This window comes from Tenrec ecaudatus, chromosome 16 (genome assembly GCF_050624435.1).
Source record: "Tenrec ecaudatus isolate mTenEca1 chromosome 16, mTenEca1.hap1, whole genome shotgun sequence".
In the NCBI taxonomy this organism is placed as follows: Eukaryota; Metazoa; Chordata; class Mammalia; order Afrosoricida; family Tenrecidae; genus Tenrec; species Tenrec ecaudatus.
In genome coordinates, this window is record NC_134545.1 from 76,089,287 (window position 1) to 76,160,518 (window position 71,232).

Genomic DNA, 71,232 nt, shown 5'->3' on the forward strand with positions numbered 1-71,232 from the left:
CCTGTGGGACTTGATCCCTCCCACGGGAAACCCAAACAGCCTTATGCAGAAGATACAGAATGATTGAGGTGACGCTGCTGATTTCAACACACTAATATTTCTCGAACTTGATGCCGGGACAAGTCTCCTGGAAACGCCAAAATTCAACAGGAGGGTGGGCGGGACGGCGCGGTAAACTACAACTCCCAGCATGCTTCCGTAGAGGACAGGCCCGCGGCTGCGCAGAGCGGCGCGGCGGCCGGGCGAGCGGTCACGTGGTTCCAGCATGGCGGTGTTTGCCGACTTGGATCTGCGAGCGGGTCCCGATCCGAAGACCCTGGGCCGGCTGGTAGAGAATGCCGCTCACCGTGAGTAGGCGGCCTTTGCGGGCTGCGGGGACTTGTCAGCTCCGCTTCTCTTCAGACCATCGGGCTTGACTTAGGGGGCATCTGGCAAGACCTTACCAAAATCTCTTACGTCTCTGGGATAGCCTTGAACCTGATACCTGATATTGCCGTGTGGCTCTGACCCCGACCTCGCGTAGCTGGAAGGAACCCGGGTGGGGCCAAGGGGTCAATGTCTTTTCTCCCCGGAAATTCAAGAACCTGAGCTATTACAAGGGACTTGCGTAGGGTCCCGCAACTGATAGGTGGTTTAGATTCCCAAGTGTACAGTCTTAGTACTTTTTACATCCCCGCCCCGCCCCTGCCCCTGCCTCTCCCGACAAAGCCTCAGCAAACTGGGGGGCCTGGGGCACAGAGGAGGAGCGCTGTGGTGGCCCAGATAAGTGGCAGGACACCGGGCGAGAGAGGGAACAACTTTAGTTAGTCGGGGAGCAGATGGGAAGAAGTCAAAGCCAAAATGGGAAACTGATTTCTTCTGTTTGAGTTAAAGGGGGTGAAGGCCCCGAGAGAGGTGACCCCATTGTAATAGCTGGATTTGCTAATGGCTTCTGTGATCATTTGGCTGTAAAGTGAGGTTCCTGGAGGAAGACCTCTTTCTTAGAGAGTTCTCAGCTCCTTTTCAGAGATGGTGTCAGATAAACCCATCCCTTAGGACTGTGAATCAAGTTTTTTCTCTTTCTTTTTCTTTTTTTTTACCCCCTTGCATGAACTACTGCCGGAGTCTGTGCTGACTCATATCTATCCTACAAGACAGAGTAGAACTGTCCCTGTAGGTTTAACACTTTTATTTGGATATAATGCATATGTCCTACAATTCAGTATTACAGTCATATCGAGAAGAGTTGTACAATCATTACCACAATTTTAGAAAATTTTCTTCTTTCTGGCACTCACTATTATTTGCTCCCTGCTTCCCACCCATACTCCCAAGAAACCATTAATCCAGTTACTGCCATCTGTGTATGCACCCCAGATTTATATGAAAGCCCTGTCGTTCTCGTGGGGGGCAGCTGGGGCTGCGAACTGCTGATCTTGCCCAACATGAACTGCATGTGCACTGGCCATGGTGAAACAACTCTCTGTTGCAGCCACGGTGGCCTTGTGTCTCCAGGCACACTAGCTCATCTGTGGAAAGAGGGAGTTGGGCATGATGTTTAAGGATTTGTGAATTTTCTGAAGGAGGGGTGTGCATCAAGCATGACCTTCTCAGTGAAGTGCTTCCTAATGCTATCCCTTATAGAACCACAGTGAACATCCTTAAAGAGGGGCCAGGTCTTACTTGTTAATCATAATCATGTAGCAAGGGTGCGTGCCAGTTCTTCAGTTAATGCTTTGTTGTGTGTGTTGACTTTTTCTTTGCAGTTGGCTATTCGGTTGTTGCCATCAATCATGTCATTGACTTTAAGGAAAAGAAACAGGTAAAGTACACTTTCTGAAGTTAAACCAGTACTATTGTGTTTATATTGGTAATATTCAAAGTGTCGATGAACTTATTTCTTGAGTGCATTCCCTTTGCACATTATTATTTTCTTATGTTAGCAGTTGTGATTGAGTTTATGTTTGTACAAATGATAAAGACTTTTGTAAAGTACTAATCACTGCCATCGAGTCGGTGATGACTCATAGCAACCCAATAAGAGACGGTAGAACTGCTTCTGTGAGTGTCCTAGACTGTAACTCTTTACGGGAGTAGAAAGCCCATTCTTTCTCCCTTGGAGCGGCTGGAAAGTTCTGAACTGCTGATCTTGCAGTTCAACCTGTAACCACTATGCCGCCAGGAGGGTACGTACTACTACATGATCTAGTTCTTAACATTGAATGGATTTAATTAAGTTGTGTTCAATAGAATGCTTAAAGTACATGGTTATTGACTGAACTGTGATCACAATATAGGTTCTTTCTATTGTATTGTCATGGGCTCATTAACTAATTGATTTCGCTCTTAAACCTCAGGCAAATAGGTATATTTTCTCTTTAGGCCAGCAGCTTTATTGATCAGATTACCAAGTGCTGAATAGGTTATCGATAGTTTCTCCCACCCCCACCCCCAGCCTTAAAATGATATTTCATTCCTCCAATTTGCTGGTACTGTCAGTTGCTTCTTTGCCCTTGAGTTTTTATCAAGAAAGAAAAGATGGAATTTCTGAACACCAGAATTTCGTTGGCTTTTTCCCCCCTTGAAAACCTTGTATCCATAATGCTTTGCCCTATTAGCATGCACAATTCCTGTTAATTGTCTATCATTTGTTGTAGGAAATTGAAAAACCAATAGCCGTTTCAGAACTCTTCACAACTTTGCCAATTGTACAGGTAGGTGTTTGGGTGTTTACAGAGTGAAATGCCCTCTTCATTCAATTCAGAAACACTTGATTATCAGAGGAAACCAGCCTCTAACATTGTGTCCGTAGGAGCAATTGTACACTGATAATATATAAAGGCTACAGTAAAATCACGGAAGATAGGAGAGAGAATAAAATAAAGGAGTCAGACACATTTTATGATAGCATGCTCACCTCAACCCCTCTTGGTGGTCCACATGGAGGTGGGAGAAGAGAGAGTGTGTCTTTACTACTTTGGGATATTTATAGGTAGCCCTGAGACATGCATATTCAGTCGTTACATACATACATCACCAGGTGGGTGGTAACTGCAGTAAGGTGTCTGAGCTCACAGGTGAGGAAACCTAATATCTGCATTGGTGGAGGCATGAGGGGGTGGGACTGGGTGATACAGTGGGAGGAGATAACAAAAGGATGTCTGCTTCTATAGGGAGATACGGTCAACCATGTGCTCACTTTCAGGCAGCATTGCTGTTAGGGAGAATCTGTGGGAATGATATTTAAAGCAGGATAATGTACTTGGACTTTATCTCTAGCTTACCAAAGTGGTGGCTTTCCTACCATGGAATACTAGCTTTACAGGTTCCCCCTGTTATAAGTTAGGGAACATAATCCTCGTCATATTTCCCCAGTGTTCGTTTCCCACGCTTGGTTATGTGTGGCCTTCTCTGTCCTGGTCTGTACTTCCTTCCCTAGCAAGCCTCTACCTGCAGCAAGAGTCAGTTCTTCGTGAAACACTCTCTTTCTGCCTGGCACCTCTCAAATGATCTTCCCTTGAGTCTACAGGCTACAAAGGATCTCCCACAGTTTCATGCGTGCCCATCCTTTTCTTACCTGTTGGTTGTTGTTAGTTGTCCTCCAGGTGGTTCCGACTCACAGCATCCCTGTGCGCAACAGAATGAAACGCTGCCCTGTCCTCACAAGTGTTGCGTTATGTGTGAGTCCCTTGTTGCACCTGCTGTGCCAGTCCCTTGTGTTTAGTGCCTTCCTCGTTTTCCGCTGTCCCTCTGTCCAGCACGATGCCTTCTAGGCACTGCTCTCTCCTGATTATATGTTCGAAGTAGAGGAGATGAAGTCTCCCCACACGTGCTTTTGAGGAGCATTCTGACTAGTCCTTCCCAAACAGGTTTGTTTGTTCTTTTGAAGCCGTGATACTTTGAATAGCCTTCCACCAGCACCGTTCGTCTCCGGACTTCCTCACCCACTCCAACTCTCACATGCCTGTGAGGCGACTGGAAGTATCATGACTTGGGTCAGGCACACTTTAGTTCTCAAAGTGACACCCCAGCTCCTCGCTGTAAAGAGGTCTTGTGCAGCAGATTGACCTCATTCAGTGTGGTGTTTGATTTCTTCCGCTTTCTGAGTATTGCTTTTGGATCCAAGCAAGATGAATTGCTTGGCACCGTCAATCTTTTCTTCACTGATCATGATGTTACCTACTGGTCCAGTGATGAGAATGTTGGCTTTATTTACATTGTTGTGAAACATCAGTCAATCCATCAATAAAATAACACATTGAAGATTGCAATCCTTGATCTTCATCAGCAAGTGCTTGAAATCTTCCTCCCTTTCAGCAAGCAAGGTTGTGTCATCAGTTGTATGTAAACAGCTTACAATTCTGTATGTGGCATATTGGTAAGAAGCCTCCTGCAGTCTGGATGCCAAGGTCCTCGTGCTACTCTGATTATTTTCTTAACGTACACATTGAATATATGTGGCGAATAGATACACCTCTGACACCCACCTTTCCTGCTTTTAAATCATGGAGTATTCCCTTGTTCAGTTCAATCGACTGCCTCTTAGTATATGTACAGGTTCCACACGAGCACGGTGAAGTATTCTGGAATCCCATTCTTCTGAGTGCTACCAATAATTGGTTATGATCCACACAGTTGAATGCTTTGCATAGTCAACAGAACACAAGATGAATACCTTCACCTTACCGGTATTCTCTGCTCTCCGCTAAGATCCATGTGACATCAGCAATGAGATCCCTTGTTCTGTGGCCTCTTCTGAATCTGGCTTGGATTCTGGTAGCTCCCTGTCAATGGACTTCTTCAGTGTTATCGAATCTTGATCATAGGCTACTTCTTGAAATGGTGGATGCTGGCTAGTTCTGTGTTTGGTAACAGTGACTCTTTGTATTTCCTTTGTCTTCTTTTGATACTTCCTGCATCTTTCGATATTTTGCCCACAGAATCTTTAAGTATTGCAACTTGAGGCCTGAATTATTTTCTTCAGTCCTTTCAGGTTAATATATGCTGACGTGTCTTGTGGCTTTTTAACTTCAGACCTTTCCCTATTTTTTTAAAAAACATTTTATTAGGGGCTCATACAACTCTTATCACACCTTTCCATATTTTATTATCATACTTCAGTTTGTCTTCTCAACCTGTCCTTTGAAAATTTCTGTTCACCTCTTTTACATCATCATTTCTTTCATATGTTTTGGCGACTCTGTGATTCAGAGCAAGTTTCAGAGTCCCGTCTGACATCTATTTTGATTGATTTTTTTATATAAATAATTTTGGGGGGTGCGCTCTAAAGTATATGTATATAGACCAATATTCCTATTATTATATATTAATATATTTATATGTTTACATGCCTGTATTTATACCTCTATAAATGTCCTTTGCCTCCTAGTTCTTTCCTCTATTTCCTTTTACTTTCTTGCTGTCCCACTATCATGTTCAACCTTCATTCGGTTCTCAGTAATTCCTCTGGCTACAGTGCACTTGAACAAACCCCACCAGGCATTTTATGCCCTCCTCACCATCCATTTTGGATCTCTTGTCCCTGGGTTTGTTGGATTCCCCCCATGCTGTCCCCCATCTCCTCCTCTCCCATGTCCCCCATGGAACCATCCATCCAGTTGTTTTCTCCAGGGGATTGTAAACAATCTTGCCTATCTTATATAGAAAGACATGAAAAATAAATAAATAGATAGATAGAGGCCTATAAATAGTTCCAGGTCTGTCTGCTGACCCTTATGAATGTTTTCCTACTGGGTCTGATGAGGTACCAACCCCAGTCCGCCGAGTCAGAAGTCTGTTTGGGGGATTCCATGGGGACACCTTTGCTTTGCTCCCCTTGCTGCTCTGTTGTACACCCTTCGTGTTTTGCCCCCAGGTGTGTAGGGGGGTGGGGCTGGGGTGGAGTCAGACCAAGCACTATTCCTGCACAGTCTCCAGTGCTGTCCCCTGTAGCTCTGTGAAGGGATGTCTTGACTTGTGGTGAGACTAGCCCTACAGTCCTTTCTGTGCATTGGCTGCTCCAAGCAGCAATGTTGCCCGCGAGGCTTGATGGCCAGGATGGGGTCCTCTTGCTCTCTCTCTTTCCCTCTTAGTTTGCTCCCTGGTTGTTTCTTTCCTGCTTTTTAAATGACCGTTTGCTTTCTTCATGTATGATATGCTTGATGCTTTTTTTATGTTGTCTATTCTTGAGGTGTTCTTGAAATTCAAGTGGAATATACTCAATGTTGTCTGAATTTTCATTTTCTTTAAATTCACCTTCAACTTACATCTGAGCGAATTCATGGTTTGTTCCACAGTCAACACCTGTCCTCGTGTAAGCTACCGAGAGTGAGCTTCTCTTGTGTCCCGCACTTGTTGTCAATTTCATATCTGTTTATTTCATCTGGAGACGTCCATGTGTATAGTCGTGTTGTTGAAAAAGACATATATGCTGGGGAGCAAGGAGGAAGGGGTTGGAGGAAATGAGCTGATACCAAGGGCTCAAGTAGAAAGCAAATGTTTTGAGAATGATGATGGCAACAAATGTACAAATGTGCTTGACACAACGGATGTATGTATGGATTATGATAGGAGCTGTACGAGCCCCCAATAAAATTTTTTTTTTTAAATCAAAGTTAATAAGGTCCTTAAATATCCAAAAAAGCAAGCAAGAAAGGAAAAGACATTTGCAATGAAGAAGCCATCGGTTTTAAAAAATTCTGTGGGATCTCCAGCTTGGGTCTCTCATGAAAGACTGTGATTCCAACTATTGTTCCTTCCTCTGTGTTTCCAACTTTCCCGTCATAAATGCTAATAATTATCGATGCATCTTGATTGCAGGTTTGATTAGTGTCACTCTGAAGATGTTGGTAGAATTCGTCAGTGTCTTCACTGACGTTAGTGATTGGTGTGTAAGTTTGAATAATAGTTGTGTTTACTGGATTTCCTTTATATGGATAGGTATTACCACATCACAGACAGCATTGTACTTTAAGGTAGATCTTGAAATACCCTTTTTGACAATGTATGTTTTTGCCATGTTTCTGGAGTCTCATCGTTCTTGGCTTAGGTAAATCAGATAATGTCTTTTTCAAATGGCCAGTGCCAGTCTGTGTCAGCTCAGGAATGTCTAGTATATCAATCTTTATGCATTCCTTTTTGTTGCTGAAGACTTCCAATTTTTCTACATTCATGTTTTGTATATTGCAAGTTCCAGTGATTAATAAAGGCTTGCAGCCATTTCTTCTTTTGAGTCATGCCTTGTCGGCAAGTGACGGTCCCTAAAACTTCATCCACTTCCTTGTGCTTGACTCTACTTTGAGAAGGCAGCTCTTCCTGGTTGACGTTTGGAGTGCCTCCCGCCCTGCGTGGCTCAGCTTCCAGCACTGTATCTGACGGTTTCACCACAGTTCATGAAGTATGCAGCATTTGCCGTGTGCTGCTGCTGTTCATAAGGTTTTCTGTGGCTGATTTCTCTGACGTGGACAGCCAGTTCCTTCTTCATCATCTGTTCTGCTCCAGAAGCTCTGCCGAAACCGGTTCACTCTGGTGACTGCTCATATTAGAAATATCAGGGACTGCCTCCAACATGCAAAAACCCACATGACACCCTGACAGACACATGGCGGCTTGTTCTCCAGCTACGTTAGAAATGCCTTGAGGACAGGAATTAAGTTTTACTCTCAAGTCATTTATAGCTGGCACCTTTCCATGAATGCTTTCCACTGGTAAAGAGGAAAAACAATTTATTATATTTTGGAAAACATTGCTTGTTCATTTTGCTTACAGGGGAAGTCAAGACCAATCAAAATTCTAACTAGACTGACTATTATCATTTCGGATCCCTCTCACTGCAACGTTTTGGTAAGTTCATTGTTTTTCCTTCCTCTTTTGGGCCTGGAAGTTGTATTAATTGATGTTGAAAGGTGTTCTTTTTACCTTCTTACTACCCTTCCTTCCAGCCTTTCCATGACACCTGCACTAGTCTCCCTAGCCCCAAGATTTTCCCTTGTACAGCCTGTCTCTGTTCCTTCGTGCTGTGTGCATACTGATGCCACCCTTAAGAATCCTCTGGCAAGCGCTAGTCATCCAGTTCACACGTGCCAGTCCTCACTTAGCAATAATTACAAACGTGAGTTGTGCTTGAAAGGGGGAGAGGTGGTAAATGAAATAGTACTTCGGGGATGTATGGGGGCAGAGCCATCTAGCAGAAGTTGATGTGCAGCAACCATTCCCGAGGAAGTAGGACTTGCTAAGTAGAAAGAGTGGTCCCCTCCACTCCCCCTCCAGAGGACACAAAGTCTCCAGGCCCAGAAGTGCTCCAAAAGCGAAACAGTGCCACCAGGGCGAGCCTCGCGGGCAGAAACATTGTCAGTGGCAGATGGAAATGTGCAGTGATTGACTATAAATGTAGCTAGTTTATTTGGTGGAATTCCATATTTGAAGGGGCTTCGAAAAGTTTGGGGAAAAGTGAAATTAAAAAGTAATGGAAATTTCCATGACCTTTTGAGGCCCCTTGTTTCTGTTTTGTGTTTCTCTGTGGTTACTTTCTTCTCTCTATATCTCTAGAGATCTACTTCGTCCAGGGTCCGCCTCTATGATATTGTCGCAGTTTTCCCGAAGACAGAGAAACTGTTTCATGTAAGTAACAGTTAAGTGAAAGAACAGTGTTTGTTCCATCTTACAGGAAGTCTGAAAGCATTCCTTGTTGGTGACTTGTTTCCGATCCACACCTAGAACTGTTAGGATTTTGTCATTTATACTTAGAATTTCGAAGTTTCAAAGGGAAATATTTAAGCGGCAGCATATTTTTAAAAATTCATCTGGCTAGACATTTGGTCCCAGAATGATAAAGCCCATCAAGTTTTCTTTGGTTGTTTCTTGAACTTTTCTTAAGCAAATATTCTGTGTCCAACTCTTTCTAGCTCTAAAATCACTTCCGTTTCTGCGCTCCTGCCCTGTGAGGGAAGAGGGGCAAGGGTCTGCTGCGACAGAGCCCTCCTCTCTCATCGCTGTCTCTGCCTTACTCCAAGGGTGCACAGTATCTCATATGGTTGCATCCACGTTTAATCTTCCAGGCACTTTTCAAAATCAGCCTTGTGCCGGTACCATGCCCTTCCTGATCTGGACTTAGTTCCTTTTGTACTTTTCAAAAGGAGCCCTGGAGGTGCTGCGGGCTAGGTTTTGGGCTACTAACTGCCAGGTTGGCAGTTCAAACCCATCATCTGCTCCTTGAGAGGAAGATGAAGTTGTCTGTTCCAGTGAAGATAGTCAGTCTCAAACCTTCTATCTTCGGAATCCACTAGATCGCCGAGGTTGGGCACTTCAGACTTTTCTAATTCAGTGATTTTTCCAGGGGAGATGGATTTGACATGTCGTTTTTAATGATGGTGCAGTTGTCAGGGGCCATCAAGTCCATTTTTGACTCAGTGAGTCCACGTGACGGGGGAGCTGCGTGTCAGCTCTGCCGGAGGGGAGCACCAGGTAGCACCGGGCTTTTCTCCCACAGAGCCGCCTGCTGGGTTACTCTCCTAGTGAGCCACTGAACGCGTCCTGATAAAGGGGAGTTCTTCACAAATAGATTCACATAAAAAGATGGCAGTTCTTCATCAGTCGATTTTACTGTGTAAAGTCAGAACTTTTTGAAAGTTCTGTAACTTCTTTGTGTAGGTTCAGAGGAGTGTGCATCTGCCAAAAGAATATTGCAGAAGAAAAAAAATGAACACACCATCACATCACATCTTAATTTTACAGTGGAGTTTCTTTTTAGGGAGAATCTGTTCTCAAATTGTCAGAATTTTTTCCTCCAAGTTTATCCAGTAGATGGAGCTATTGACTACAGAAAGCTGATTGTGGTAAACTTCTTATTCACAGCATGTGTTCAACCCTCAATTATTTCTGTTCACGGGGAGGAGCAGCACAAAGCACCCTTGGAGGAGGACTACCTTCTTGGGGGGAGTTCCTGTGTAAAGCACACAGTGACAGCTCCTCCAAAGAAGGACATTTCAGAAAAAGGGATTCGTAGAAACAAGTGGCTTTGGATTTTTTCAAAGTCACACAGGGGCAGCCCATCCCACTGGATATTCTGATTAGTAGAAGTGCGGTTTGATTATTGGGAGGTTTCGAGTTCTGTCGGGGAGTGTGGCTCAGCGCTGAAACCACCAGGTAAAGTCTTAAGGAGTAACGGGCATTCCACACGTTGCTAATGACAGAACTTTAGTTTTTATCACTCCCTTGTGATGTAGACTAGTGTGTAATAGGCTAACATTTTTTGGCTAACATTTATTTGATGATTTTTGGAGTTGATTCTGAAGAACATACAACTTTCATTGCTATAGCCTTCTGCTTCAATCCCCCTGCCGTTGAGTGGATTCCAACTCACGTGGCTGTCTACACCGTGGAGTCTACAGGGTTTCTGAGACTGGCGGCCAGTGTAGACAAGCAGAGCACTCGAAAGGCCACACTGTGACTGAAAGATAGATGTTTAAGTGACCCTCCAAATAATTTTTCTTAGGTAGTTTATGGCGCCCTCACAAAATTCTGTGGGATACCTGAGGCACATTTTATGGAGGTGAAAACCGAGACTCGGGTTAAGTGATTTGCTCTCAGTCTCCCAGTTTTTAGATAAGAAACTTGTGTACTAGAGTTAGGATCTTGGGGTTTCAGAACACATCATTTCATAGGACAGCTTTATCTCAGTGCTTTGTTTCCTCAGACTATTCAGACGCTTGCATTTCCCCAATCTGTGCTGGTTGCGGGTGCGTGGAGCAGTGAGGAGGAGATAGCAGAAAGTGATACGTAATTCATGAAGTGCTGTCTGAAATTGGCTCCTGTACTCACGGAGACACAGATTCTCATGAGAAGACAGATTTTTTTAATTGGAGCATTTCCTTTCTTATCTGTGCACATTTGACTTACCCATTCTTTAAGACCCAGTGAAAGTTAGAATCTCCTTGTTTTCTATTTTAAAATATATTTTTTGAAGGTATCCTTATGTTAAACACTAAGGAGCTCTGGTGGTATAGTGGTTACATGTTGGGCTGCAGTCTGTGTGGTTGGCATTTCAAAACCACCAGCAGCTCTTCAGGAGAAGGACTGGGCTTTCTACTCAAGCAGTTATAGTCTCAGTCGGAAACCTACAGGGAATCTATTCAATGTTAAACGTAATCCAAAAACTCCACTGCTCTTGAGTTGGTTCCAACTCCCAGTGATCTTGTGATGCAGTGGTTCTCAGCGTTCCCAGTGCCGCCACCCTTTCATGCAGTTCCTCATGTGTGGTGACCCTCAACCTTAAAATTATTTTTGTTGCTATTTCATAACTGTAATTTTGCTACTGTTATGAATCAGATGACCCCTATGAAGAGATCATTGGACCCCACCCAAAAAAAGGTTGTTGGGCCCACCCCAATAAAAAGGGGGTCACGACCCACAGGTTGAGAACCCCTGCTGCTGTAAAGAATTTCCAAGGCTGTAAATCTTCACTGGAACAGATAGCCTCATTTTCCTCTTATAAAATATTTGAACCACTAGTGGGTTTGAACCTCTGACTTTGAAGTATATCATGATTTGGAATCAGGTCAAAAGCAAGCAGTCTGTTTCTTAACAGATTGCATTCTATGATTCCATTTATTTGGCCTATAAGTTGGTTAATTAGAATTTTAACAGGTGTCCCTATACATGTCATCTTCTAAAGCAGTGTCTCTCAGATAAGTCATAAGAGCAGTCATATCTACACGCACATTAACAATTAGTGTAAAATCAAACCACTTTATACCGTTTCTATGGGAGAAAGCATGCCGTCTTCCACTGGGAGTGTATGGAAGGTGTCTCAGAGATGAGAAACTCCCACCCAGGTGCACCATAGATAAGGCAAAGATTAGAGATGCAGGAGAGCCCACTGGCTGGGTGCCCTGGCAAGAGGCCTACTGTGGGATGGCAAAGAGACAATTCCATAGAGCAGCGGTTCTCAACCTGTGGGTCGTGACCCCTTTGGGGGTGGAATGATCCTTTCACAGGGGTTGCCCAATTCCTAACAGTAGCATAATTATAGTTATGAAGTAGCAACGAAAATAATTTTATGGTTGGGGGTTCACCACACATGAGGAACTGTATCAAAGGGCTGCAGCATTAAGAAGGTTGAGAACTACTGCTGTAGAACTTCTGAGTCAGTTCCCATTTAAGACTTAAACACATCAACAAATTAAATGATTTTAGTTAGCTTATTGGTCTCAATTGCTTTGATTGTGCATCTTGTCACGTTAAAGAAATTGACCTTGTTTCTCAAAATAATGTTTATTGCCATATAAATTATTTACATATTCTGTTAAACCGGTGTGTTTCATAAAACAACATACGCACAAATCGAAAATTATACTCATTACCACCAGGTCAATTCCGACTCCTAGTGACAGAGTAGACCTGACCCCTCGTCCTCCCCTGGGTGGACTGGTGGGTTCCAACTGCTGTTAGTGACTGAGCATCCTGTGACACCAGTGACCGCTGATGTGCTGGTGCAGGAGAAGAAGAAAACGCTTAAGAGGTGAATGAAAAATAAATGCAAATAGAAATTCTCTTTCTTTCCTGCTCCCGAACTCCCTGACCTATCCTTTAGAGAACACTATAACATGCCTCAGGCTTCTGATGAAAGAATGGATCTTTAAAAGCAGTGTCTTTCCAGGTGTGGCCTGGCTCCACGACCTCTGCATGACTCAGAGAAACCAAACTGCCATCCAGACAATTCCAACTCAGAGTGCCTTCCATGACAACGAGCTAGAACTGCGCTTGTGCGTTTCCGAGACTGTTAACTGTTCACGGGAGCCGAAACCTCATCTTTCGCCCTCTGAGTGGCTGGTGGTTTCTTCTCTAAATTACGGGGTGTTGTTAAAATGCCTGGGGCCTTACTTACTAAATGAGAATCAGTCCATGGGAAAGAGGCTTTTAAAAATTTTTATTAAGATTTATTTTTTAATCACTTTATTGGGAGCTCGTGCAATGCTTATCACAATCTGTACATACACCATTGTGTCAAGCACATTTGTACACTTGTTGCCCTCATCATTTTCAAAACATTTGCTGTCCACTTAAGCCCCTGGCATCATCGCCTCATTTTTCCCCTGCCTTCCCGCTCCCCATTCCCTCATGAACCCTTGATAACTTATTATTTTGTCATATCTTATACTGTCTGACGTCTCCCTTCACCCACTTTCTGTTGTCCGTCCCCCAGGGAGGAGGAGGTTATATGTAGATCCCTGTAATCGGTTCCCCCTTTCCACCCTACTCTCTCTCTACCCTCCCGGTATTGCCACTCTCGCCACTGGTCCTAAAGGGATCATCCACCCTAGATTCCCTGTGTTTCCAGTTCCTATCTGTACCAGTGTACATCCTCTGGTCTAGCCAGATTTGTAAGGTAGAATTTGTTAGGGGGAAGAAGCATTTAGGAACTAGAGGAAAATTGTATGTTTCATTGTTGCTACACTGCACCCTCACTGCCTCGTCTCGTCCTCACAAACCTTCTGTAAGGGGATGTCCAGTTGTCTAACAGATGGGTCTTGGGTTCCAAGTCTGCACTCCCCCTCATTCACAATGATGTGATTTCTTCTTTGATGCCTGATACCTCATCTCTTCAACACCTCATGATCACACAGGCTGGTGTGCTTCTTCCACATGGGCTTCGTTGCTTCCCAGCTAGATGACCTCTTGTTTATCTTCAAGCCTTTGAGATTCTAGATGGTATATCTTTTGATAGCCGGGCACCATCAGCTTTCTTCACTACTTTTGCTTATGCACTGATTTGTCCTCAGCGATCATATCAGAAAGGTGAGCACACAATGATAGGATTTTTTTGTTCTTTGATGCCTGATACCAGATCGCTTCAGCACCTCGTGATCATACAGGCTGGTGTGCTTCTTCCATGTGGACTTTGTTTCTTCTCAGCTAGATATCCACTTATTTATCTTCAAACCTTTAAATCCCCAAACGCTATATCTTTTGATAGCCAGGCACCATCAGCTTTCTTTACCACATTTGCTTATCCACCTGCTTTGTCTTCAGCAATCCTGTTGGGAAGGTGAGCTTCAGGAATGCCAGTTTAATAGAACAAAATATCCTTGCATTGGGGGAGTATTGAGTGGAGGCCCAATGTCCATCTGCTACCTTAATACTAAACCTATAAATATATGCACATAGATCTATTTCCCCATCCTCATATATAAATATATTTATATATGTACATGCCTGTATTTAGACCTCTATAAATGCCCTTTGCCTCCTAGTTCTTCCCTCTATTTCCTTTTACTTTCCTCTTGTCCCATTGTCATGCTTAGCCTTCATTTGGGTTTCAGTAATTCCTCTTGGTTACATTGCCCTTGATCTTGCCCTAATAGGTCTACACCCTCCTCACCACAGATTTGTTGGTTCCCTCATCCCAGGGTTTGTTAATACCTCTTCCTTTCCCCCACTTCCCACTCTCCCATGTCCCGCCTTTAGGTCCTATTGTTTTCTCCTCCAGATTGTTTATCCAGCCTATCTTATCTAGATAGACCTGGGGAAATAGTAACATGCAGGAAACCAAGACAGAGCAAAACAAAGAAAAGAAAAGAAAACAGCAATGACCAAAAAAACAAAAACAGGGGCCAAAAAAAGCCTGTGAATAGTTCAAGGACTGTGTGTTGGCCTTTAGGAGTGTTTTCAGGTGGAGTCTGATGGGGTGCCAAGCCCTGGTCCCAAAGGTAAGAGGCATTTTTAGCAGAGCCTTTAGAGGGGCTTTGATTGGACTTAAACCTGACTTCCTTTCATAATATGTCTTTAAAAATACTTCTGCTTCAACTTGATATCCATAAAAGGATCCCAGGTATGCAGTAGTTAAAGCACTGACCAGTTAGCCTTGTCAATCTGCCTGCATAAAGATCAAAACCAGCCTAGATTGGGTCTTCAGTGGCCTGGGTTTCTGGTTTTGAACTCAGTACCTGTATAACTTGCTGCCTTCATGTTGATTCTGATGCATAATGACTCAATGGGACAGAGTAGAACAGCTTCTGAGTTTCCAAGATGGTAACTCTTTATAGGATTACCAAGTCTCATCTGTGTTCTGCTTTAACTCAAACACCAGAGTGCCCGTGAGAGACCAGGGACCAGAAACTTCCTGAACCTAGGGGAGGGGTGCTCCATACTGTCTGTGTCCTCTCCAGGGCCAGGCACCCTGAGTGGGGTAACACATTGGGTGTCCTAACTGTCAGAAAGCCCTACAGCACAGATCTTGGGCTGCCCACCACAAAGCCCTGGGATAGGGATGGGTGGTTTAAGGTAAGGGGCCAAGGCGTGGCATTGTGCTCACTGCTCAAGGTCAGAGCTGATGCTATAGGCCATTATTAACCCCCCTTTACTGTCTTCCTTTTCCTTGGCCCATGCCACCAACGTGGATCTACTGCCGTAGCCACCTGGCAGGGTGAATCTGTTCCTCCAACCTGTTGAGTTTATTTTGAGCGTAGCGCAAAGTAGCCAGTTTTCTTTAGCCCTGTAAATCGGGTACTGGCAGCACCAGAGTCAGATGTGCATCTTCTCTCTGTGCTTCTGACCTCACCCTCAGACTATAACCTTTTCCTCGCCTCATTTTATTTTCTTTCCTGGCTTTTCTGTTTGCTTTCTGTTCGTCTTTTGTAAGCAGCTTCAAAAGCAAACCTCCTTTGGAAGCAAATGCGGATTATTGACCAAAGGTATTGCAAACATTAGAACAAAGGAGAGGGAAATTGAAAGTGGAAGAAGTGCATTTGGTGTCATTTGGTTCATAAGTGCTCTGGACCTTTAGTGAGGGTGAAACACTGACCATTCCCATTAGGATTATAACAGCTGATCCTGGGTGATGTCTCTCACTAGGCTGTTTGGGACCTCAGACCCGGGACCGTCCCTGCAGCTACGGTGCTCAGTAAAGAATTTGCAGACTACATGGACCATGTATGCATTCCTTTGGGTTTATTTTCTTCTTGGATTTCTGGAACACTCGGAAGTAACTTTCCAGCCAAGCTTCAGTGAGCATCCCATATTTGTGTGGTGGCTCATCCATATTACAGGTCTCTCTTCCCTGGTGGGTTGCCTGCTGGGCTGTTAGCCAGCTCTTCAATTAGAGAAAGATGAGGTTTTCTACTCCCCTAGGGTGAGTCTTGGAAACTCATAGGAGCAGTTTTATGCTGTCCTATATGGTCGCTCTCTGTTTGTTTGTTTGTTTGTTTGTTTATGCCATTTGGAGCCCGGGTGGCATAGTGGGTTACACTGTGGGCTACTAACCCACTTAGAAACCACCAACCACTTCAAGGAAGAAAGCTGAGGCTTTATATTCCTGTTACCGAGTTATAGGCTCAGAAACCCCACAGGGGCAGTTGTACCTAGTCTTCTACGGTGACTGTGGGTCACTGGCACTGAGTTTTCCACCCCTCTCTGTTGAGACGCTGTGTGGACAGACCACTCGGGTTCAGCTGGATTCCAATTAAACCGTTACAACCAAACCTGAAGGGATGGCTAAGCAGTTGCTGTTACTAAAGGTCAGAGGTATTTCAACGCAGAACCATCATAATACTTAGGGAGCGCGCTGTCTTTGTGTAATGTTTCTGTACATCAAGTTTGACCCCCTCCGTCTTCCATTTTTGTGCTAGGTTTCCTTTTGACCTAATCCTCTCCTCCCCCTTCTCTTCGCAGGTTGCTTGTACACATTTAGATGTGGATTTAGTCTGCATAACTGTGAAAGAAAAGCTACCATTTTACTTCAAAAGACCCCCTATTAATGTGGTAAGTGTTGCACTTCTAATTCTCTATCTGAATCAATAGGCACCTGTACAAACAAATTGCAAAGGGGGCGGCAGAAACCAGAGTGCACACAGGGAACAACAAAGGCTGGGCAATCAGAGGCAGTTTCAGAATGGGGCATTCGTTTTCTAAAGCTCTCTAAAAGGAGAATGAAGGCTTCAACTAAAAACAAAACCAAAACATTTAGTAAGTCTTCCAGCTACATAGAAAGGCCCAGGCTCCTGGAGGCATAGTGCGTTACACATTGCGCTGCCAATGCAAGGTCAGCAGTTCAAAATCACCAGCTGCTCCTCAGGAGAAAGAGAACGTGTTCTATTCCCGAAAAGTTTTATAGCCTCAGAGACCCACGGACACAGTTCTTTTGACTTAGGAAGTCTCCATGAGTTGGAATTGACTGGCTGGCAGTGAGTGAGTGCCTAAAATGTCTGGAGGGTGGCTGCTACCAGACCCTTGAAGTGTGAGCACAGGTGGAGGAGACAGAATGCAGAGGTTCCTGAGACAGCAGTGAGTTGGGCAGGACACCCGGGAGCCTTGCGGCACGCAGGGCACACACAGACCCAGAGCTAGTCCTGTAGCCTAAGAGGATAGCCACGCATCCCGAGAGCTCTTTCTCCCGCCATCTGTCCCTTGTTACCCTTTCACATAATTTTTCTCCTGTCACTTTCTAACTCATGCCATCTCTACAGACTCTTGCCCTCCCCTGGCGACCACAAAGGGGCTGCGATCTCCCATCAGTAACTATGTTGGTAACTGTGAGGTCAGCACAGCTGTTCCGTTGCGTCAGCGGCCTGACCGTCAGAGGCACTGCCTTGTGAGCTTGAAGAGTGGCTTCCACAGCTTCAGGCTCCCGTTTTCAAAGGCTGCTCTGCGCGGAGCAAAGGGCTGCTCACAGGCACAGACCACATAAATCTCATCCTGCCAGAACTGGGGCATTCTTGAACATGCACATTTTTTTTTCAAAGTTGGAAATTCCTTCCCTTTTGTCTCTTTAGGAGCGCAGCTTTGGCAATTTTTGTTTCTCTGTTTTGGCTGCTAGTACTTTTATTTGATGTTGCGAATTGGAGGAAACCACGTGAGGGGAGAACATGGTGTGGGAAAATGGAAGGTGGAAAAATTAAGTGGACTGACTCCCTACCTCTAAAAGTAACCTCCTAAAACTGGCTTCAAAAGTATGACAGTTTTCAAAATCATATAATTGAAGGAAAAACAGCTATTACCTATGCCCATACCCATATTGGTTACACTCAAATTGTGTTTTCCCACATTTTCGCCAATACTTGTAAACAAACAATCCAGTAATCCCAAGTCATGTTTCCGAGCGTGTGATCTGTCTTCAACAGCACAGATGCCGGAAAACAGTGGCTAGCAAGGGGAGATCAAAGTCGAACCCCACTGCTCTTGAGTTGATCTAACTCACAGCCTAACCACCCACCACACCTGTCTACACAGCATGTCCAAGACTTTAAATCTTCACAAAAGCAAGCAGCATCCTTTCGCCCACATGGAGCGGCGGGGGCTGGGGGTGGGGAGCCGTCAGCAGCTGCACACCTCACCAGGGATCCGGTCACAAGATTAGGGCAGTTCCGGTGCCCTGTGAGCTTAGATCTCTCATGTGCCCCAGTACCGGAGCTAAAAGCCGTACACCCTGCCTTCCACGGTGTCACCGTCTTGTTAACCTCGAGTGTTGGGCCTTTGCCGAGGTAGCGCTCTGTCTCTGGCAGTTAGCCTAAGCTTATAATTAGCCTCAAACTGCCTGTCAGGTTTTATTTCAATGGTGTCCCCTGAAGTTAGGCCGTGGGCTGCTGGGCAAATTGCTGGGAAACGAATGTAGTATCTCATGAACTGGAAAGGCCATAGTCTAGACAGCTCTGCCTCCGGAAACCCACATAGGATCCTGTGCTCTTGGTTGGGAGGAGATAGTGGCTTGTGATGGTAAGGACAGGTCCATGGAATGGACAGCAGTGTACAGCACGCTGTCTCCCGGGCCCCAGGCAATGGACAAACGCCCATGACTGACTGTCTTCATGTTCACATCAGACTGTAGGCTGCCCTGGTCTTTGTTTTCAAGATACTGTACTTGTGTGCCGCTGAGTTGCTTCTAACTCATAGCAAACCTATAGGGCAGAGTAGACCAGCCCAGTGGGGTTTCTTAGGCCAACATTTTTACGGCAGCTTATCACTGGGTTTTTTCTCCCGTGGAGTGACTTGGATTCAAACTGCTGACCTCAGGCAGCAGCTGGGTGCTTAAACCTCGCAGTACCACAACTCTAATGCCTATGATGAGTTATCCCCAAAGTCTGTGTTATGAATGACATGCACCTGTCTCCGCGTATCTGCGCACAGTTTGGGGAACCTGATCTAGTTCAGTGCCCCTCCCCATTCCCCTCAGCCCCCACCTCATTCCATCTGTAAGTTCAGGAAGACTGCTGTTATTTGATGGATATTTTTTGGCTTAATTCCTTCATTTCTTAATTTAAAAATTCGGAAAAGTAAAATTTGACAAGTGAGAAGGATATGCAGTATTTAGCACAGTGTCTGCATTTTTTTTAATCTTCTGGGTGTGAACATTTTACATATGTTAATAAAAACCAGATGATGCAGCAGGGGGGGAAGCTGAGCAGGAGTATTTATAGTCTGCCGCGTGAACTGGCCAGGAAGCAGGAAAGTCCCCATTCCTGCTCTCCGCGTTTTCATCGAAGAGAGAGTGTTGGAGCTGGACTGTGAGAAGGTTGCTCGTGTTCAGGTAGAGGATGGTTGTGTGGAAGAGCGCGAATGTGGTTGGTAGCAGTGTGTGCTGACACCAGTGGCCAACTGCATTCGCTGAGCTCAAATGCAGCCGAGCCCCGGTTCCACGGTGGGTGAGTGCTCAGCTGTGAACCAAGGGTCGGCGATTTAAACCCACTACCCCTTCTGTGGGAGAAAAACATGCTTCTGTCATGTAGGGATTAAGGGTAATCAGTAATTCAGGCTCAACTGGTGGGCCTCACCTGCTCCCTTGCGTGACCCTGAGGGTAAGCCAGTCTTGGCCGCAGGAAGCTGTCGGTGTGGGGTCTCCCGCTGCCGACTTGACCAACCCTGTGAGGCAGAGTGGAATGGCCACCAAGGGTATGAGTGTTGACTGAAGCAGACCGACCACTTCTGGTTTTCCTGCGGAGCTGCTGGCGGGCCGGACCTGCAAGCTCTCATTTCGCAGCCAGTGCATCCCCAGGACTCCCCTGGCGCTGCCAGGACCCCATGAGAAAGCCGCGTTGACTCTGCTCACTTGCTTAGGGCTTCCCCTTCCCCCTTCTCTTGGGGTGTGAGGAAAAGCAGGCATGTTGAGGTAAGTAGTTAATTACACTTTCATCAACAGGCCGGAAGCCAGACGAGGATTAGAGGCTTAAAAAGTTGGGAGGCAAAGCCTAGCTCCCCACTCTGCTCGGATTGGTCCTTTTGGCATCTTCTCCTCTGGCGGTGGGCACCGTAATTATGGTTACACGCTCCCCTCTGAAGACTCCTTCATCACTCTTCTGGGACCTCGGTACTTAGCTAGGAATCACGGCTCTATCATGGGCTGAATGTGTTGCTAAACACTGGGGTGCCAGCTCCTCCTCTCGGATAATCAAATGACTACTAATTATGTATCGCTTTACCATTTAGCACTTTCACACCTGCCGTAGCGCAGCAGCTTTGGGGTAAGGCACATGCTAATTACCCGCATTATGCAGGTGAGGGAATCGTGATTCAGGTAGTTTGCGGCTCACACACAGTTCCATGTCCTGGTGGTTCACATTCAAGCTGTCTGGCCGCAAATCCACCGCCACTTCCCGCACCGGGAAACGCTGTGCTTGAACTTGCTGTACAGCACACCTCTGTGTTAAACACAGAATCATCTTCCATCTTAAAATGCAAGCTTACCAACTCAGGTTTGAGGGAATTCTCTGAACGCAGAATGTATCTTATTACCTTCCTTTGATTGTTCCCAAGAAAGAAAAAATGTATTCTTCTGTGGCTTTGATTTGTGAATCTTATGACCCGACATATTCAAGGAAAGGAAGGGGGCGGGTGTGTGTGGGATGACAAACTTTGCCCAAAGGATGCCATCTTCTTGAATTCAGTAAAGAATTACATGTTAGGAAATGAAAAGGAATAGTTGTATTGCCCCAGTAATCATCTCCCCAATTTTGGACTTTTCTTTTTCTTTCTTGAAAGCTTTGCTTAGCCCCTGAAATTTTATCCTCAATGTCTCTTGATTCAAGTGTCACACACCTGCTCTTAGCTTGCTACATCTTTGTACCTGTTGTTGCTCTTTAGCCTTGAAATCTGATCAGCCGCCCATTCCAGAGCCTTTGGTCCAAGATGCAAACAAAAGCCAATCAGGCAGGCATTGTGACTCTTTGTGAAGAGGTCCTTATGAGCAATCATTTGATGGGTTAAGGTAATTTGCATAAAAATGGTCATAGATGTAGGAGTCTAGGTAATGAGTATATTTTAGCTATTTGAAAATTTATAATAAGGTCTGAGGAAATAAATGCTTGCAGCCTTCAATCACATAGACTGCTTTTAAATTTCTATTTCCTTTTTCTTAGCAAGGTGAAAGACAACTTGATTACTGTACCATAACTTTTAAAAAAACCAGTTTTATTGACATATAATTCACGTACCATACAATTCAGTGGTTTAAATATATTAAAAACAGTGGTGCAATCATAATCAATCTGGGAACATTTTCTTCATTCTTGGACCCATTATTGTTAGGAGCTCCAATTGTCCCCAGCCTTCCCTGCCATAACTAAGGAGCTATTAATCCTGCTTAAATCCTTATCCTGGATTTGATATAAAGAAGAGCATGCAAACAACAACAACAAACCAATGGCAACAGAATGAAGCGCAGAATAGCGTCAGTCCCAGAGAAAGCAGAAGTCCACACTGTCGTAGGGGCTATAAAGTGGGTTCCGACCCGTCGCGACCCTGCACCCCCTCACAGTGCTGTTGTGCTTGAGCCCATCGGTGGAGCCGCCGCGGCCATACGTCAGTGAACTGAAATTGACAGCTGTTGTCCATTGTGATTCCGAAACTAGAACAAATTAAAAATGGGTCAAAAGGGAAAGCAAATGGTAGTACGTGTCATATCTTTTTATGGTCAAAATGACATTTCTCAAGAATTAAGTCAATTCTTAATAACTTATTCTTAATAATCATAATTTTTTTCTCTTTCCTTCCCCCACCCCCTGCAATTAGAGGTTTTTTACATTTTGATTATCCCCCTACAAATGGTTAGAAATTTAGATTCATTCAACGAGGAATATTGGGGACTTGGCCAGTCAAACTCTATACATCATCCACAGCTTCTGTGTTTTCCTCTACACCCTCCTTACTGCCTGTTTTCATCCAGTAGCTAGAAGGATGAGAAAAAATACAAACCAGCTTTAGGTGAGGGAAATAGGGAAGATAAGTTGAGGATATGGCTAAATGGGTGTTTTCAAATTCACCCTAGTTCCTGGCAGAGATTCCACAGTGAACACATTCTTACATGATCTCTTTTCCATAAACTATTGATTTAATCAAAGTACAGACATTAAACACTTGTATAAAGACCTATATAGAAAAAAATGAGCTGATACCAAGGGCTCAAGCAGAAAGCAACTGTTTTGAGAATGATGAGGGCAACAAATGGATAAATGTGCTTGACACAATGGATTGATGTATGGATTGTGATAAGAGCTGTATGAGCCCCCAGTACAATGATTAAAAAAAAAACATATTATAAGGAGTTATCCTGTCATGAGCATCAAAAAATATATAAACTGGAAGTATGCATTTATCTAAAGCACAGAATATAATAGTGTCATTAGCAGAAAGAGCCCAAGTCAAAGAATTACAGGTAGGAAAGAGTCTCCAGACTGTAGGTGCAGCGACAGTGTGGAAATAGCACGGAAATTCTAAGGAAACAGCAGACACATAAGAAAGTCGAAAGTACTCACTTCGGCAGCACATACACTTAAAAGAGAAAATCTAAAACTGCCGATGCCATAGGCAGGAGCAAAAGGTAAAGCAAAGAATTGAGGGTGAAAGGAAGAATCTGTCCTGGAAAGGAAGGTGGAGGGGCTGCTGGCCGCACGGGAAGAGGATCCAGGCGGGCTTCAGTTTCTGGGCAAAGGCAAGCATTCCATTCCCTCTAAACAAGTGCATGCGAGTAGACCTTCCGCAGCCCCAGCTTGCCCTCCTCTGGGTAACACAAGCTCATTTGTCGGGCAGACCTGGGTCTGGTCAAGGCTTTGGCTGCCTTTCTCTGCTCATTCAAAACGAGAACTCAAGGATCTTTGTAATGTAAGGCAAGACATATATATATATATATATTTCCTCCCAACAGTTTTTTAATTGACATGTAAATTCACAAATTGTACAATTTAGTAGTTCAGTCATATCAAGAAGAGCGATCCAGTCATCACCAGTCAGTGGTAGAACAGCTTCATTCTTACACTCATCGATATTCGCTCCCCTTCCCCCCACTGCCAAGGAACCAGTCATCTCGCACTGTCTCTAGATTTACCCATCCTGCATGTCATAGACAGAAAGACATGAAAAACAAGCAAAAGAAGCAGTAAAACAGATGACAGCTTCAGTCAGAAAGAGAGCAGAAAATATTAGCAATCAGAACGAGTTTAAATGGATCATAGAGAAGATCAAATAAAGGCTAGGATGCTTGATTTTAACCTAACTGCATCTGCAGCAATTCACCCCCAATACATTTGCATGTCAGCAAGACTGTTTGCACCGTCGGTTCGTGGTCAGAGGGGACTCGACGCTGGCTTAATCCACTTGGCTCACCGCTTCACTTTTATTTTGGCACGGAAACAGCTTTCAAATGGGGCTAAGAGGCCATCAGATGTCAGGACATAGCATTTCGGCCAAACTACGTCTGCCACGATGCGCTCTGTCTGGTAACGGGCCTGTTCAGTTCCCCTGACTCTAACCAGGGGCTTCACTGGAGGCTCCGTGCATGTGTGGGGCCTGCAAGTGCGTTCAGAGCGTAAGGCTAGATAGCGCTCATTGCCGGTAGGATTGATCCTCATCCCCGGCTCTGACAGTCTACACAGTTGGCCCTTCTCAAGCTTTTTCGCCCTTGGTTCCCACCGGGCGGCTTAGCTTTGTTCTGTCCCTTCCAGCCTCCGGCCTTCTCTGTGTGCTCTGCAAAACACAGAACCTTCCCCCATCTGAGAATGCTCCTCCTCCTCTTCACCTCCTTAGTGCTCCCTCCGCCATCCTCCCCCAAACCGTTTCTTGACAGTACTCACACAATTGCAGTTTTTATTTGTGTCATATTTGACAGTCGTGTCCCCCTTCCCCGCGCCCTCCCACCAGACACACACACACCGAACTGGAAGCTGTAAGAAGGAAACTGGGAATCATGGTCCAAGCTCGCCATCCCCGTGCATGTTGACGTTAGGTACCACTGAGTCAGCTCCAACTCGTAGCCACCCTGTGGGCCACAGAAGGAAACCTTGTCAGCCACCTCGCCTCCCTGGTGGTCGTGCTCTGTGAGCACAGTCACGCAGGCACTCCTGTCAGCCTGCCTTGTTGAGGGTCTTTTTCAGTTTCACTGACCCCCTCGCTCCTCGACCCTGCAGGGTGGGCCTGAAACCTATCTGTCGGGAGTAAATGGAGATGCTCAGTCACTCACCAGGGAAGAAGATAGTCATCAGGATTCGTCTAGGTCCAATGTTTCTATCCCTTTCAGGCTGTGGTTTTTGGGGTTGTTGTTTTATCTGTAAAATGCCAACACTGATGCCATCCTATTTATTAAGAGTGTCTTGAAATAAGAAGGACATTTCTTTCTCTTTTGCAAAAAGTCAACTTCGGGTTGGGAATTCAGACAAGTTGTCGAGGGCCCAGGCTTCTTCCTGTTTTCCACCTAGCAGCCATGCTCTCAGCTGAGAATCAGGGGTCTGTTCCTAAAGAAGTGAGTCTCATTAGTTCTGCTCCCACTGGCCCAGTTGCCGGTCAGCTTCCAGGGTGGCCACAACCTTGAAAACCCTATGAAGCAATTCTACTCGGCACACGGGGTGTTGCTGAGTCCAAATCATCTGGACAACAAGGAGCAGCAACTACGAAAGGAAAATGAGAGAAACAATGCTGAAGGCACTTAGCAGTCTGCCACCGTTGCCTTTTCAAGGTATTTACGGGTCCGTAACACCTTAGACTCAACACAGCTCAGGCACAGCGTCCGCACTTCTCATGGCTGTTGCCAGCATAAGAGCCCGGTGGCCTAGTGGGTCACATGTCGGACCGCTAACCAGTTTGAATCCACTAGCTGTTCCGTCGGAGCGAGATGAGCTTTCTGCTCTTTGTCAGATTTACATCCTCACAGACCCAAAGGGGCAGCTCCCTTGGTCCTGTAGGATCACTGGGAGCTTGTGTTTTTGGTGTGTGTTATTTTTCTGGTTCTATTACTCCTTTATTCAGTATACTTGCAGTAAAATGAGAGAAAGACACAAAGTGTTTTTAAAAAATCAGAAACTTTTATTAAGACAAAGTGAGAATGTGAAGCAGTTATTTCTCTGATCTCCACGCGGGTCTGTACATTGTTGAAGACAGCGCTTCCGTCTCACTCACCTTTCCTCGAAGAGCTTTGGTTTACACCATATCAAAATTGCAGTTTGGGCTCCCTTGAGGGACTTAAATTGTGTTCCTTGGAAATGTACTTTCAAATTTGGGGGACACAAACACATCTTAGAGAGACAAGATAAAGGCCATAGGGTGGAGGGTAGTGTTTTGAAGTAAAATTCTCCTAAGACAGCTTTGTTCTTTTGGACTTTACTGGCCTTTTTCTCAATAGTACAATTACCAAGTTCCGTAAAACTTCTTCCTAATAAGCCCCCTTGATTACCATGCATCCTTTGAAAAAAATCTAGCATGATTACCGCTTGAAATTCAAAACTCAAACTCTGCTGTTGAGTAAATTCTGACCCATAGTGACCGTCTAGGACATTGTAGAACTGCCTCTGGGGTTTCCAAGACTAACTCTTTATGGAAGTAGAAAGCCTCATCGTTCTCCCATGGCACCAGTGCTTGTTTCAAACTGCTGGCCTCGCAGTTTGTGGCCCAACTTGTAACCACTAGGCCACCAGGGCTCCCACGTTACTCCTTAAGAATCCCTAAAAGAGGAAGATTCACTAGAATCTGAGCTGACCTCTCGGCCTCCAGTTGAACTGGATTGGACTTTTTGTTACGGCACCCTAACAAGAGTGAGACAAGTGTGTTGAGAGAGTTGTCTGTAGCCAGGACTGACAACAGAGACGTGCTTAGCCACGATTTGCTCGAAGTTAGTGGGTGTACGCATGAACTGAAGCCCTCACAGCAATACGTTTGGTGTGTTCTAGAACCTGACCTTCCGAGAGACCCTTCCTGACCTCCAGTCTGGGCGTTTCGAACTCCTGGTCTCTTTGTTCTTGGATTAAATGACGTGGTTGACGTGGTTGGCTTTATATTTGTATAGTTGACCCAAAGTGTCGGGGGCAACTCTTTTCCTTTTACCCCTGTCCCCCCCGCTGGGACTGTGCTCTGCTCAACCTCATGATAGATAATTCCAGTTGACATAAAGTCAGCTTCCCCACAGATAAGGCCGACTCTGGTGGTCAAGTGGAGCCACAGATGTCTTCCCTTCTTGTGGATGGCACCATTTGGGCGTGAACCCACCTTTATTTAAGGCTGTACCTTGGCAGGCAAGACATGGGCTGGGGAGTGGGGTGAAGCAGGTAGGAAACTCCCCCCAAAAATCCCAAACTCACTACCCTCGGTCACTGACTCATAGCGACCCCCTGTGGGTTTCTGAGAATGTAACTGTTCACGGGAGTAGAAAGCCCAGTCTTTGTCCCAAGGAGCTGCTTGTGGTTTTGAACTGCTGACCATTCGGATAACAGCCCAACCCTAACCATAGCACCACCAGGCTCCGTAGGGGGGAACTAGTGAGAATACAGTTGGACAGTGTGTATTTCCCTTGACCCTTTGTTTTGCTGCTTCTCCTGTAAAGGCAATTGAGCGAGGCATCTGCTTTGAACTTGCCTACAGCCCTGCCATCAGAGACTCCACAATGAGAAGGTACACGATCTCCAACGCCCTCAACCTGATGCAGATCTGCAAAGGAAAGGTGGGAGTCCGTACTTTCAGGGTATTTTTTAAGCCTAGCAGTTTATTAGTAATCTCCTGAAATTTCAGTTTGAATCCTTCTTAAAGCAGAAAGCTCTCAAGATACAGAAGCAGATTCTCTCGTATTAATGAGCTCTGCAAAAGAGAAAGAAAAATACGGAGGGAGGGAAGATTTTTTTCAACAAGGAATTTGCTGTTTACCTACTGTGAAAAGAATAAGTAGTCTAGATAACAACTGATTATCAGTAAGTTGAAGTGAATTTAAGTTGTTTGTTTTAATTTCCAATAAATTCTGACTCATAGGGACCCTCTAGGACAAATAGAACTGGCCCTGTGGATTTTTGAGGCTAGAAATCTCGTTCGGAACAGAAATCCTCATCCAGATCCTGTGGAGCAGCTGGTGATTTCGAACTGCTGCCTGGGGTTGGACGCCCAATTTGTAATCCACTGCTCCACTGGGGCTCCTTTTTAAATGAGTTTTTAAGGAATTCATCTTTTCTAAGGTTGATTCTTACTGTTAAAGGCAGCCTTCAATTTGATGTGTGATCCATCATCCGTTCACTTTATTTACCTTATGTTCCGAAGAAATTGATATTTGAGCGTTCCATGTTAAATGTGATTGTGGGTGATTTGTATTGTAAGACCCTTCAACTTTTTATTTTTTCATTTACTTAAGATTAATATTGATCACTTTCTATTTTGTAGAACGTAATTATATCTAGTGCTGCTGAAGGGGTAAGTCTGTCATTTTAATGCTTGGTTTTGCTTTTCACATTATAAAACAAGATTTTCTGGAAGAGAAATTAAAATAGCAATGTAATGAGTGTTTATTACATGTTTTCCATTTTAATTACAAATTTGACATTGAAATTTTGTTTCTCCTTCATACAGTTATAAAATGCTTTTCAGGGTCCTTTTACATTTCTTTTTTTTTTTCCCTTTTACATTTCTAAGCACGTAAGATTCCCATCAGAATTATGGCTTAAAATGTCTTCAATTGCTTTTCTTATTTTTGAATTCTTAAGTATCCTGTTACTTTACTCCAAATGAAGTCATCAAAATATTCTGATTAACTTGTCCTTTCATTTCTATCTTTTGTTCATTTTATTTTAGCCTTTAGAAATCAGAGGACCATATGACGTGGCAAACTTGTATCCTTTTCTGTGTTGAAAATTTCTTTTAGGAAATTTGGGCTTTATAGGGGTGTATTAGTTAATAAAATATTTTCTCAATATTTTACTTTGTGTCAACAATAGCTTATAAAAAATGCATCCGTTGTAGAGAGCATCTCTTTCTAATTTAAGGGTAAAGTAGAAAAAGAAAATGAGGGATTTCCTATATCTGTGTTTCCCAAAGCGGGCAGTACTACGCCCGGGAGGCACTGGAACCCCGGAGGACAGGGGTTGGCTTCAAAGTAGACACCTAGACTTTCTCCTGGCGTATGGGCTCCCGTACCAAAGTTGTTATGGGAGGGGGAAGCCCTGAGATGAGTGTTCCAGTGGAGCTAAGAACCTGTTGGCGGGCCAAGTCTCTCCCTCGCAGTTTGACCAGGTGAACTGGCACTCGTAGTTCTTAGTCTTGTTCGTGCCCTTGGCTGACTGGGTTGAAATCTTTAATGTGCCCACCAGAGGGCTGCTGTTTGGGCTGTCTGAACGCGATGCCAAGGCTGCGGTGTCCACCACCTGCAGAGCGGCGCTTCTGCACGGAGGTGAGCACAGCTTCCTTCCCGGAAGGGAAGCAGAGCACTGTCAATCAAACCGTGGCCCACCTCTGCTCCTACTGCCCCGTGCTGCTGAGGCCTTCTGATCCCCTCATTGCTTTCTCACTCTTTCCAGGCTTTGCTTTCTATTTTTTAGGGGTCAATAGAGCTTGTGCTTGCAGAAATGTAGGAGGGGGCTTCAGAATGATTGTGGCAACATTAACTTAAAAGGTGACTGGTTTCCCTCGAAACTTTTGAAGCCCTTTGGTGTTGATTGTGGACTTTCAGGTTCCACAGACACGGTGCCCTGGCTCACATTTTGAGGGTTCTCTAATCGGTGCTTTTCCGAGTGGAAACCGCGGTTTTCGAGAACTGAAATGCTAAAAAGGTAGGGTAAGCCATTTAGTAAGAAAACAAAAACAGGAAGTCCATTTTCTTAAGCCCAAGCAACAAACCAGACAGTTAGCTTGTTGCCTTTATCACAACATCATGACATTTTGCTTATTTTTTTCTCCTATTTACACGTTCAAGAATTTACATTTTTAATTTCACATGTGATCTGCCTCTTAACTGCACTACTGAAACTCACTTAATTTCTTATCAGATAAAAATTGAACCCAAATCATTTAATATACTGATTCTTTGGAAAATTGAAGTAAAGTTTGATTTTAAAGAAAACGCAAGATCGCCACATTAGATCTGCTCACTTATTTTCATTCTCTTAGTAATTTTTTATGAGTAGTGCTACTGGTCAAGAAGTTATTTAGTTGCTATTACCCAGATGTATTTTGTACTTCAGAATTCCTTCCATTGCCTCACAGAATAGGTTACTGAACATAGTTATTTAGCATATGAATGAATAGGTTTTTTTAAAACTTTGTGTGTTTTGTCTGCATTTTAATGATCTTATTTACATTTGGGAGACCTGCTTATGGTATTGACTTGAGTTAGATGATTTTAATTTTGCTTTCAACATTATCAGCTTGAATTAGTTAGGTTATACAGCCCAGGTCCCATCACTTAAACTTTGGGAATGACCACGTTAATTGGGATTATCAGGATTTTCTTGAAATTAGGGGACAGTTGGTTCATGCTTTGTCAGTTCAGTTTTTTTTATCTATCTTAAATGAATATAAGGCATCATCAAGGTTTGGATAGCGAAATAGGTTAAAACAAGAAAGGGAAAAAACTAAAATGTAACAGTTGAAACATACCAAAAATATATAATAGTGAAAAATGAAAATTCTGCATTAACTTAAAAAATTTAACTACTCAGCCTCAAATATATAAATCCAGGCTTTTTCCAGAAGCTAAGCTGGAAAAGGCTTGTGGGATTTTGATTAACTCAATCATTCACCCCCATGTGCCCAGTCCCATCAAGATTAGTTTCAATTCTGAGCACCCTGTTTGTAGTAGGCTGAGGAGACAGTGGAAACTCAAAACAGATATGCAGAGTTCTTATGTAGATTAAGCCTCCATTGCATTCCTTGTGAACATTAAGGAACTCTCACTGCCAGGAGTCAATGCTGACGCCTAGCAACCCCCTGTGGGTATCTGAGACTGTCACTGTTTATGGGAGTAGAAAGCCCAGTCCTTCTCTCAAGGAGCTGCTGATGGTTTCGAACTGTTGACCCTGGGGATCACAGCCCAAAGCATAACCACTATACCACCAGGGCTCCTGATCATTGACTAAGGATGTAGGTAATCTTGCCAGCCCTGGGAGGAGCAGTTTTTTTCTCATGGGGCTACCTGGGTTCGTCCTTGATGGAGATCTCTGTACCTGAGCTAGTAAAGGTGGTCAAATGTTCATGAGTCGTGCCCTGGCTGCCTTGGTGGGAAGACTCTGTAAGCTTTCCTGTCTAACATAATGTGTGTGTCCTAATCATGGGCTTGTTCCTCCTTCTGTAGTCCCACCTCTAACTCTGATGTATTGATCTGCCACCAATCATGAATCCGGGGTAGTATCCTTTTTTCTATGCTTTATTTAACTAGCATCCTGACATTGAATCCCAGAAGCCATTATGGGCACATGCTATTGGCCTCCCACATCTAGGTGATGTGTCTGTGTCTTATGTTGTTTTTGATCCTTTTAAGACTTAGTAACTGTTTTCCTTAAATTATAATTGAGATATAATTTGTCCCATAAAACACATCCCAGTTTATGTCTGTTGTCTCTACAGAGTTATTATACACGGAAGAGCATCCCAATGCAGATGATAAATGATGCAGTTAGTTACCTCGGTTTTTGTTGAATAGAAGGGTCAGAGTGATACAGTTCCGAAGTTTGCAGTCAGTCTTAGGCTAGACGATCCGAAATAAAGGATTCTGAGATAAGGGGGTTGAAATCCCCTTGTTTTGCTCTGCACTAAATCGGTGTTACCTGGAACCGTGTTAGTTCTGAGAGTTACATTTAGGGACCATGGGTTGTTGGTATACTTGATATCAGAAGGAAGTTAGTAGATCCTTGACAGGACTAGGAGCCTTATTGTGTAAGGGGGCGAAAGCAGCCCTGGAACACATGGAAACTCACTCGCTGACTGCTGACATTCACTGCCATTAAGTCGATTCTGACTCACTGCCCTGTGGGACAGACCTGTCCCTTGGGGTTTCCCAGGCTGTAGATCTTTAAGGGAGTAGAAGGCTTCACCATTTTCACATGGAGTAGCTGCTGGTGATGAACTGCTAACCTTGTGGGAAAGAGCCCAACATAGAAGCCTCCTACCAGGGACCCTCATGGACCACATGGTAGATGGTTTTCCATCGGAAGGTTTGCCTCGGGGAAATGAGAATTAGATGGTTTCTGTGGCCTTTCAGGGCACCTGGTAGTACAGGTGCTATGCATTGGGCTGCTCATTACCAGGTCCATAGTTAAAAACACCAGCCCTTTGGTGGGAGAAAGTTGAGGCTTTCTACTCCCGAAAAAAGTTACCGCCTCGGAAACCCACAGGGGCAGTTCAATTCTGTCCTGCCAGGTCGCTGTGGGTCAGAATTGACCCAGTGGCAGGGAATATGTTTCTTTGTTGGTTGGCGGAGTTTCAAAAGCCAGGCAGTAGCCAGTCTAAGGAGAGTCTAAGAAAGGAAAGAGGTCAGAGAATTGGACTCAGGATGGCGAGTTCGGTTCTCCAGTCTGCCACTGTGCCAGGATGCGCCTGTTTGGGATGCCTTCCTGTACTGCTCGTGAATCAAAACAGCATGCCACTATTAAGGAGCCTTGGCAATGTAATGGTTTAGTGCTTAGCTGCTTCAAGAAAAGGGGGTGGTTCTAAGTCACACAGCGGATCCTTCGAAAGACGAGCCGTTCTGTTTTCATAAAGGGTACAGCCTAGAACACCCTATGCAGGACTTCTGGGCTGTCATGTGGAGTTACTAGGAGTTAGAATGGATTCGACGACATTGGAGAGGTAGCTGAGGAGCCCTGGTGCCTCCGTGCTCAGCCGTTAGTGACAGGTCGATGATGCACACACGCGCCGGCCGCTCCACAGAAGAGGCAGGTGGCGGGCAGTGGCCTTTTATTAAGATTGCAGCCTTAGAAACCCTATGGGGTAAATTAAAGCTGCACACAGACATAACTTATTATTACAAGTGTGTGTGTGTGTGTGTGTGTGTGTGTGTTCAGCCTCCGCCACACACACACACACACACACACACACTGACATTCTGAATTCTGCGTTTTCACTTGCCAAATGGTTTTGTTGTTGTTTTTCTTGCTCTTTTTAAAAACTGTAGTTTCCTCTCTCGCCAGGTGACCATTAGTCTTTCACCTTGGATTTGCCTGTTCTAGAGATGTCAGATGAGTGGAATCATGCAGTGTTTGTCCTTGTGTGTCTGGCTTATTTCATTTCACATAGCTTATTCAGGGTTCATCCGTGTGGTGGAACTTCATTTCTTCTTATAGCCATCTATTTGCCACATTCATCTACCCGCTCATCGTGGATGGGCCCTTGTGGTGTTGCTGCCTCTGGGCATCTGGGAGCAGTGTGACAGGGAAGGTTGGTGTGCACAGTCTGTCTGAGTTGCTGCTTTCAGTCCTTCTGCGTAGATGCCGGGTGGAATGAACTCCATTCCTGAAAGAAGCATTTACATTAAGAGCTTTACTTTATTTGAAAATGTAAAGGATTCTGGCTTTTCAGTTGTTTATTTCGATTCAATTGTTCATATTAGGAGATTTCTGACCTAGAACTAAAATAATTTTGAAACCAGTGAATTTAGTTTTAAAGTGCTGTTTTTATTATTTAATCTATGCTATTTATTTATCTGAGATTAAGCAATTACTCAGGATCTTAATGATCTGAGTAAGCATATCTAAATACAATATTGTTCATTTGGTAAATGGGAATCATTGGCTAGTTCCATTTCTGTAGGTCTCTGTGTTGGCATTTTTGTGACCTTGAGAATAGTCTCTGTCCCTTGTTTGAAGTGCTTTGTAAAATATCTGGCAAAGTCTCAGTGGACTAGATGAATTAATTCTGATAAATGGGAAGGCAGTGCTTCTTAACTCTTTGGAACTGAGTGTGCTTGCCATAAGAAATCCCTCCTAACTGGTGGTCAGGTTCTCTTGGTTCCATGCCCTTCCTAACTAGGGACCTCTTTCGCCCTCGTTCGTCCCCAGAACAACCTTCTGTTCCCATGTCCTTGTCTTCACATAGGGCTCGTCTCCCCTGTGAGCTTTCTTCCCTGTTTCTGTTGTCACCTCATCTTACAATATGGGCCGTAATTGATTCAGAGAATGAATCCTTGTGGGTACCGCTGTCCCTGCTGTTTGCCTCTATGGTATTGTAGAGTGCCCCCTGGGGGGGAGTGTTAGTGTTGCCTCTGAAGCATCTGATTCTTCCGTATGTCACACCGTGCCTGGCCATGTTGCTAAGCCGATCTAAGCATTCCTCATTTTCTCCGTTTTGGGTCCATTTTCAGCCAGTTTATAAGGGGTCAATAAATATGCACATTTGATTGAGTTCATTCACGCATCAGGTATTTATTGAGCAAATATTACACACCAGGTGTAGCTGGATATTGGGGGTACGGTGTGATTCCTTCTGGAGAGATTATCTAGTAAGAGAGGCGGTTATCGCAGCCGTAGTGCAGTGAGGAAGTACACACATCACCGTCAATCCCCAAACCAAACCCACTGCCATCGAGTCAATTCTGACTCATGGTGACAAACTAGAACTGTTTCCGGGAGTAGAAAGCCTCATCTGTCTTCTGCAAAGCAGCTGGTGGTTTTGAACTGCTGACTTTGGGGTTTGCAGCATACCACATAGCCCACTATGCTACGAGGGCTCCACACACCACCACAGGAGCCAGAAATCCAGTCTTATACTTGTTCACCTGACTCAGCGGGGCTGGCTGGCGGCCTATGGGCACCACCATGTAGGATGTGAGTTCTGTCAGCAGCAGAGCATTACAGGCTGCCACGGCCTGCAGTTGTACACTCAGTGTCACCCCTTAGCACTGAATCAGGTGCTGATGAAATACTGAAATGCCTGTGCTTTGGGGGTGGGGGGTGGGGGTGTGTGTAATGGCAATAATTGACATCAGCTCCCATAGCAATTCATTATGATTTTCTCATTTGCTAGTGTTTGGAAGTGTTAGGGTAATACAGTCCTTGCTAAACTTGTTTGTTTTAATCACATGCTCACTTTTAAACACTATGCTCTCCTCTTTGCTTTCCAGAAACTAGAAAAACTGCTTTCGGAATTGTTTCTACAGTGAAGAAACCGCGGTCGTCAGAAGCAGATGATGAGCCCCTTCCAGCTTGCAAGAAAGCCAAGTGTGAGGGCTGAGGAGGCCCCCCTCGGCCCCCTCGGCTCCCCTCGGTGCCTCTCTCTGCCCTCTGAGAGAACTCAGTGGCTACCATGCAGCTAAAGCCTTTATGTAATTTACTGTGTTCATTTGGATCTAGCAATCAATAGTCTGTAAAAAACGGTGTTGTTTTCAACCTATTACAGTAACAAGCGAGATCTTCTGAAGCGTTTGTTAACGCTGTGAATTTAGATGTTAAGATGCTATCCTTTGTGTAAACGATAAATTATGGCAGGTACAAACTAATGAGAAAATGTCTTACTATTGTAAGAAACTATTTAAATTGTTTCTTGTTTCATGAAAAACTCATGTTTTCTACTCGTTATACAGAGGTTATTATTTTAATCTCAGTATTCAAGAAGTCGTGAGTTTGAGGACTATTAAAACTTTGTAAAGAGTTGACCTTTTAGTAGACTGGGCTGTTTTTTAAAAGCTGCATTTATGTGGACTCACCAAGGCAGAGTCCTTTCTGAAAGGAGTGGTGGCAACTGTGTAGTGGATCATCATGTCTTCCCTGAGGTCTCTGCTGCGTCTGACCTTTGTTCTGTCCTGGAAACAGAATGTCTGCCTTTTTCTTTAGGAACCCCTGACAACAATGTTGGCATTCCTAATAACTCTATTAAAAGTGTCTAAACGTTTAACTCGACTGGCTTTGGAAATAAGTGTTTTTGGTTTATCAGCTTCACCATGTTAAATAGATGTAGGTTTTTGTGTTTTTTTAAAAAAAAACACAGCATGTCTGCTGTATCAATACAAGCAGATCCAATCCTTGCAAGGCTCGGTGTTGGAGGATCTGTGTCCATGGGGCTTGCTTGGTGGTAGTCTGCACGGAGGTGGGTCTACGGGCTTCTTCCACTGTACTGCTGGCTAGATTCAGGTCATCAGCCTGTGGGATAGCAGTAGAAGGCAGATTGCTTGTGCTCCCAGAGCCCAAGAGTGACCAGGGCCCCAAATAAAAGTGAGCAGAGCAAGAGATGAAATTGAAGAGCAAAGTGTTTTAAAAGAGAAAAGTAACATTGTTGTGAGAGCCACAGAAAATAGACTTTTTCTAAAATGCTTTATACCCATCTCAAAAATATAAATGCTTAAATAAAAAGTACAATAAAAATTCTTGAAAAACACAAGTAGAACCGTTATACATACACGACCCAAAACAAACTCCCTGCGCGTCGATGGCGCCTCTCTAGGGCAGGGTAGAATTGCCCTGCGACCGTGGCTGTTGACCGGAGGAGGCCTGTCTTCTGTGGAGCAGCTAGTGGTTTTGAACTGCAGACCCTTTGGCTTGCAGCCCAGCTACTTCACTACCCAGGCTCCCCTGATAAGACATACAATGCCTTTTAAAAGTTCATGGAAAAACTCCATGATCTTTTCCATGAACTTTTCGTAGCCCACTCAGATATTCTGTGTAGTAAATGCGATGGTTTGATCAATTTTATTAACCTGCCTATTCTGTCCCTTGTTTTTGGACGCTAGCTAGTTCGCCCCTGTATGCTGGACCCCACACCAGCCGGCAGTCCGCCTCTGTGCTGTGCCACTGGCCGCTGCCCCCACTCCCCTCAGGCGGTTTGAACGGTGGGCTCGTGGTCTTTGTGCAGGTTCCGCAGGAGCGCAGTTCAGTTTTGGAAGTTTTTCGTAACACAACCCTTACTTTGTTAGGTTCCACAAAGCTGAATGCACGTCCCTAGTTGATGAAAGCCAGGTGAGCGTCTTTCTGGTGCTCTCTGCTTCCAAACAAGGCCCATCATCGTCAGCGGGGCTAGTGCTAATCGCATGGCCTTTCATGAGTCCCGCTGCAATTTTGGGCAGTTCCCTGACAACGTATTGTTGTAACTGCTTAAATTCTGCAAAATTCCACTCGTGCATGATAATGTAGTTGATCCGCTTCACGTTCTGTTGGATTCTCCCTCTGTGGTATCGGCACAAATAAAGATCTCTTCCTATTGGCTCACCTTATTGTCAATTAAAAGCGAAGATATATGGAATGTAAAAGAAAAATAATTTTCATGAACACTACGTTGCTGTGCTTAAAAGTTTTGAAAAATCAGTGAGTTGCTAGAAAGAACTATTGTCAGATTAGATGTGAACAGGAAAACCATGATTTGTGCGTGACTCTGGAAAAATTCAGAGCCCTCGTCTGGAGTCCTAAATTCTCTTTCTTTAAACATTAAGGAAACTGAAATGCAGCAAGAACAACTCAGCTCTCCCATCAGTGAATCCATTTAATCAAAGAGTAGCATTCCTTACCAGGTTGGCAAGTGAGTATATGTTCACATATTTTAAACTCAACTGTTTAAGGGATATAAGTTTAATTTTTATGACATCTCTCCTTATCTGCTTTTCCAATTGATTGATAGCTACTAGCTCCAGTTGGAGCATGTGTACGTGAAGATTTTCATGCTATGAATTGGAATTGGTCCAGTAGTAGTGAGTTTGGTTAGAAAGAAAGTAAAACAGTTACTTGATGTGCTTTGAACAGTTTTGCTGGCATATAATTCACATGTCATCCAATTCAATAGTTCAATCACATCGTGAAGAATTGTACAAACATCACCACAATCAATTTTAGACCGTTTTATTTTTTCTTATACTCATTGTTATTAGCTCCCCATGTCCCCAACCTCCCTGCCAAAGGAACTTTTAATCCAGTTATTGACTATAGGTTTTCCCACCCCCGGTTTCATATTCAAGAAAAAAAATTCTTTTACCAACAGTAACAAAATAGAGCAGATTAAAACTTCAACTGAAAAGAAAGAAAATATTAAAAACTAGAACAAAGTAAACGAAAAGGGAGATGCAATGATAAAGTGTTAAGTTTTAACCTAACTGCATCTGCCACAATCCGCTTTCCAGTGCATCCTGCATGACAGCAAGGCTGAAGTTCACACCCCTGGTCCAAGTCAGGATTCACCAGAGGCTTCAGCCATGTGTGGTTCTTTTTTTTTTTTTAACTGAAACAACTTTAATAGGGGGAATAAATTATAAGACACTACCTTTTAAAAAAATCATTTTATTGGGGACTCGTACAACTCTTAGGACAATCCACACATACATCCATAGTGTCAGCATATTTGTACATTTGTTGCCCTCACCATTCTCAAAACATTTGCTTTCCATTTGAGCCCTTGGTATCAGCTCCTCATTTTCTCCCCTCCCTCCCCCTCCATCATGAACCCTTGATAATTTATAAATTATTATTTTGTCATATCTTATACCGTCTGACGTCTCTGGTCACCCACTTTCCTGTTGTCCGTCCTCAGGGAGGAGGTTAAATGTAGATCCTTGTCATCAGTTCTTCCTTTTCCTCCACCTTCCCGAAGACACCACATTTTAACCTAACTGCCATAATCAATTTCACTCTGCTCTCTGTCAGATAACAGGGACATTCACATCTTTAAACTGTGGTTCGGAAGAGATTTCAACTGTGCAGACCACGTCCTCTGATCCCATTCCCTCCTTCCGATTTGATTCTGTTATTTATAATCCTTGGTTTACACAGACTGGTGTGCTTCTTCCATGAGGATTTAGTTGGTACCTCACTTAGACGGCTGCTTGTTTAAACACAAGCCTCTAAGACCCCAGTCACTATTCCGACAGCTGTACCCCATCTAGTTTCTTCACCACACTTTGCTGGAGCACCATATCTTCATTGACCTCTTGCTGATCAAGCAGGGCCATGCCATCAGAGCTAATTGTTGTTAGTTTGGGACTAGAATTAAGTGTATTTATATGTCTCTGTTTCACCTTAGAGACATCATTGCCATTTTATGTTAGAGAACACGTTCAGTCATACCCCAGCGTTGAACTGCGGTACATGAATCGTTGACTCATACATGCTAAACTATTGAATGACTGGACACCATTTCAGCTAACAGTGGGGGTTGGTGATAGGACAAAACTTTCAATAAGCTTTCACAGTGGTAGAGCCATACGTACTAGATTAATACGTGTCATAATGAAGCAAGGAGGGTATTACAGTAGCACGGTCTATGGTGGTTCCAAGCCACCGTTCACTGGGTCCCCGCAAAGAGATTCGAACCAGAGTCCCATGTCTGCAGTCCTATGCCCTTGAGACAGCAGTCATCTGCTTCTCACACTGGGGCGTTTCAGCCTAAGTTCAAGGGCTACAGGTGAGTTTGAGGTAAAGCCCAGTTCACTTAGTGGGGAAGGGGGCAGTGTTCCCACATTGAATCCTGGTACGGCCTATGAAGAAGGTGTGCCTCGAAAGAGTCTGAAGCATCAGTCGTCTACAGCACACAGCCTGGGTCATCCAGGGCTGCATGGAATCTAGGTTAGGAACTTCTTCCCCGGTAGTCTCCCCTTGGGTTCCACGTAAGTACTGGGAAGCACTTTTTCCTGGTGGGAGGTTGCTCCTCCCAGTTTTCCTGCCATCAAAGAAGCGCCTTCTCCGAGACATGCATGTCACGCGCCCCCCCCCACCCTGATTTGAGTTTCCAGTAGGGTTCCCTGATCACTGGTGGGAGCGTCTGTTGGATTAGCACAGTTTTGTACGGCAGCAACTGAGTGATCTTCTCCCTCTCCCTGCTCCTTCAAACCCTGGTCCCAGCTGAGGTGCAGTGCCTCTATGGAAGCGGCTTTTCAAATGCACACAGAGGGTGCGGTTTATGTTTCATGGGCGCTAGGGAGGTGCTCCACCTCATTGCTTAGGATACTGGACTAGAAGTTTACATGTCCTGGAAGCAGTGCCTGTCTTCATCTTCGTGTTTCTCTTGTAGTAGTAGACTCATACAGTATTTGTCCTTTGGGGACTGACTAACTTGATTCAGCACAATGGTTTCCAGGTCCCTCCATGTCATGAGGTGTTTCATGATCTCATTACTATTTTTAAGAGCTGCATAGTATTCCATTGTGCGTCTGTAGTGCCGTTTCTTAATCTCGTCAACTGATGGCCATTTAGGCTGTTTCCAGCTTCTTGCACTGTGAGCTGTGCTGTGGTAACCATGGAAGAGCACATGTGTGTCCATGATCGGTTGCTTATTTTGGGTATATGCCCAACAGAGGTGTTGCTGGGTTGAACGGTATCTCTATTGTCAGTTGTTTAAGGTCTTGCCATATCACTTTCTACAGTGGTTGTACCTATTTACAAGACTACCCACAGTGTGTAAGAGTTCCAATCTCTCCACATCCTCTCCAGCATTTGTTACTCTGTTTGTTTTTGAATTGGGCCTCATAGTGGTATACTGCATTTTTCCATGCCCTTTGTGAAGCCCCCTTGTATGCCGATCCCATTGCTCAGAAAAAGAGGGCATCATATTGGCAGCTCTCAGGCTTCCAGCTAATGGTCATCATTGTTTACAGCATCAGCCACTGCCAACTCCGTTACTACAAAAGTTCCTTACAGTGGCTAGTTTTTGTGTGACAAAAATGCACAAAAACTATTTTTTCTTTTTTAATTAATGCTAGTCTATTATATAATAATTTTAATGGGCCTATTCATGAACACATCAATGATGAAGAAAGGGCTGGGCCTTCTGTACGGAACAGCAATAGCAGAAGTGAGAGAAGACTGACGGACAAAGCTAAAGGCACCATACTTTGCCGGATGAAGAGGTGAAAGTGGTAAAACCACTTCTCAGGTTAGATCTGAGTGTAAAAAAAAAGTCAAAATAGAAAATGTTCAGATGTTTGTTTATCTGTTTGTTTGTTTTTATTTGGTAAAATTAAGAGTTTATCTGTAAAGCCCAAATCGAATAGGATGTTTCAGGGGAAAATATAATACAGCGGTTCTCAACCTGTGGCTCGCGACCCTTCTGGGGGTCGAACGACCCTTTCACAGGGGGTAGTCTAAGACCATCGGAAAACACATACTGTATTTCCAATGGCCGTAGGAACCAAGACACCGCTCCTCTGTCCGTCTCCAGGCAGTCCGCCCACATTGCAGATACACCCACCGACGAGTACCCGCGTGAAGACTGTTACCCATGCTATGCCATGCTTCAAGACATTTCATTGATCTGTCATTAGAAATAAGTATTTCACAATACACAATTATATATTGTTTTGTGATTCATCACTATGCTTTAATTATGTTCAACTTGTAACAATGAAAATACATCCTGCATATCAGATATTTATATTACAATTCATAACAGTAGCAAAATCAGTTATGAAGTATCAACAAAAATAATTGTATGGTTGGGGTCACCACAACGTGAGAAACTGTATGAAACGGGCCGAGGCTTTAGGAAGGTTGAGAAGCACTGCTATAGTAGGAGGGGCTTGTCCTGCTGAACATTACAGAATAAAACAAACCTCTACTACCTAAACGGCTTTATTGGTGCCGGACTTCAGAAAGATTAGTGAAACACTTTTGTTCATAAGATGAAACTACGGACTATTCACTAAGTGGTATTGGGACCACTGTCTACCTAGGTGGGGAAGGCAACACAGTGTCCTGCTGGTTACGTGCATGGCCTGGAAACAACCTACCTGCGCGAACATATGAACGCTGCTAGTTCTCACGACTGCGGTCTTGGTAAATGCTTTAACCCCTGGGCTTCACTTCCTTCACCTGCTCTTCTTTCTCATGCTGCTGCCGCCGTGTGCTATGGGCTGCTTACCACGGGGCCCGAGGTCCCATCCACAGCTGCTCTGTGGAGCAGCACGAGGCTTCCTGTTCCAATAGAGAGGTACAGTCTTGGAAACCCACCGAGGCTGCGCTACTGTCTTAAGTAGTTACTGGGAGTCAGAACTGACTCCGTAGCAATAAGTGTTTATTTTGTTTTCATTTCGGGGAGCCCTAAGGGGGCCTGGTGGCACAGTGGGTTACGAGTTGCGTTGCTAATTTGAGAGCCAGCAGTTGGAAAGCATCGGCTGCCCTGCTGGAGGAAGACAAGGCTTTCTACTCCCATAAAGATGTACAATCTCAGAGACTTATGGATGTAATTCTAGCCTGGTCAGTCGGGTCACTAGGAATTGGAATCGACTGAGGGCAGTGAGAAGGAAGCCCTGGTGGCGCTACTGGGTAATCGTTTGAATGGTAACTGAAAGGTGGGTGGTTCAAGCCCACCAGCCACTCCTAAAGGGACAGAGAAGACTAGCTGCCCTATGTAGACCTCCAGGCTTGGCGAGCCTATGTAGACTCACCAGGAATTGGAGTCGACTCAGTGGCAGCGGGTTTAGTTTAAATAAATTGTTTATGGGATTGTTGGAACTGTTGATTAGGTTAATATTTTGAGGGTTTGGGAGTATGGGCTGTGAACAAATGCACCAAGTCTCAGCTATTTCATTTGGGGGGAAAGAAGCAGGTGTCTATTTTTCAAAGCTATACTCACCACAATAAACTTAGGTCAATTAAAGTGGTTTTGTTTTTTTAACTTCTAAAGTAGGAAGAAACGTAGGCAAAAAGAATACATTTATATATTATAAATTTTGGTTGAGAAATACCTTTTGGAGCATGGTCATGAAAGCCCCACCACCACCGAGCAAGAAAAATAAGTCCATTTGTCTACAAAATATTAGAAAACACACAAACAACTAGGAACATGTATTTACAATGCGTGTTCCCAAGAGGTTTAACACCCAAGACATTGTTCGGAGCCCTGGTGGCATCATGGTTTCAATATTGGCTGCTAACTTCCAGGCCAGCAGTTCAAAACCACCGCGGGCTTGGTAGGAGAAAGATGAGACTTTTAGTCCTATAAAAGGTGAGACTAGAGTCTTCACCCACACAGGCAGCCTTACTCTGCTCTCTAGGGTCACTATGAACTCGACCTCGGTGATCATGAGTTTGCTTTGGCTTGAGAAGATGTTCAAGGAAAACAACTAAACTCCTCAGAGCTAACGAATGATGTTCGTGTCTGGGCAGATGCCCTGCTCCCTCCCGGGGTATAGGGGAGTAAGGACTTGTCCTCTCCCTTCTCCAGGAGCCGGCATTGTGCCGACAAAGGTCACCTCACCTGGAGATGCTGAGGGCTGCCTTCCTCTGAGGTTGGCGTGTGGCCAGTGCCTGACAAGAACTTCTAGCCCAGCCTGCTAGCTCCTGTGATTCCATTCAGGCTGCGGAGGGTAAACTTGTGAAACGACGTCTTTGCCTCTTTTTTTGCTCCTGTTCTGCCCTGTTCCCTCACTCCCTCACAAAGCAATCTACACCACTTGCAAGAAATCTCATTTCTGGCACTACTTCTGGGGAATCTAATAGAAAATAGATAATTAAGCCACAAAAGTGGACCCAAAAAACCCTTGAAGATGCTGAACTTTCCTAGTACTAGGTGAAAAGCCAGCAAGAGTGTCTTTTTCATGAGCTTGTCAGATGAAGAATAAAATGATAGAACACGAAGTGTTGCCAACGTCACGGGAAAGGCGATCTTACTGTGGACGGGGATATAATTTCCTACAACATAGTTCCTTCTGTACACATTTAGAAATGAATAGATCTAACAGGATAAGGGTACTCATTGCAACAATGCCTAAAGTAAGGGGCATAGAAGTGTTAGATTCCTCCGATGAGAAATAACAAGCGGCCATCTAGCGCAGAAGCAACAAAGTCCACATGGAAGAACACACCAGCCTGTGTGATCGAGGGGTCCCAAAAGGATCAGTTACCAGGCATCAAAGAACAAAAAATCATATCATTGACTGCACACGTCCATGATAGGATCACTGAAGACAAATGGGTGCATAAGCAAATGTGGTGAAGAAAGCTGATGGTGCCCGGCTATCAAAAGAGATAGTGTCTGGGGTCTTAAAGGCTTGAAGGTGAACAAGCGGCCATCTAGCTCAGAAGCAACAAAGCCCACATGGAAGAAGCACACCGGCCAGTGCGATCACGAGGTGCCAAGGGACCAGGTATAAGGCATCATGCAAAAAAAAGATATAAGTGTGTGTATGTATGTGTATATATGTGTATATGTATATATGTATATGTATATATGTATATATATACCATATTAAATGAAGGGAAGTGCAGAGTGGAGACCCAAGGCCCAAGTGTCGGCCAATGGAGATACCCTCATAGAGAGGTTTAGGCGAGGAGATGGGTTAATTAGGGTGTGAGGTAGTACCGATGAAGAACACAGCTTTCCCCCAGATCCTGGATGCTTCCTCCCCCCAACTACCATGATCCGAATTCTACCTTGCAGGGCTGGATAGGACAGAGGCTGTACACTGGTACATATGAGGGTTGGAGGTACAGGGAATCCAGGGTGGATGATACCTTCAGGACCAAGGGTGTGAGGGACGATGCTGGGAGAGTGGAGGGCGAGGTGGTTGGAAAGGGGGAACTGATTACAAGGATCCACATGTGACCTCTTCCCTGGGAAAGGGACAGCAGAGAAGGGGGAAGGGAGATTCCGGATAGGGCAAGATATGACAAAATAACGAGGTATAAATTACCAAGGGCACATGAGGGAGGGGGGAAAGGAGAGGGAGGGGGAAAAAAAAAGAGGACCTGATGCAAGGGGCTTAAGTGGAGAGCAAATGCCTTGAGAATGATTGGGGCAGGGAATGTATGGATGTGCTTTATACAATTGATGTATGTATATGTATGGATGGTGATAAGAGTTGTATGAGTCCCTAATAAAATGTAAAAAAAGAAAAGAGGAGAAAAAATGATTAGGGCAAAGACTGTACAGATGTGCTTTATATAATTGATGTATGTATATGTATGAACTGTGATAAGAATTGTATGAGCCCCAATAAATTGTTAAAAAAAATCAGAAAACAAAAATAAATAGTTGTAATTTTTTAAAAAAAAGAGAAATACTCGGTCCTTGGCTTTGCATGAGAAAGAATTCCCTCCAAGCCTGGTTTGTGATCCAAGTGGGTTTTTATAAAGGACACAAGTTTCAGGCTGTTGCAGTCTCTGAACACAGGCCCCCTCAGGGCACTGCACAACCACACGTGTGGCCTGGGGGCTTGGCGGGGAGAGAGGGAGTGCGAAAGCGAGAGAGATGGAGGATCAGCTAGCAAAAAGGAAGGTGGTCTCCAGGTTCCTGCTTTTCAAGGCCTTCAGCCAGTACTGGTGACCCCATTGGCTGAATTAAGCCCACCTGGCCTAGTTGGGCCCACCCAGGTGTACTACCCACCTGGCTCAAGGGCCTGGATTGGCTCCTGTCCTTTAACCTATATCGCCTTGCAACTTCCCCACGGCATGTAGAGGAACAACCCCTATCCTGCTTACCCAACAGAAGCAACCTAGAGGTTAGTCCATGATTCATTTCACATTCGAACAAAGGCATGCCATGTTTAGAAATGTCTAAGGGATCCAATTGAATTCAGTTACAACACTCACTGCGTATGTAAAGTGCACAGAAATAATCAAGAGGGGGGGGCATGTGATTAGGATTCTGGTTGACTTCATGTATATAACTAATGCTTATAACTAATATGTACTGCACAGACAAGAAAATAAAAGAGGGTGTTTTTTTGGGGGGGGTGAAGGGGCGGGTGATAGGAGGTATGTTGTGTGGGAGGAGGGCACACCTGCAGTGAACTAATAAACTAGGAAGGTTCCAGGAAGACGACCTGGAGGATTTGCAGCTGAAACTCCAGGGGAAGGAGGAGGAGAAATTATGCAGTGGGCGGGAGAGGCAGGAAGGCTCCCCTCCAGGGAGCAAAACAAGTGTCTGAATCATTTCAAGAACTGAAAACTCAGTAGAGTTAGAATCAATACTTCCAGCCAAAGTAGTCAGAGATAGAGAATAAGGACCATCAGCAGATTTTAAGGATTTGATTTACTATACTAAGCTTCCATTTAATCCTGAAGGAAAGGGGTGGGGGGAGTTAAAGAAGAGGGTGGCTGGATCCGATTTGTATTTTAGCAAAATCACTGGCATATTGGAACTTAACTTCTGAGCACTAGGCTCGCGGAGGCTACTGTTTACCGTGAAAGTCCTATATCCATTTTTGAGTCTCCACATACGGCTAGTCTCCACTGACTTTTTTCTGACCAGTAACCAGCAGGATGAACAGCTTTGCCCTCAGGCTGAGTGTGTTGGAAGGTGGACTGCTACCATCCCTAATCCATAGGGATTTACCTGGGTGTACCCTCAATGGAATTCAGGGGATTAAAGTTCAGAGAGTCAACCCGAATGACTTTATTGGAGGTCGCTGAACAAATCTCACTTCGTTCTTCTTCCTAGGAGAGTGTAGGTAGCCCCAGCTTGGTCTCTCTCCCACTTCCACCGTCGCGCCTGCATCTGTAACTTATTGCTCTCTTACCAGTCATGCTTTTGTGAGGGTTTCCCTTGTATCCCATGTGTATTTAAGTGACCACATTTCTGTAAATCCTTGGGTATCATTATGGCCTGATGTTGACGGTCTCCCTCACGGATGGTGTGTCTCTCAGTTTGTCTGTTAGTTCCAACTCACACTACCATCCAGTCTGTTCTGATTCATAGGACAGGGTGAAATTGCATCTCTAGGTTTCCAAGACTAAAATGCTTAATGTAGTAGAAAGCCTCATCTTTCTCCCGAGGAGTGGCTGGTGGTTTTCAACTGCTGACCTTCCAGTTAACAGCCCAACACGTGACCACTAAGCCACCAGGGCTCCTTTGTCTATTAATAGTATTAATAAATGGGTAGCAATAAAAATGTTTGCCATCTAGGGTCTCCCTTCTCCCCTAGAAGAGTTCCTGAAATATATATATATGACAGGAAGTGAGGCTGGAGTCCAGGAGCCTATTTATCCACAGCCATCTGTGTCACCCAGAGAGACGCCGTGGTGGTCTGCGATCGGTCGGGAAGGAGGAGGTGGAGAGGCTGAATAGCTGTCGAGGTGGGACACTTGGTACATAGACTTGGCAGTTGACTGAAGGGACAAGTAAGAGAAAGATATGATAAAGAATTGCTCCCGGCTTGGTTTCTCTTTCTCCTGTGGAGTACGGGGCACACAGTCAAAAGCATGCAAAACAGAGTTGCAAGCCCAACTCAGACCACTGACAATATCCCAGAAAGTGCCCACGGCGATGATGGCTCCCCACCAAACCTCCACAGCCACCTCCCTTCCTTCGTTTCCCTTCTTCACCCCTTCCGCCCCCCCCCCCCAATCGACTTCAACGTCTGCTTCTTTTGGTGTGAAAATCACTTTTCTTAGTTTTCTCTTTAATCATCCTGGTGCCATATTTGTATTATGAGATGGCCTACCTTCGCAGAGAATACTGTGCACATTCCTCCACGTCGTGATGTCTGACAATTTCACTGGTGTTGTTTAGAGAGCTGTCCTATTCCATTGCCTGTCTGGAGACCGATCGGGAGTGAAGAGCTGACTCAGATGTAAGGCGGGTTTATGAATGTGTGATGCAGACAAGATTTGGGCGCGAAATGTTTATCCTTTCGTTAGCAGAGATCACTCAAGTGGCTTTGCTCCATTGGGATCTATGTCATTTCTCATGACCTCTCTGTTGTAGTGCAAATATGTGACAACAGTTAAGTGTGTTTGGGGTTTTTTTTGGGGGGGGGGTGTAAACTCCTTTCTCTCCTTTACCTTCCCATATCTGTGGAGAGGGGGAGTTGAACTGACGTGCTAAAGAGCATTGGGGTGTGTAACACTACATCCAAGTTAAACCAAAGGAGGGGAGGCATCAACATTAGCAAATTATTTGCATAGCAGGTACTTTGATGAATCAGTAGAGTGAGAGGCTTAAGGATCTGACAGACTAGAGCCAGAATCTTGCAGGAAGGGCTGGCACAAGGGGACTGGAAGGGAGGGAGATGACACACGGTAACTTCCAATGCCTGTGGGAAGTAGACACAATGGATTGACAGGAGACTAGGTCAAAAAGTAACAATATACTTCAAACCATCCTCTGCTGGATCTGAGGTCATGGTCAGCTCCCTGAAAGACTTCCTACCTCACGCTCCCAAATGCTAGAGGCGTGTCTGAGAGGTTACGTGTATGGTCCAATCTGGAGCGAGTGTTTGCTATTCCATGTGGCCTACACGGAACTCTATCCATTTCCTCAAGCGTCAGACTTTCCCCAGACCCTGTCGCCTGGAACCCTCCGCTTTCATGCCACCTTCAGGCTCCGCTATCGGGACCGCTTCAGAGATTTTCTAAGATGTTTCCTTACCTCCCCTCCTTGAGGAGGTGCCTCCACATCGTGTACTGTCTCACAGCACTCTGAACTCGCCTTTGCCCGGCTTCGGATTGCAACCGTGATGATTTGAATTATTCTGCGATGATTCGTTTAATAATCATGTATTCCAAGGGACCAGGGTGGGGACCAGGGTTTCTAGCCACATGCCCGAGGCAACTGATAAGATATTTGGCAACAAAGTAACTGTGAGGGTTGGGGGGAAGAAATCATCGACCAGGTGTGTTTTTCCTCATGAGATGCCTTTGGTACTGTTTTGTGCACATAATCATTGTTAAACTTCCCAGCACTGGATTAATTTGCAGTAATAGCCACAACCACCAGGTGTCGCATTCCCCACATATTGGGCCTGAGAGGATTTTAACCTCTTACTGTACCTGCTCCTGATCACGGGCTTGACTTTAATCTCTACTGTACCTGCTCCTGCGCACGGGCTTGACTTTAATCTCTACTATACCTGCTCCTGCGCACGGGCTTGCTGCTCCAAGTGCCTTATGTCAAACCACAGCTCCCGCCTGGGAGGCATGGCTCTCAGGGCCCATCTCATGGGAAGCAGGGTTTCATTTTACACAAGATCCCCAGGTGATGTGGATACCTGCGCCCTGAAGTCTGACAAGAGCTGTTCTCTTGACCTTTCTGATGTGAGAAAATGGGGAAGATTGGAAACAGCACCCCCTCCCCAACTAAAGTTGTCTTCACACCGTCCTTTCCCATCACACTTCAGAGAAGGACGAAGAAAGGCTTGGCATTTGTTTTTATTATGAATATAAAATGTACAAACACGAATAGATATTCGAACCTTTACAGTTTGTCTTGACTTTCGTGGTTTGGGAGAGTGAATTCCTGTTGGCATGCCCCAGTTGCCAGCTCCCTCCACTGCCCGGGCTTCCCTTCAGGACCTTCCTCACCTGAGACCGCTCACCACTAAGGAACAAACACCTGGCCCAGGGCATCAGCGGCCGCCGCCTTTCCTATCCTTCCCCCCACCTTTCCTTCCATTCCGCTCCACTTCCCGTCCTGCCACTCTGTGCCTTCCCTCCTGGCTTCCCTGGAACTTCTGCATTAACTCCAGGAGAAAACAGGGCCACAGAGCCCCTCTGTCTTTGAAAGGCACCTTGCATAAAAGAGGCCCCAAGGGCCCCGCCCAGCATCACTCATTCTTCTACTTCTCCTGGGGAGGCTCCGAAAGTGTTCTGTACAAAGGAAGCGCCATCAATAAATAAAAATAAATAGGGGTGCGTATCACAAAACCAATGGCAAGGTGAATCTTTCTATGCCCGTGCTTTCTCAAGCTTCTTCACGACGTGTGGCGGCTCCCGGCGCTCCTTGTGCAAAGCCCTCGAATGCAGGGGCGCAGCTGCTTAGAACGTGGTGATGCTGGAGGCTTTGTAGGCGCTGGCTTTGAGGCTGTCGAATATGGCTTTGGTTCCGTTCTGCCAGTGCAGCACCAGGTCCATTGGGGTCTTTCCAGCCTGGTCACAAAATAGACGAGACACCTTGACTGGCAGGTGGGGGCATCATCAATTCACATTCTCTCTGTGTATGTGTTTAACAACGTGCACCTTATGGAAGCCTTTAATGTGTTCTATTACATGTCCTTTTGCAAGGAAGCCCTCAGGCTTATGAGGGTCCCAGGTCGACTCCTCTGACCCACTTATTTGCCCTTTATTGTTATACAAAGTTGCCTGCAGTTGACAGTTTGAACCAACCTCTACTCCCAATTCTTCACCATAATCGCCTTCACTTGGTGTACATGAGCTTCGAAGTAACTGAAATACTTCATGTCTTTCTCGCTCTAAAAGTCAGGCTGAATGAGCGCCATCTGCTCCTGTCCCAATTGACCCACACAGGCAGCTGACTTAACTGGACTTCAGTGTAACCAGAGGACAGCTTGTATCATCAAACCAATTGTTCCCCTCAAAGGCCCTTGATGTTTCCCTGTGAAATGATGACCAGGTGTCACAAAATCCCTGGTCTCTAAACACTAGGTGGCAACAGCACCCTCATAGGTCCTTTGAGATTTGAAAGTGCCTATAAGTATCTCCAGGAGCCCGGAAGGGCCTGTGACCTGCCATGTCGGCAGTTTGAAACCACCAGCTGCTCCACGGGAGGAAGACAGGGCTTTCTACTCCCACAGAGAGGCTCAGGTCTCGGAAAGTCACAGGGGAATTTCCTAGAAGGTCTCTGGGTGTCGGCACTGACTTGATGGCAGCGAGTTTGATTTGGGTTTTGATGTAGCTGCAGGACCTTGTAGGACAGTGTGGGAAGCCGGCGGTGCCCCTTTTCGTTGAAACCCCATTCCTATTCATTTGGAACATGATTTCTTGGTTGATAGAAACTGATGTTTCATAAGCTGCTTCAACTCCTCTGTTTAAATCTTCAGATCCTGAACAGGTACTATTATTGCCCCTGGAAGAGATTTCTCAAAACCCAGCTTTACAGTGGCCTCTCCTCAGAATGTTTTTTTAAGTTGGTGGCAAAGACACATGTGATTAAATGCCAACCTTTTCTTTCTCTTATTCATGTGCCTCAAGATATGCACAAACACTAAAGCCATGCCACTTCTCCGTTTTTGTCTATAGATATGGAAATCCTAAACTTTCCCACCTCTGTTTATTTTGAACTTGTTCCAACTCTTTCACCCAAAGGTTGCACACAGGTAGTTTGGAAATGTCAACCAGTCTGTACAGCTATTTCGTTTGACAAACAGGGCTTCCTTAAGGCTTAATTTTTAAAAAATGTTAGAGCTCATTAGAAAGATTCAGAAGTCAAGAGATTTCTCAATTGGGTTTGGAATCTCTATGCAAAATAAAATCAACACAGCCCCTCTGGTTCCACATAACTGTCATGCGCTGGTTCGGGGACCTGCCACTGTCTTTATAAGAGTTGGGTACACAGACCTTACCAGCTACCCATTTCCATTTTTTTGGGGCTGTGTCTACTTCCTGGAGGCACATGAGGTCAGAGTCCTGCTGAGAGCTCAGATGGCATAGTGGTTCTGAATTGGGCTATGAGTCACAAGGCTAGCAGTTCAAAACCCTGGCCTCCCTGAGGGAGGAATATGGGCGCTTTTACTCCCATAAAGCATCCAGTCTTGGTGACTCCCAGAAGTAGCTCTACACTGCCCCATAGGGTCACTATGAGTTGCCATGGACTCAATGGCAGTGACTGCGGTTGATTTTTTTTGTTTTGGTTTCAACCTTAATTTTAAAATGGCTGCAGTTCTGTTTGTCTTTCTTGAAGAACCCTTGTCAGTAGACATTAAGGCAGTTTGGGACAAAATAAAATAATGCAGTGTGCATTGTTTCCAATCACCTTTAAGATGGCATCTAATAGTTTATTTATTTTACTAATTTGTTGAGCCCATGAAGTTCATGGGCCCAGAATCCTCTTCAGGAGCCCTATTCATCTATTGAGAGCTATTTTCTCATAACTTCCTAGTGTGACTCGATTAAAATTCATCTCCTCATTTCCTACCTGCTTTACCATTTCCGTGAGTCTGTTACTAGTGCTCTGATCGTATCTCACTTCCTTAAAAAAGCTCATGTGTTCTGCAGTTTTGCAGATGTCATCAAAGCTACGTTGTCCCAGAGAGCTTTCAGGCACATGAGACAAGACCAGTCCTAGTGTTCAGCCTGAGGAATCCTGCTTTCAACGCTTTCCCGCCCCAAGCAGCTCCCACTTACTTTTGTTCCTGTCACCAAGCCAGTTACTTATTTTTTTTTAATGCTAGAATTTTCATCTCAGTCTCATAACACAAATCAGAGGAAGAAATTACTCACACTGTTCAATGACTGGATTTCTTTTTCCCCCCTCCTTCTTAGCAAGTGATTCACCAAAACATCTTTCAATATTTTTCTTCAGTAGTTTAAACCCTTTCCTCCAAGTGCTATTTTTAAAGCTTCTATTTGAGATATTTGACTAGGACTTGGGGCCACCAGAAAAAGCTGATCACATGCCCTGCTTCAAGGTGAATTGAAATGAACACTAGAACAAGGACTGCACACAACATTTTCAGGAACAGGAAACTATTTTGAAGGATGTGCAGACAAACAAAGTGGTAAATGGAGAGAAATGATATTTTAAATGTAGGCAAAAGTATGGCCGCCCTGTAAGAAAGTGACTGCTTTTCTTTTTGGTCTAAGGAGGAGAGGAGCATTCTGAATCACTCAGGAGGATGAGCACGGGTTAGTTTTCTCTCATTGGCCCATGGCTGCCTTGCCCACTGTCGAACTGCAGACCGTCCCTAACTACCTCAGCACAGCCAGGGGTGGCTGATGCAGATGACTTCCACAGGTGCCTGGGAAGGTGAGTAGTTTTGACCATCCTTTACTTTCAAGACCAGCTTTAAAAAGTGGTACCAGGTACTATATTATACACTAAGAATCTGTGGTAGTTACATAATTTCCTTTCAACTTGAAGATATATAAACGTGTAGGGGGTGGAGGTTAGCCTGTCAATCAAGTTACAGACTGATGGTGACTCCTTGCGGGTGGGTGTTGCCTTTTCATAAAGAGGGCCCTGGGGACCACTCCCCCCTCCCACCCCGCCTCTCTCTGCCTTCACCCTCCTGCTGGCTGACCCTGATTGCTGCCAGAGCCCTGTGATGCTGCCACTGCCATTGGATCCACATGACTTTGCACCCACTGTCCTGTGATCTTCCTGTGGTCTGCATCATTGCATGTGGCCGCCTGAGTCTGAAGAGGGACTGATGGACTAGTATCAGACTTACGGACTTGAGTGAGACTGGGCTGGGATGCTTTCTGGATATATATATAATTACTTCTTGATATAGAGCTCTTTCTTACACATATATGAGTGTCTCTGGATTTGATTCTCTAGTCAACCTGGCCTAACACAGAAGCCTTGGTGACTCGGTGGTTTAAGTGGTAGGCCGCTAACCAAAAAGTCAGTAGTTCAAACCCACTATCTGCTCTGCGTGAGGAAATACGTGCCCATCTACTCTTGTGGTGAGCACAGCCTAGGAAACCTTTGTGTATCTCTTCGACTCTGGTGAACCCGTGGCGAAACCAGGATGTCACAGGAGAACTGTGCTTGATAGGGTTTTCAGTGACCGATTTGGTGGAAATGGATTTCTAGGTCTTTCTTACGAAGCACCTCTGGCTAGTAGTCAAGAGGGTTAGCTACTTGTACCACCTAGGGACTCCGTGAAAGCCATCACAGCTACTAAATCTTCCCTTCCCCAACCAAGGCACTTGAGTTATTACCAAGGGTAACATGTCCTTGTGGAAACCGACATGGCCATGCGCATCATCACAATATCCACTCCCCCTCACTCCCCCACCCCCACCATCCAGTACTCCTGTTGGGGAAACATTTTCAAATATTCACGAAATGCTTCTGTCAAAGGGAAAGCCCAAAGACAGTACTTACACAGTTCTTGATGTTGAGATCTGCGCCGTACATAATCAACAGCCTGATCATTTTGTACCGATTCAACCTCACGGCATCGTGCAGAGGGGTATCCCCTTCCTAGAGAAGCAGAATAAACCGATTCCAGGCGGGTCTGGATCCAGGCAGAGGGCCCCTGGAGAGATCCCAGGTTGGGGATCAGGAACAATGGATGCTACTCACTCGATCCTTGGCGTTGAGGTCCGCCTCACAGGCGATGAGATGCTCCGCGCACTCATAGTGGCCTGTCCTCACAGCCACGTGCAGCGCTGTGCTGAGCAACTGAAAAATTGCCAACACTGCTGATGAGCTGGGAGGCAGGACAGCGACTTCCCAAAACCCCCAGGCATTAAGAGACACATCCACCGTGCCTGCATAAGGCCGGGTGACCGCTGACTACAGTGATGAGGCTGGGGGTCCGGGGGCGGGGGGGGGGGGGGGGGAGGGGAGGCGAAATACCTTATCACGGGCGCTGATTTTCGCTCCTTTGTTCAGCAGCAATTTTAAAGCCTCCAGCTTCCCCCCACGGCTTGCCCAATGGATGGCTGTCGATTCAAGCTATACGGGGAAGCAAGAAGGAACCGGGAGTGTCATTGAGAACCTGACAAGGGAGGGAATACTTGTTTTCTAAGGCCCAGGGATCGTGAGGCTTGCTCTGATTTCTCTGACTACACTGGGTTGTCTTCCCCTAGATTGTCAGTTCTTACTGTGATAGTCAGAAGCTCCAGTCAAAGCTGAACTCTGTGTGTGAGTGTGGATATTCATGTGTGGATTTGTGTGCGTGTATGCTTTTATCACTAGGACTTTCTTCGAAAATCTACCAGCTACGAAAAGATATCCTAGTATTACTTGAGAATTTATTACATCCCCTCACTGCCCTGCACACTCTAGATGAATCTAAACCCCACAGTAACACAATGAGGTAGACGGAACGGGCAAAAATCCCTGGCTCCCCAAAAAAGCTCCACTCGCTTTGCCCTCGGACCTGCAGCCCATCATTGAGAAGAGATACTCAAATCCACTTCTGCCCATAATTTTAAATCATATCTGCCAAATCTACTTAAACATATTAGACAAATGTATTGAACAATTTGAGCAGAATAAAAACAGTCCCTTTAAGAAGAACTTTCACCAGGATCTGACCTACCCTAGTGTAGCTCTTTCTCCATCTTGTGTTGATTCTCTGTTGTCTTTGATGCTGACACAGCTCTGCCCCAACTGCTGGGCGACCTGGGGTGACTGCACACGGCACTTGTTTCCCCTGGGACCCTTTATCGCTGCTCTATTTGGTATGCCCACACCTGGGCTTCCAAAGCTCACACCTAGGATGTTTTTGTGTGGCATAGTGGTTAATCACTTGGCTGCTAACAGAAAAGTCAGAGGTTCAAACCCACCAGGTGTTCCATGAGAGAAAGATGCAGTGGTCTGCTTTCCCTGAGGATTACAGGACAGTTCTGCTCTGTCCTCTAGGGCTCACTACAACTAGGGATCAGCTTGACCACAACGGGCCTTGCAGCAAGCATGTGTTCAAAGATTCCTTTACTTCTACTTTAAAACATACATGTGTTTGGACCTCCACTTAAGCCAGGTCCTTTGCAAGGTTTTGTGGGCCCCTTTTCACTTTGCTATGGTGTCTAATTGGGTTCGTGTAATTACACGAAGTCTTTTCTAAACCCAGTCTTTAGTTCATAAAGTATGTTGTCGGTCGGTCTTCATAGACGTCAACAGTGGCTGAATTACTGGAGTCTGCAAAGCAGCTACTTTCCACAGATGGCGAGTCATTTAGCATAGAGTCCAGCCTCAAATCTCGCCAACGGCAATGCACATCTATCCTGTAAAGGGTGCAGCTGGACAAGCTCGATCCCCTACTGCTGTCAGTCAGGGGGCCATGGGTAGGCTCCCTGGTAGAATGGAAGGACAGGGTGTGTTGAGAGGTAAGCACTGAATGGATTACTTCTTGGTAAGGCCACTGACTTGATTTAAAAAAAACCCACCTCTCTGATGAGGATATGAAATTCTGTCCAACAGTTTGTATTTTCTTCCTTTGCCTGGAACACTTCCTTCTTTTTAAGGATGTATGGAAAATACTTTCCACACGGCCTCGTCCCCTCTCCCAACTCTCCTTTGTACAGAGAAATGAGTTTCCACCCAGTTCTTTCAGATCCATTTTCAATCCCATCAGCCTGGCTTTTCATTGTAGGTTTTCTCCAGCTTCCTATAGTCAGTCGGCTTATTTTGGCTCATTTCCAAGCGAAGCAAGATATTTACCATATCACGGAATTCGATCTGGGCTCCGGCTTCCATTAACTTCTCCACAATCGCTAAATGTCCTTCCAAGCAAGCTCTGTGAAGAGCTGTCCGTTTATACTGTCAGAATAGAGATGGAAAAAGAGATAGCAATGCATTTGAAAGTGTGCAAAAGCCCCTTCCTTTACAAGGAACTGGCACGGGCTGGGGCTCTGATGACCTAAGCGACAGAAACTCGAGTGCGTATTTATGAATTAGAAATGCCAAACTGAATAACACTACAGAACCACTAGGGACAGTGTCCTGCAACTAAGTTCTGCGCTCCCTGCCATGCACCTCTCGAAATGCTCAGAGGTCTGTGTTGCAGGATGCAAACTTAAAGGTTCAAAACTACCCAAATGCGGACATTTCTCTTCCTTGAACTTTGCGTTTCCATTGTGTGGCATAGCTGCCCCACAGATCAGACAGCTTTCTTCCATCCAGGACCGTAGCGAGGCTGAGTATCATAAGGTACTCCTTCTTATGCCATTGCATAGAGACTCTAGTTCAGTCGAAGTTCTCAGGGGTTGGGGGAAGCAGGCAGCCTCCGCTTTCTCCCAGAGAGCAACTGTGGCCACCCCACCTTTCTCCTGCGGAGCCAGTGGTGGTTTCCAGCTGCTGACCGTGCACGTTCGCAGCCCAGTTGGCAAGCACTATGCCACCAGGACTCCTTCAAGTTCACAATTAGGGGATATTAATTACACTCACCAGTATGCGTAACTATCCCAACTATCCATTTCCAAGAATCTCACATCACCTCAAACAGAAACTCAGGATCTCTTCAACACTGCCTTCCTTCCTTCCTTCCTTCCTTCCTTCCTTCCTTCCTTCCTTCCTTCCTTCCTTCCTTCTTTCATTCTTTCCCCCAGCCCTTGATAAGAAAGCTGTCTGGTCTGCATGCACACTCGAGTATATATATACTCGAGATTTCTTCAGTTAAAATAGTATTCATTTTTAAGCGAATGCCTCGTTTCTATAGTACAACTTTAAAAGTGATCTCCAATTCAGTTTGTAGGAGAAAAAGGAAAGGGGACTTGTCATTTTGGATAAATTGAACGAGTGGATTGATTTTTCATTACTAAGGAATAGATCAATAGACCGTCAGAGCTGAACAGAAACCCTCCTGACACTACACAGCCAAGTATCTGATGGATGGCCTAGAGGTTGGCGGTTCAAACTCACACACTGACTCCACAGGAGGAAGACCTAGCGATCTGCTCTCGTAAAGGCTACAGCCCGGGAACCCCTGTCCCGTCACCCAGGGTCTGCTATGAGTTGGAACTGACTCAAGAGCATCAACCAACAACGATCAACTTTAGGCATCCTTTCATTCCAATAGCCTTTGTTTACAGATACAGGAAACTGTGACCCAGAGAATGTAGGCTCTGTACTAAAGATCCAATAGCCAGGCAGCAATGCAGCTGGGACTCGAGCTCCCAGATTCCTAGTCTAATACTGAGGGATTGAGATCCAGCCAAGCAAAAATGATGCTAAGGGTGTGCTTCCCCCAAAATGAGTGGGTTGTTGGCTCTGTCTTATTTAAAGTCGATTAAAGACCGACTGAGAAATCAGCCTGACAGATGGAGTATAGAAAACAGTGTGATTCTGATTTTTGCGGGGTGTACGGGGGGGGTGGGGACGGGGACCAGTGCACTCTCCTATTATGCTTCTTATGTGGCAACAGCTGGGGAAGCTGTTGCAGGTGGAATAATTCTGGCATCCCATTCACAAGGTTGCAGGAAAGAATTAGAAGCGCCCAATTAATGAGCTGGATTTTGCAGTGCTTTATCTAATACTTACCTCATCACAGACATCTGGATTGTTCTTGTCTGACAAGAATTTTTCTACTACTGGCAGTTTGTTCTCCAGGGCAGCCTTCAGAAACCTAGGCACATCCACAGGTTCTACCTGAGCCAAAAACACCGTATGAGCATTACTGTGATCTCTGTAACATCCAGTCAGATGATAATACCCACGCGACACAGCCCCACAGCAGCCCAGGGGGTGCAGTGACTGGCCAGCTCTCCGCTGATAACTGAAATATTGACTGGTGGTGCAAGCCCACCGCTGCTCTATAGGAGAAAGATAGGGCACTCTGCTTTGGTCAAGATCACACAGCACCCTGTAAGCCCTGTGGAGCAGCTTGACTTTATCCTCTGGGGTCAGTGTGAGTCAGCATCAACTTGACAGCAATGGGTTAATGGGTATACAGTGCAAAGCCAACACTTACAATGATTTCGGGTTCAGATTCCTTCACGATTGGAACTTTGGTCTTCCTGTATTTCTTTCTTTTCTTGAGCTGAATGATGGTTTCAAGGTCTTCTAAATTTTCAAGCTTTGACCTTTGCTCTAGTTTCTTCTTCTTGAGCTGAAATAGAAATTCAGATTTCATTATATGATGGCCTCTACGGGTAAGCATTCTGGTTGTGTCCAAAACTCTGGAAGGAAATATTTGAGCAGTTGAAATGAAATAATAATAATAATATAAAGATAATAATTCTAAAAATAGCCATTCGCTTTAATTGAGTGCTTCTTATTAAGGTATTCAAGTGCCTACTGTTTCCGTTAATTCCTTCAGTTTCATTTCTTTTGCTTACAGAATTGATCTTTCTCTAATTGAAGACAATCCTTCTTTAATCTTTTAAGTGATTATTTTATAATCACTAGCATCATAAACCCAAGAATTCTGCAGGATGTGTTCTTATCATCCTCAAAAGTTAAAGTTTTTCTTAACTCAAAAGAAGTCAATAGTTGTAAAGCTCTAAAATATTAATACCTCTCTCTTTAATACCTACCTCTCTTAAGTGGCCCACTAAGCAGGACGTGTGAAACAGACTGTCCTAACTAATGCATATTTTATCTGTGGCGAGTAAATAATAAATATTCACCAGCAACACAGATTGTGTCAGCACAAATATTGGGCATAGTCAAAACAATAATCCATGGACTATAAATCATGCCATGGAAGGGGAAACAAAACTCTCTCTTGGTTAGAATTAACTAGACATAGTGTAACCAACATAAAACATCAGAAATTCACTGGACATGTTTTTGTTTCCTAATCTATCTTGGTATCATATAGGGTTAAAAACATAACTGAAACTCACAGCCATTGAGTCCATTCTGACGCTTAGTGACCTTATAGGATAGAGTAGAACTGCCCCTGTGGGTTTCCGTGACTGTTGCTCTTCAGGAGTAGAAAGCCTCATCTTTATGCCACAGAGCTTCTGATGGTTTTGAACAGCTGACCTTGTGGCTAGCAACCCAATGTGTAGCCACTATACCATCAGGGCTGCAGCACATTGAATCACTGACTCAGAATCCAGAGGAAATAGAGTGGTCAAAGAATCATTTCCTACAACCTGCCCCATTGAAATCGCCTCTTTATGTGTTAGAATTAGGTAAGAAAAGTCTTTGGAATGGTTGTTTCTTCTGTTTCTTTCTTTGTTCTTCCTCCCTGCCTTCTCTGCTCCAGCCCCAACCTCCCAGTAGTGGCCCTTCAAGAAGATTCTTACCTCTGCTTCTCTCTGTTTCTCGCTTTTCCACTGTTGTTCTGCCCGGCTCACAGGGTGGCCTGGGAGTGGCTTCAGGTCATCTTGCTTCTCTAAGGTAACAGCAGCCTCATACTGTCCATTTCTGAAATCCTCCGGTAGGAACTCCCCTGCCTCTCCATTGCCATTCTTCTTCCCTGTGACCTATGGAGGAACATGGAAGGACCAGTGCCTATCTAGGGCCTATCTAGGGCCACTCTCCACAGAAGATGCCATAAGAGGCCCTTGGCCTTCCCTCCCTGGCCATGGCCTGCCTCTGTGAGGCCCATGCTTGGAGGTCTTCCAGGATTTCTGTCAGGTACTTGTCCTAGTCTCTTGTTTGAATAAAGACTTAGATTAAGTTGACATGTTTAAATATATTTTCAATTTGCTTAATCGTATCTCTCCTAGGAAAGCCACCACCCCCTCTCATTAGTTAAGATTCTTCCAACTTCCACCCTTTTGATATAACATGATTGGCCTTGAGTTATGAAGCTTCTGGATATATGCTCCTGGAATAGAACATCTTCCCAAAGGCATTTTGATAATTACAAGTGATTTCACACTTTAGTAAGGAGGCCAGAGGAGAAGACAAAATATGCAGATAATGCATTACTAGGAGCTCCCAACAGGTGCTGGCAGTTTCAAACTATCTATGCACCGTGCCTAAAAGAAAGGGGCATTTCGATTTTCAAATAAAAACAGACAGAGCCAGTTTTCACTGGGCAAAGAAAATGCAGCTTACATACCAGCTCCTCCACTTTCAGCACCACCATGCTTGCCCGTGTGGTCGTGGAATGAACCCTGCTGAGTCCCTCCACCTCGGTCAGTTATATAGCGTGGGTTGGGTGAGATAATCTTCCAACCTGGGAACCCAACTAACAGCCCCCCTCTCCCCCCAGCAGCCAGCTCAGAAGCAGGTGAATTTTCATTCCAGACTCAGTGTCTGGGAAGCTGAAGAGGGCGGGACTGACAAGCCAGCCCACTGAATATGTGCATCAGGAAGAAATGTGAGAGGGCCGTTCCTCTGGTATGACCACACCACTCAACAATTCAAGCCATCCTATTTGTCAAGGGCACAGCTGTCTGTTGATATTGCACCACATAGCTGCCCTCTTCTCTTCCTGGTCCGCATTCACACTCCCAGCACTATCTGCCAGATAACCACGCTTATCAACACTTCAGCGGGGGAGGGGGGAGTGATGCTTGGGCACATCTCATTCCTATGCATAACCAGCCTCAGAGGGAGGGGCACGGGTCCTAATGACACTTGTCTATATCTGTTTGGAATTCTCTGGAGTTATGTCTAGGGCTAAAAAGGCCCCATGACATGCCACCTTACCATCATTATCAGAAACTAGAAGCATTCAGCGATACACTTTTATTTTATGATGTCACTGGACTGAATTAGCACATGACATGCTTACTGTGTTCTAAAACAGTGTGCTTGCTGGTTCTTTTTTTTTTTCCCCCTCTTCCTCCTCCTTCTTCTTCTAAAGCAACAGTTCTCAACCTGTGGGTTGTTATCCCTTTGGGGGTCGAACGACCCTTTCATAGGGGTCGCCTGATTCCTAACAGTAGCAAAGTTACAGTTATGAAATAGCAATGAAAATAATGTTCTGGTTGGGGGCCACCACAACATGAGGGACTATATTCAAAGGTCACGCATGAGGAAGGTTGAGAACCACTGTTCTAACGGAATCCGAGGGGTTCAGGGCTAGACTATATGAGAGCAAACATTTTCAAAGGCATGCCTGACTCTCATGAGGCCACGTTCTCAAAGGTATAAATAAAAGACTCACCAGTGTGTGAGAACGTGTTAAACATGCAGATCCTTGGGTCCCCTGCAGGGGACGCTGTGTAGATTTATGGTGGTCCTAGGGACCGATTACTTCTCAAAGCTTCTGGGTGACTCCAATGCAGCCAGGCTGAGAACACTGCCAGAGGGGTGGAGGAGCTTTACTTCAGGGAGGGCTGACAAAGGCCTCTATTCATATTCCTTCTTCAGAGGTAGTGACATATGTAAAACATGGATCTCTTTTTACAACTCAAAGAGAAATTGGAGTTACTAGCTTTAAAACCACATTTTTCCAGGAAAAGAAATGAGGGCAGAATGAATGGAGGCAGATATTAACGGAGGAGAGTGTTTATTGTTTTGAGTTGGAATCAGCTGGGCACCCGGGTGGCTGTGAGCTTTGGTCTTGGTGTTTATCAATCCCCTTAACCATCCAAGTAGCTTCGTTCTTAAAGATGGCTCCCATTGTCTTCTCCTCACCCCACCCCTACCTTTAATGAAGCAGCCTATGGGTGATGTTTCTGGAACTTTCAGACTGAAACCAAACCAAATCAAACTCGCTGCCATAGGGCCAGTTCTGACTCATTGCAACCCCTCTCCTGGTGGTTTGTGAGACTGGACAGTCTTTACAGAAACAGAATGCTCATCTTTCTCCTGTGGAGCGACTGGTGGATTTGAACTGCTCATGTAGCAGTTAGCAGTCCAATGCATGTCACCTGGCCCCTTTCAGAATGAGGTAGCAACACTCCCCAAACTAAAACACGGACTAGGAAAAAACAAAAAGGCCAAACGGACGGCCATCAACTCGATTTCAGCTCATGGCAACCCTACGGGCCTAGAACTGCCTCTGCGGGACTCCAAGGCTGTGGATCTTTATTGGAGCGGAAAGCGCCCACATTCTCCCAACAGGTGTGTTCAAGCAAACAGCAGCTCAAGGCATAAACCCGCCAGGGTCCTCTCTCCCAAGAAGCCCCGAATCCTATGTTCTGGTCTGTCCATACCCTATCCTAAAAGAGGGCTTGCCCAAAGGAAATCTCATTTTTCCCTTAGCAGTAGACACATCAATTACAATATTCCTTCTACTCTTTTCCTGAGAAGTGGCCATTTAAGTGGTGGCTACCATTCCTTACACCTTTCTGTTCCACGCCTGGCCTAGACTGAGGCGAATGTTTGGAAATACCCCTGGGGAAAGCCCTGGACTATTCATGGGCTTTGAACATGGAATCCTAGCTCTGTCAGGGCCAGATGGGGCAAGGAGGGGCAAGGTCAATGCTCCCATTTGATGAAGGTACAGAGACATGGAAACATCAAACATCGTTTGCTGCAGAAACATTAAAGAATGGAGCGAGTGAGACTGGCAGCATCTTGTTGCACTCCACAGGGGCAGAGAAGCCCTGAGTTCACAGCAGACTTCCTGAGACAGCTCTTCCTACACCCATTCAAGGCCCCAGGGGACCCTGATGGGCAGACTTTGTAAATTGCCTCCCAAGATTCAAATCACATCCGAGAATGCAAGCAAGACAGGGTAGAATGGTTCACCATGCCCTTGGCTTCTTCTGATTATTTCGTTACTCCCTCAAACCTGACTGATTCTGTAAAGAGGTTCAAGGGAACACATCTGCCAGGAAATCTTGAAGGAAATTTCTGAGGATGAATGGCACGTTAGGAATGGTCCATGGAATGGGCAGACCCTAAAGAAAGGAATGAGGTGGGCAAATCCTGAAGCGTGTTCGGGACGATTATGACCGCTTCCCTGGTTCTCAGCTAACCTTCCCACCTTGATTTAGTTTATCATTTTGAAAAGAGAGGATTTTCTTTCCAAAAAAGTGATTCTGATATATTTAGCTCCCTAAAGGAGCCCTCATTGTGTACTGGTTACTCATTGGGCTGCTGACCTGGTGACAAGGTCAGTGGTTTGAAACCACCAGCTGCCCTGTGGGAGAAAGACAGGGCTTTCTACTCCTGTAAAGAGTTGCAGTTTCAGAAAGGCACAGGGGGCAGTTCTACCTTGTCCTCCAGGGTCACTATGAGTCAGGATTGACTCAATGGCAGTGAGTTTTGGTTTGGGGAATAGAACATAGGACAAAACTGCATTCTCAAAGCATTCTTACTCACCAGAATGGAAACAAGTTCTCTGCCGTGTGTGTAAGGAGTTCCTTTAATAGTGCCCCGAGTCAGGTAAGTGTTGCTCAGTTTCATCATAGCCTCAAACGTTTCCTTTCCGGGATGAATGGACGCACCTAAGCCCTCTAGCCACCCTCTGTCCATATATGGTCAGAACAAGCAGGAGAAGGGTCCCTGACTTTTGTCCACGTGACTTCCCTCAAGAACACCAGGGCTTATGCGTTTCAGTGGATGAAATGACAAGTGACCGGAGTGAGAACGTGAAAGGCAGAGAAGCGGGCCGAAAGCCATTACTGCTGCCTCCCAGAGAACCCGGGGCATGCCTAGACACCACCTGGGCTCTGTACCAGCCAGCTCCACTCCAAGTTCCTTCAGTCTTTCCCCACGAAGCCTGGAGTTTCAGACAGTGCACTTCTCCCGAGAGCTTTACTTTTCTTATTTGTTTTCCTAATTCTATAAGAAATAGGTAAATGCATTATTGTTAGAAATTAAAAGAGCACAGAGAGAAGGTGCTTAGTTGAGATTTTATAGTGTTTCTTATCTATATACATACCGTATATACTCGAGTATAAGCTGACCTGAATATCAGCCAAGGCACCTAATTTTACCACAAAAAGTGCATTAAAAATGTTCTGAAAAACTTGGCTTTATACATGAGTATATATGGTGTATAGCTCTTGTTTTGCTTGTTTTTCTCATTAAGTAGCATGTCATGGAGGTTGTTCTTTACTAGCAAAAACAATTCTAAGTCATTCTTTCAAATAACTGTACGGATTTGTATGTGTGGACATGCCATATTTTATTCAACCCTCTCTTATTTATGGATGTCAGGTTATTTTTGAATGGTTGCTTTAGCTGCTACAGTCAAAGGCATTTTACAGCATCTACAGGTTGATCGTTATTAACGCTCCTTGTCCTTAACATACCAACCTTGATGCTAAAAGGAAGGGCTCCAGGAACATTTGCCAAGTTTCTGACTCAGGAGACTCCTTGTTCCACAGGTCTCCTTGCAATTGCTCATTTTGCCATCCTCCTGAACAGCTTTCCCAATCTCAGCTGCGACTCACCTTTCTTGGCTCAGGGAAGTGGCTGACTGTGCCTGGACAGGAATCTAAGTGTCCTTAAGGCCAGGCCATGGCTCAGTTACACACAAGACAATGCCAAAGGGAGGGCATCAAAATGAAGCAAACAAGGGTCAAGGTTGTTTTCCCTCCCTCACCAAACAGGGAAAGAATCACCTGTATTTGAAAAGCCTGAAATATTTGCAGCCATTTTGAGCAGGATTGTGACAGCTGCCTTCCTTTGTTGCCTCTCAAAGGCCAGAGTGAATCCAGAGTTTTCTCTTCTATTCAAGTCTCTGGATAGAGAGTGGATGCAAATCACCCTATGCAGTTAGGTTGTTTTAAACTGATTCTTTCCCTCAGACGTGGGCAGTTTCTCAGCGGAAGGTGAAGGCTGAAACATATCTTTAGCAAGATGAGCTAAACCAGAGAAGAACATGGCATAAGACTCAGAGGAAGATTCATTCATAACCTGTTTGCTGAAAACAAAGAGGACTTGAAGCACTTACTGATGGCGATCAGACTACAGCCTTGACTGTGGATTGTTCCTCAACCTAAAGGAAAGGAAAATCCCCCAATGGGACCAGTAGGCAGCATCATAATAAAAGGAGGGAGGGGAGATGGAAGTTGCCAAGAATCTCATTTTACTTCGATCCATAATAATTGCTCCTAGAGGCAGCAGTCAAGAAACTGTGGACACATCTCCTGCCAAAGACCTCTTTAAAATGTTCCAAAGTGAAGATACCACTTTGAGGACCAATGGTGACCCAAGCCCTGGGCAGTGGAGCAGTGAGGATGAAGACGAATCGAAGCTTCTGAATGGTGGTGTTGATCGAGACTTTGAATTGACCATGTGCTGTGGGGTGCACAAGTCAGGCTTGGAGGAAGTGCAACCAGGGTGCTCCTTAGAAGTGAGGATGGTAAGAGTGTAGCGCAGGTGCTTTAGACATGTTATTGAGAGGGACCCGGCTTGGAGAAAGATTCCATGCTTGGTTAAGTAGAGAGTCGTCAAGAAAATGCAAGGGAAACCGTCATTGAGTTGGATCAACACCGGGCTGCAGGAATCGGTTCAAACAAGTGGAAACCTAGCGCAGTGTGGGGAGGGTAGCGCGAGCCCAGGTAGGGCTGTATTCTGACATGCAGAGGGTTGCTGAGTCAGGGCGGATTTAGTGGCATCTTAATGACAGTAATTTTAATGGATCCTGCATTCATTTAGCCACTCAGCATCAACAATGTATGACCAGCGCATCGGCCCCCTATCACCCAGCAGCCATCTCTGCCCAGATTTGTGCCTCAGCTTAAATTTCAGGCACACACGCAAACCTGTGTCTGCCAATAGGCACATACGGTCCAACAGACTGTTCTGTAAAGTCAACGAAGCACAGTCATCTAGCCTTGTGGACTCTAGGACCACATCGTGTATAACATAGTCACATGAGGCAAACGAAAACACATTCCGTTAATTGGCTAATCTGAACACAGTGTTGCTAGTCTGATCCACAATATTTTACTAAGACTATGGGAATTAGTGCAGGGGGCCTTTAACAGCCACCCTGACCTTTGATGACGACCTTTTCTACACAGACTGTGGCAAACATAAGAGCTACACAGCCAACTCCAATTTCCAGTGATCTGAGGTTTTCAGTGACTGTGCTATCTTCTGAGGTATCTCAGGGTGGGCTCGAACCACCAACCATTTGGCTAGCCACTGAGCTAACCATTTTCACCACCTTCGCATTGACCTCATATCTTAGAGTCTCGGATCCTCAGATTAGAGAATTGAACAAAATTATTTTTAGGGCCCGGGTTTGGGTGAGGTTTAACTAAGGTCTCAAAATCATGGACCCAAAACAGAGACATCAAGATCCATGATTGTTGATTTTTCAGAACTTTAAAAGTGAGAAATGATCTATAAGCCTTTATGAGCTCCATGTAGCTCCACCATTTTTTAAGGCAGGTGCCGCTTAATAAACATAAAAACGTCACACCTTCCTTTAATGTGAATTCAAGTTTCAAGATCAACTTGGGGCCAAACCCAAATCAAATTAAAACAATTTCAAATATGCCTTTTTAAACTTCCTAAGGGCTTATAGATTTAGACAAGGCCCCCTTTCCCTCCCCTCCCTTTCCTTCGAAAGGGACAAGTGTGCAAAAGCGAACACAAACTTCACGCATTGCCACCCAGCCGATGCTGACTCACGGCAGCCGTCTAGGGCAGGGTAGAACTGCCCCTGTGCGTTTCTGTGGCTGAGACTCTTCACGGGAGTAGAAAGCCTCGTCTTTCTGTCAGAGAAGCTGGTGGCTCCGAGCTGCGGATCTTGCTGTTTGTGCTCCAGTGCGTCCCCATTATCTCAGCAGGACTCCTCATTTGTGCTGAAAGGTAGTAATAAAAGGCCAGAAAAGGTTGTCACAGTCCCCCTCTACTAATTCCCATGGTCTTAACACAGCAGCATCTTTAAAAATCAACATGTTGTGCCCGTGGTGAGGAAGACTGGACCGGCTACACCGACTGCAGAGGTAATGAGTGTGTGAGAGAGAGAATCGGTTAAAATGTAAATGCCTACTGATTTCCTCCCCTTATACATTTTGAAAAGCTAAATTTACTTTATGAGATGAGGTTTCACTGAATCTATAGTAGGCTGATGGAGAGTTTGCTTTCAGGTTTTTAATTTTTTTTTTTTTAAGAAGACTGTCACAGGAACACTGAAAAGATTTCGATGCAACTTTGGAATTACTTCACATTCAGTTGCATAGGACATCTACCTGGGATGAGCGATAAGTACTTGTGTGTTTGCAAACATCGAAAGAAAAGCCATTGAACCTTTTTAGCCAATTTATGAAAGCAGGGAAGAATTATTTTTAAAATGCAATTTCTGACTTCAAGGAAGGAGTCCTGGGGGAAAAAATTTCTCCGTATAGTTTGGAGATGCATAATGAAAAAAAGATGCTGCAAGGTATCCTGTGTCCGGAAGCTCTGTGAATCAGAGCAATGTAGACCCCATGGAAACACCAAGCACTAAATGGCCATGGAGGACATTGGCTGGCAACGGGGAAGGGCCAGACCTCTCAAACATCCCTTGGTAAACGGCCCAGTACTGAACATTGTACCAGAACATAGTTCTTTGTGGGTCACCCAAGGCCTGGCAATTTAGTTTGTTTATTTCATGTTAGCTGCAAAGATCCCCACCAGCAAAGACATTTCTCAAGCACCTTTTACAATTTTTCACAACATATTTTGCCAGATCAAGGGGATGAGAAGCCAAAAGGTAAAACTCCTGCCATTGAAATCTTATGGAAACTACCCTCCTTTTTCAGGGTTTCAAACATTTGTTCATACTAGATATTATGAACTTCTAGAAAAGACCAACTTTTGGAGAGTAAATAAGGTGTTAATATTGTGCACTCTGGTCCCCTTTCTACCCACACAAGACAAATGATGTCTGAACGGTAAAGTGGCTTGTCCCAAATCACACTCAAAACCAGGATTGGGATTCACATCTTCTGATTTCCAGTACAGTGGTCCACCCTGGGACTAAAGATACCTCAGTATTTTTGTCCCAAAGCTATGGTGGCAGATATTGAGCCTTCTACTCACTGTCAGGAGAATTTAGTCTTTGCCTGTGACTTTCCCCTTTCCCCTTTGCAAAGATTTATAGTTGCGCCACTTGAAAAACAACGCAGGCTCCCACACCTTGGAGGAAATAATTATTGTCAAATCTGGACTATCGTCAAAGATATTAAACCTGATTTTAATGATGAGGTCGCTTCAGGTAAATGGAGGCTGTGGAACAATCCACCAGCCAACAGGCCTGGACCCTTGCCCCCCAAAAGCCAATGGCTTGAAAAACAAACAAGCAAACACAAAGCTGGTGGCGGGGGTACAAAACGAAACCTCACCAACCAGAGCGAGGTAACAACCTAATGAAATGTGTGGACCTGGATCTGCTCCTGGAACTTAGATAACAAGAGCCACATAATACCTTCCTAGAACGGCTGGAGAGAATCGTAGAATGCACTGTGTTTTCGACACTTACCATGCGTCACAATAGTTTCTGTGTGCTAACACTTTGTGCTAATGCAGGAGAATGTGGTTTTTCTTACGTGGTGTATTCTGGAGTATGTAGGGATGTGCCTTCATACTAGCTACTTCCCAATGGCTCAGCAAGAAAAGTGTGCGTGTATGTGCCGAGGGGCGTGGGCAGGGAGACAAATGTGCTAAAATGAACAATTGGTGAATCTAGATGTCAAGTCTATCAGTGTTCATTGTAGTATTCTCTCCATTTGTTTCTGTGGATTTTCAAAAATGTTAAATAGACCAAATCGTGTAGCCCTAGAGCCTCAGCTGTATAAAGGAAAGGCTGTTCATCTGTTTCTCTTACTGCTATCAGGCTCAGCATTTAGATCTGTACCTGACACAGAGTAAACACTCAATAAGTACATGTTAAACGAGGAACAAACAAAAACAGAAGGCCTTCGCTTGGGGTCAGAGTGAAGGCGGGCCCAAAGCTGGGAAGTGAGCCTGCCCAGCATAGGGCTCTCCCTGCCACATGCTTGAGAGGCTCTGTCAGAGCCGCAGGCTGCCAGGCAATGAGGCTCCCAGAGGCAGTGTCTCACAGCTGCATCCTTTTTGGGCACTGCCAGCTGGGCAACAGGTTGGGTAAATAGGCATCTCAGCCAGAAGGGTTTACTCATGACCTGCTTTCGCATCGCTGTCTAACTGGAAATGGCATGGAGAGCTTTCTGATGAGAGTGTCCACATAGAGGCATCCGTCAGCCCTCATCGTCTCAGCTACCCCAGAGACTCGGGGAGAAATGAAGATTGATTCAAACTCAGGGATCATGCGACCCATTGGACCACATTTTACACGGTGAAGAAAATGGCGAGATAGTCTTACGATATGGCAAAAACGGTCTTTTAATTAGTTTATTTTTATCTCCTTTAGTACCAACAATAGAGCTCTCTCTCTCTCTCTCTCTCTCTCTCTCTCTCTCTCTCTCTCTCTCTTTAAAGTTAAAGTTTTCAGGATTCTATCAGTTGGTGACTTATTACTTCATCCCCCAATTCCTGTGTCAAGGAAACATCAAAAAAATTCACTGCCATCAAATCAATTCCAACTTATAGCAACCCTGTAGGACAGGGGTTTCTCAGACTACGAATCTTTATAGAAGGAGAAAGTCTGTCTCATCTTTCTCCCACAAAGCTACTGGAGAGTTTGAAGTAACGACCTTGCATATATGAGTAAGACAAAATGATGCCCAGGTAGGTGATGGTGAAGAACTCCCGAATGTCCCTTGCAGTGACCAGATGGAGAGCAAAAGAGTTCAAGAATGTTCCTCCTTCCTCTTTTCTTTCTTCTTCCTTCTCTTCCTGTCTACTTTTTCCTTCTTTATTCCAAATAAAAAACACACTTTGTGCCAAACAATGGAATATAGAAGAACCAGATGTGTAATGATTTTAGGCATTAACTATTTTTTGTGGGGGGAAGTTTATAAATTATACAACACTTCACAGCAAAAAAGCGTAAACACTTAAATCTGAGGAGCCCAGTCCTTATTGGTAATTTAATGGAAGGAGTTAGGGTGGAACAGGCAGGGAAGGGGTGCCGAGAAACATCAGCATCAGCACAAATTCCTTTTCCTTGTGATGTGCTGTTTGTGGTGAGTGATCTCATTAAACCAGATACTGACTCGCCAGCTTCCTGACATTCAGGGGAGGGTTCAGGGAAAAGGCCAGGTGGGGATTCACCCATGGGCACAGATTTCTCCACACGCCCTAGTCCAGTCCAACGAAGTCAGGTGTCCATCTACAGAGACATCGGAAGTCACTTCCAACAGGCCACAGCAGGAGGCCAGAGGGCAGCTGTGAAGAAAAGTTAACAGTAGCAAAAACCAAGTGGGGGAAAGGTATTTAAGACCAAAGCCTTGTCCTGGCAGATCAAAAGTACAGCCCGCAAGGACTTTTACCTGATTTTAATGAGTCACCAGGGCCTAATACCTCTCTCTTTGCTTCCCAACTAGACCTGAACTAGAGTCCATGGCGTCTTCAAACTTTGGACCAAATATCAGGGGCTCCAGAGCTTCCCAGCAGGGACATTGGCACCATTGAGCGGTGACTGAGTCAAAGGAGTGCTGGGCTACCGATCCCCTCCTCTGACCATAAGGAGCCTCCACTGTTGACCCAGAGTGCCACACAAACACACCCATGTCCCCTCAGAAAGCAACCTCGGCAGGCCCCAAGCTTGGGTTCAAGATCTACAGTCACCAGCTTGCAGCTCTTAATACTTTTTGAACAAGGGCTCTGCCCGTTCTGTAGCTAGTCCTGAGTGAAGCAGAAAACAAAGGAAGTAAAGCAAAGAGAGGCTATTCCAGGGCCAGACGGGACCGCTGAGCCAAGCAGCATGAGACAGTGCTGAGCTGTACTCAGGAACCAGGCAGCAAAACAAATGGACCGAAGATGGAAAGAATAAAGACTCGAAATCAAGTAAACCCCTTCCTCCAAGGGTCCTAGCGGGCACCTACTACAGTTCAGGAAACGGAGCACTTGAGGCTGAGGAAGTAGAAGTGACTTCCAAGGGAACATTCCGGCGGGGCTGGGGGGAGCAGGCGGAGGAGCAGGGGTGGGCCAGTGAGCTTTGATGAGCTCTGGATCCTGCTACCTATCTCACCAGCAACCACTGGGCTACCCACAGCCTGGAAAAACCTAGCAGATATATAGCTTCAGTCGTATACATATTTTTCTTCTTAGGATTCCTAAGAGTCAGTGGAAAGAAACTAGCCTATAGTGAAATGTCCCAGTAATCCTGTTCCAACAAAAATGTCTCCAGGGGACATGTAACAAGTTGGGTTTAGATGAAGACACCAAAACTCATTGCCATCAAGTCAATTCTGACTCACGGAGAGCCGGCGGAACAGGGTAGAGCTCGTCCTATGGGTGTCTGAGACTGTAGCTCTTTATGGGAGTAGAAAGCTCCATCTTTCTCCCACACAGCAGTTGAGAGGTTTGAACTACTGACCTGGCAGCAAGGCCCAAAGATGCCCTGGGTGTCTTCGGGAGGAGGTGGGCACCAGGGAAAGGATGGTGAAGAACTGAATGTCGCATGCAGTGACCAGATGGAGCCCAGCGAGCTCAAGAATTTCCTCTTCTCTTTCTACCTCTTCCTCTCTGTGCCCAGTCGTTCTCCACTCTCGTCTCCTTTTCTCTCCCTCCCTATCTTCTGCTCTCTCTTCCGCTCTAGTCTTCTTCCATATGGTTTGATTTCCTTCCTTTTTCTTTTCCTTCCTTCTTCCCTCTGTCCCTGCCTTCGCTCCTTCCTTCTACCCTCCCCCCTCCTCCTTTCCTATCCCCTTTCCTCTCCTTCCTTCCTTCTACCCTCCCCCCTCCTCCTTTCCTATCCCCTTTCCTCTCCTTCCTTCCTTCTACCCTCCCCCCTCCTCCTTTCCTATCCCCTTTCCTCTCCTTCCTTCCTTCTACCCTCCCCCTCTCCTCCTTTCCTATCCCCTTTCCTCTCCTTCCTTCCTTCTACCCTCCCCCCTCCTCCTTTCCTATCCCCTTTCCTCTCCTTCCTTCCTTCTTTCCTTTCTTTCATTTAGGAAA

At 45.1% G+C, this 71,232-nt stretch overlaps 2 protein-coding genes across 2 annotated transcripts; one reads left to right on the forward strand and one right to left on the reverse strand.

Annotated features, from left to right (window-relative positions):
• The first annotated feature begins 212 nt into the window (after positions 1 to 212).
• Positions 213 to 35,019, forward strand: RPP30 (ribonuclease P/MRP subunit p30). Its single transcript, XM_075534148.1, has 11 exons — positions 213 to 347; positions 1,746 to 1,801; positions 2,637 to 2,693; positions 7,747 to 7,821; positions 8,527 to 8,598; positions 16,645 to 16,734; positions 26,765 to 26,881; positions 27,586 to 27,615; positions 27,994 to 28,031; positions 28,509 to 28,588; positions 34,250 to 35,019. Exons 1-11 carry the CDS (start codon positions 266 to 268, stop codon positions 34,357 to 34,359), a joined length of 807 nt encoding a protein of 268 aa, XP_075390263.1. The 5' UTR covers positions 213 to 265; the 3' UTR covers positions 34,360 to 35,019.
• A 13,157-nt stretch (positions 35,020 to 48,176) lies between these two features.
• Positions 48,177 to 59,575, reverse strand: ANKRD1 (ankyrin repeat domain 1). Its single transcript, XM_075533598.1, has 9 exons — positions 59,408 to 59,575; positions 58,644 to 58,823; positions 57,359 to 57,496; positions 56,929 to 57,036; positions 55,111 to 55,209; positions 53,302 to 53,400; positions 53,026 to 53,124; positions 52,825 to 52,923; positions 48,177 to 48,902 (listed from the first exon to the last, which is right to left on the reverse strand). Exons 1-9 carry the CDS (start codon positions 59,432 to 59,434, stop codon positions 48,792 to 48,794), a joined length of 960 nt encoding a protein of 319 aa, XP_075389713.1. The 5' UTR covers positions 59,435 to 59,575; the 3' UTR covers positions 48,177 to 48,791.
• Positions 59,576 to 71,232: the final 11,657 nt, after the last annotated feature.

Excerpts from the sequence above, each read along its gene's own strand:
- ANKRD1 (XM_075533598.1), bottom strand. The coding sequence starts at position 59,434 with ATGGTGGTGCTGAAAGTGGAGGAGCTG. Across the intron at positions 58,824-59,407 it reads TGCTGAAAGTGGAGGAGCTG|GTCACAGGGAAGAAGAATGG; the intron begins GTATGTAAGCTG and ends GTTCCTCCATAG. Across the intron at positions 53,401-55,110 it reads AGATCGAATTCCGTGATATG|CTTGAATCGACAGCCATCCA; the intron begins GTAAATATCTTG and ends TTCCCCGTATAG.
- RPP30 (XM_075534148.1), top strand. The coding sequence starts at position 266 with ATGGCGGTGTTTGCCGACTTGGATCTGCGAGCGGGTCCCGATCCGAAG. Across the intron at positions 26,882-27,585 it reads TGCAGATCTGCAAAGGAAAG|AACGTAATTATATCTAGTGC; the intron begins GTGGGAGTCCGT and ends TCTATTTTGTAG. Across the intron at positions 27,616-27,993 it reads TATCTAGTGCTGCTGAAGGG|CCTTTAGAAATCAGAGGACC; the intron begins GTAAGTCTGTCA and ends ATTTTATTTTAG.